The following is a 69,802-nucleotide window of genomic DNA, read 5'->3' as shown; positions in this document are numbered from 1 at the left end:
CTAATTGCATTCAAAGCAGTTCTTGGCCAATTTTGGCAGTTAATACAATTTGCTGCCTCGTTGCGCACTACCCCAAAAATAACGATTTTTTATTATGTCTCGTCCCAAGTCCACCAGTAATGACGGTGGTGTTTCTCTCATCTTATGATCCAGATCTGCTCAAGTTGTCCACTCGGCTTCTAGTGTTTTTTCCATCAGGTAGGACTCCTTAGATAGCTTGGTCTACCAGACAGAACACCAGTTAAAAGAAAAGATCTCCAGTTGGTACACGAGGTAGAACCATTTTACTGTTTCTTTTTGCTAATATGTAAATATAAATAGTATAAGGCTATGGTGTAAAAACATGCTCTATATTTACTTCTAAGATTGTTAGGGGTAAAAAAGACCATGTCCATAAGCCATAGCCTTATACTATTTATATTTACATATTAGCAAAAAGAAATAGTAAAATCTGAAGGACAAATAGTTAAGAAAGTTGTTCATTAGCTGCAAATATCCTTCCCTCTTGAAGTGCAAGCTTCTTGCGTAGTCGCTCTTGGTGCTCAGAAAATCCCAAAAACAAATCCCTCTTATTACTAGCTATTTTGAATTCTTTAGTTCCTGAATGTACAACCTTCAAATTGTTGCTCGTTCCCCTCTTTGTTTTCTGCAAAAAAGAAAATCAATATCAAAGAAAACATGGATGAAGTCCTAAGGATGCCATGTACATGTGTATTTCTGAAGATATAGTATTTATATTCCATCAAGCATACATTGACTGTTGATTACATGTAATAGACTTTTTATAACATGGTTGCCCCAAATCATAATTAAAAAGCACAACTACCAATCTTTCGGAGTCCTTTGGTTAATTTGTCTTGTCTCCTTCTGTGGTGGGGTTTTGTTTAATAATATTATACTTTTGCATTCCAAAAAAAACTTATGACTGATCCTCTTTTCATTAATCATATTTTGTATGTTATAGTATAAAAGATCATGGGTTCTCCACCAGCCTCCACTCCTCCTCCTCCTCCTCCTCCTCTTCCTTCGGATGCATCGGCTTCGCCGTCTGCCATGAAGCGGACATGCAAAGCCTCACGTCTACGATCGTTGTCCACTAGACCACCTGGTGCTGAGAGACCAGTGGTGCATGTTGATCCTGCTACCGGGAAGGCCGACAGTCCCCACAGGAAGAAATTAAGAACATATTTGGGGATTGTGGCGCGTGATAAGGTGGACGTCACCTACGAGAACTGGAAGGAGGTCCCTACTGCTCAGAAGGACCTGATTTGGGAGGATATTCAGGTATTTCTCTTTTCTTATTTGATTTTGTTTAATTAATAGCCAAAAAATACATTATTGTAACAAATAAACTTTATTTGATGTTGTCAGGCGGAATTTGATATCCCAGAGGCTTCTAACAGTAGGACGAAAAGGAAGTTACTACAGACCGTGGGGGAGAGATGGAGGCAGTTTAAATCAGACCTCATGAGGAAATGGGCCCTTGCAGTCGATCAGGACGGTGTCGAGGACACTGTCTGTGAGAAATACGACATCAGCAAGGAAAACTGGGCCCAGTTTTGCCAGACTCGCAGAGACCCTTCTTGGGAGGTATGTTCCTTGCCATTTAAGTTGTTTTTCATATTAAACATGATGTTGTTATACTTCATTCTACCCATTTCAAACATTATTGTTTCATTTTTTCAGGATGTGCACAAGAAGGCACAGGCCATCCAGAAGCAGAATATTGCCCCCCACGTTTTGTCTCGTGGGGGTTATGATTATTTGGAGCAGAAGCTCCTGGCTGAGAAGACGAAGAAGAAGTTGGAGGAAGCTGCACAATCAGGAAGCGTTGATGGCGTCATCGACCCTCCATCCCCGGTCAGACGCCACGTGAAGTGGAAGATGGTCCGCACGAAGAAGACAGAGGAGATTACAACTGAGGCCGCAAAGGAAATTGCTGAGAAGATTGTAAGTCATTTTCAACTAACCATTACAATTATGTTTCAATATTTTGAGAATGTCATGTACCACTGTGTGTTTTCTGTGTAGGATTCGTTTGAGGAGCAGGCCACACAGGGATCGTTCGTCCCCCATGCACGTCAAGATGTTCTCGTCGCTGCTATTGGACGTCCAGAGCACCCTGGATGTGTCTGTGCTGCTGGAGCTGGTGTCACCATCAAGCAATAATTTGGATCGGCTCCACGAACGTCTCGCAACGCTTCCTCCCTGCCTCCTGACGAATTACAGCAGCTGACCCAGCAGATCAGGGACCAGCTAGAGGAGTCCATCATAGAGAAAGTGACGAGGCAGGTCATGGCATCCTTCAGCCAACTTTAGTCGCAGATGCAATCTCACGGACTTGCAGTACCTCCTGAGCCTCTAGTTGGTCCCTTCGTTCCTCGAGTGAGCACAAAGGGGAGTTATGTTGATCCCTCAGGAAACGATCTTGAGACGGGTGACTCTAACAGGTGCGGCTTGTACATAGAAGCAGATCCTGCCCGCCTAGTTGCCATGGGGAGAGTTTATAAGGGATCCACTATTGTTCATAACACTCCTTTGTTGTCTGGCCAAGTAAAGGTGAGTGTGGAGGAGGCTACAGATGCAGATGCTCCAGTTCCTGTACCCACTGATGAGGTTTCCTTAGTGGGGCAGGCACTTCACACCTTCCTTGCTTGGCCGACACATCTGGTCAAGTCTTTATCACAGCAGGTACTTATTTTCCTTACTATATGTTTCTTCTTTTTAAATTAATTCATTAAGCGTGCCTCAAATTAGGCTATTTAACTTTGTTTCATGAACAGGTAGTTGTGTCTCCGGCAAAACCACCTCCGAAGCCCGATCCGAAGGTCGATGATCCGCTTTATCTGATGACATTGACCATCCTAGAGCTTTTCTTGAGGCCTTATCAGGTTAGATGGGATGCCACCGTGTTCGGGGTCTTTAATCCAGATTTCCCCCTCTACATAAAGCACGAAGACCTCTCCGAAATCGCACACGGTGGTCAATGTCTCAGCATATCAATGTTACAGTTGTGGATTCTGTAAGTCTTTATATAAAAGGCTTTTAATTACCTAAGTTATGGCTTTCAATTCATAAATATTTAACTTTGACTTAACATAAACAGGCATCTCACTGAAACATGTATACGAGTGGGGAATTCTGATATCTATGGATTCCTCGAGCCACAGTCCATTCAGAGGTCTAGGCAATCGCAGTTTGAGTCTGAAAGTTACATAAAGAGTTGGATGCAGAGTTCACAACGCGATGTCTATCTTGGGGCCTACCTAAATGGGTAAGTCACAAAATAACTAAATTTAATTAATGTTTACTAATGTACTAACCCATTTTAGGTTCCACTGCAGCGGACACTGGCAGATGGTGGTGATCCTGCCCAAGGAACACCTAGTTGTCTGGTTTTGTTCATTGCATAACAGGCCAGACAACTACCTTAAGGGGATTATTAATAGGTTAGTGTTCTTTTCAATACATTTGCATTGTAATACCTCAACGTACAACACCAGTTTTTAATTGTTACTCATATGGAACAGTGCTATCAAGGGTCTTGATGATGCTCCACAATCTAAATCAAAGGCTTCTGCTAGGTGGATTGTCGTCAAGGTACGTCATTTACATAAAACTTCCACTTATATATATTTCTTTATGTGTCTGTACACTAGTTGTTTAATTAATATCCAAATTTCATTATATATTTAGTGTAATAGACAAGAAGGAAGTACTGAGTGCGGCTACTATGTGATGCACTGGATGTCCACCATCATTTTAGGAACTTTTAGGAATAATTGGAAAGCGGTAAGTTTATTTCAAACAAAATCGATTTATTTATAATTTGTATTACATTATTAACTTATTATGATTTATTTCATCATGCAGTATTTTAACGATCCTAGACCATTGGAGCCAAAGAGATTAAAAGCATTGCGGATCCAGTGGGCACAATTTTATCTCCGAGTTAGAGTTCAGGCCTAGGATTTAGGGACATTATCTTTAGCTTTAGTTTACTTTGGTTTAACATTTTTTACATTTTCTATGTAACATGAACATTGAATTCATTTGATGATTGTTCTTTATGATAAATCAATTATTTGATGTTTATTATCATTAAAACTGCTTGAAAGCAGAATAAAATGTTTATTTGTTGTGAATTGGGCCTGAAATTGCATTTGACAGGTACAATTTTGGGTTTACTGTAAAAACAGAAAGTATATATAAAAAAAATACTTGGAAACAACATCGGTTATTTACAAAAATCGATGTCGATATGAACCTTAACATCGGTTGTAATAGAAAACCGATGTTAACGTCTGTATATTAACATCGGTTATTTGTGTATAACTGATGTCAGCGTTTGTATTTTAACATCGGTTATCTATAGATAACCGATGTCAACTCTTGTACATTAACATCGGTTAATTATAAATAACCGATGTGAACATTTGAATATTAACATCGGTTATGTACACATAATCGATGTTATACACAAAGAACTACACCAAATAAGTGTATGCATCATCAACGTTGACATCGGTTTTCTAGCAAAACCGATGTTAATGGAATATATTAACATCGGTTATCGTAGGAAACCGATGTTAATGTATTACATTAACCGATGTTAATGTACTACATTAATATCGATTTTTCTAAAAAAACCAATGTTAATATAACATATTAACATCAGTTTTATTGGAAAACCGATGTCAACGTTCATCATGTGTACACTTTTTTTGTTGTTGTTCATTGTGTTTAACATCGAGTATTTAGAGAACCGATGTTGTCATATACATGTTAACATCGGTTCTCCAAAATCGATGTTAACATTGATACATTCAACATCGGTTTTGGAACCGATGTAGAATGTTCTAAATAACCGATGTTGAAAGTGTATTTTCTAATAGTGTGAACACCTGGAAAGTTAATCTTTGAAGCACTGGTGTCTTGGTACAAGTTGATGCAGGAATGTAAGCAATCAATTGACCCACTGTTCTTCCCCTTCCCACTTGCACATACACATAACAATGATGATTTTAGTCAGACTAGTATGGTTTGGTCTTCAAGCGATACAAGAGCTTCTTCTTCTTAGAGCTTGTGTTGTCAATGGTGAGAACAACTTTCCCAAGTTCACCAACCTTAAAATTGTTGCAAAGCACTGGTTCTTTTTCTCTATAAGTAAGTTTTTTCCCATATTTATAAATCCTTGCTAAATGTTGGTGGCAGTTGATTGAGCATCAAATTTCTCTAATCAATCATTTTGAGGTAAAATTGGAATATCTGACAAATTTAATATTCAAGGTTACTTTATCTTTTGTACAACCTACCTAAACCTGTTTCAAAGTGGTCCACACGTTTTATTGGTTTGCTAAACACACAGAAGAAATTTGGCTCTTAGCAATAATGAGAAATGAGAATTACATGAAATAAAATTTAAATATTACAACCTCCCAGTGGCAACAGATAGCTAACCAAAGAAACTTGCTTTGTATTGGAGTATTTTCCCTTTTTTTCCAATTGGGGTATACCCTTTATGTATTTATTTAATTTATTCTTAATTTACTAATATGAGTGTGTTTGCTCCTGAATTTTTCTTCAGGCTAGCACAATTTGTGGCATGAAATATGAGAAATATGCAAACAATGAATTAATTAGATAATATTGAGAAGAAAGGAATCCTATCAAAGATTCCCCATTCCAATGCTGCATTCTTTGGATTCTCATAAACCAATTTACTCCGAGAAAAAAGCAATGGAAAACCCACCTCAGAAACTGAAAATTCCATCGTATGTTTTGTTGTTGGCTTCATTGTGATTTCTGTGACAGCATCGGTATTTCCGAACTCCTCATCTTTGCTTAGTCCATCGTACTTCACCGGAAGCTGCTCCAGAGCTATGTATCTGAAAGTGCAAAGGGACAATGTAACAATAGCTTATGGCAAACCGAGAAAATTATTGGTTGAGTTGCGGACAATGTCGCATTCTTTAAGACGTTTCATGACACTGCCAAAAATTGTGCAAGCAGACTATCAACCATGAAGTCCCCAGGATAAAATAGCCTAGATCACTATTTAAGATTCCCACTGCACTGAGGGAACCTTATCTAGAATTACACCCTCTTGTATGACTTGAAAAGTCACTCTAAAGCCACACGAAAATATGACTTGAAAAGTCACTCTAACAGCCAACCGAAAATATGACTTGAAAAGTCACTCTAATAGCCAATCGAAAATATGACTTAAAAAGTCAATATTATAGCCAACCAAAATTTTAGAGCGACAGAAAGAAAGAGGGAGAAGTTTGTTGGAAATGCATCGGCTGAAATATGGGAGGGAGAAAGAAAAGTTGAGTAAATGCTTCTTAACTGGGACAAGGAAAAAAGAAGAAAGGAGTTCTCTATATATAGGGAGTGAAACACTATTCAAGTGTTTATCTTGAGTGATGTGGGACTTGAAGCCTTTTTTTTCTTTCTCTTTTTTTTTCAAACTTTCATCCATATTCTCCTTTGTTCTAGCAGACAAAAATAAAATCACCAACAAACCAAACTGAAAAACAACAAAGAAAAAGGCTAAAATTAATCTGAGAAAGAGGTGTTGATGATTGAAGAAAGAGGTGGAAGAGAGGAAGAGCCATGGTAGAAATTAATCTGAGAAGGGCCTTAATGTGCGGAGCAACCTTAGCTTGTGAGAGGCCTTGGTTGTTGGTGAGGTAAATGATCAAGTACGACACAATTATGGTGTTCACTATTTCAAAGTACAAATTGAAATGAACACTAGCATTCTGAAAATGGTTTTCATGAAATTGGTGTTCACTAGTTTAAAACTATGTTAGAGTTGATCTCAATATACAAACATTTTCTGTAGAGGAGGAAAGTAGAATTCTGAAGTTGCATGCTTCGTTTCGCAGAAGCTTCATAAGAATTTGAAGGTAAATTCAGAAGCTGTACAATTAAATGAAAACAACAAGGGTATCAGCAAATAAGGTGAGTTATATATACTACCATAATTGTTGCTTATACTAAACCAGCTTAGTTTGAAACCTGTGTCAAGCTTTTCAATGACCATAGGATGAATGGGGGGCTTCATTAAAGGGCCATGGCAGGCATCATGGTTGTTGTGTTCTCTAAAGTTGGTGAAACTCTTACAAGACATGAAGGCAGAAGGAACAAGACTAGATTAGAGGCTGTACCAATATGCTTCTAATGCTTCCAAAATCAGATTCGACTGAACAAACATGTTTTTAATTGTGACTTCCATTTTCAAAGTAAAAGGCCATTAGTAGCAGCACAACATGGAACTCTACTGCTTTTTTATTTTTGGTCCACGTATAGAGGAGCTATGGATAAATAACATGATTAATGTAAAATACACATACAAAGAGTGCTATGATGGTGGAGTAGTTTTCATGGCTTTAGAGATCTGTCACTCTGCAATATGCCAAACCTAGTAAGGTTATCAAGGGAGGATGGGAAAAACATGTTCCTGCACCTTTCTACACTTCTAATTAATGAATGTCCTAAATTTTTTGCAGGGGAAGTATTGGTGCAAGGGTTGCACTCTCTCAAGGAATTAGTAATTGAGGGGGGTGGTAAGTTCAATGTGTTGGCAGGTTTTCAATGCCTAACTTATCTTCAGGAATTCCTATTCCTTCCTATATGTTGGCAGGTTTTAATCCTTTGCAAATCATATCAAGGTGTATCCAGACTAATTAGACAAAGAGGAAATTATATAGAATTTTAAAAATTAAAAGAATAAATTTTTTATTTACACCAAATTTTAGAATTTTAAGTTTTCAAACAAGAAAACACAATTTTTCGATTTCTCCTCTATTTCACCCCTACAGTATAAATTACCTCTAGTAATCAAAACTTAATAAATCACCTTCTATGTTTCAATTTAAGAATTTAAAATATTTTTCCTAAAATTGAAATTCTTCCATTTTTTGTTAAACATAATCGCTTCAATTAACGCCGTTAAGGAGAGGGATTTCATTCTATGCAAATTTTATAATTTTATCTTATTTTGTTGTACTGCACAATGGGTTCTATTTTGAAACTGAAAACTACATTGTTCTGGTGGTCATAAATCTTGCCACTTTGAGATCCAAAATTTCAAGCTTCCCGCAAGCATGTTTGAAGATTTAAATGCTTCTTCCTTTCACCCAAGTTCACAATGAAGTTTAGTATAATATAAGCTTTGACAACATGTACCTCTACAATGTTCAGATGTTTGTGTTGTTTGCTTCTTTGTTTATTCAACCTCCTACAGTTCTTTTATCAATGTATTAAAAAGTGGATTTGTATGATTTACTACTTTATTTATTTTATTTCTCATGTCTTCTTATCAGTGTGTATTTGAATTATTTTACATGATTAAATTGATTTGGATTTGTTTTAAGAAACTTTAGTTTGAACCGGATTTAGATTAATAAAGCAAAATAAACATCTACTCAAGAACTTGGCTGCTGAATAATATTAAGATATGAAAAACTTTGTGGCCAGATGGAGATGGTGGGGTCGCTCATTTGGCTGGTCTGCTATAGAGTTTGCATCAATATGTTGTCAGTGGAAAAATGTGACAGCCATTTTAGAGCTTTAACAGGTTAGTGAGATGAGTTAGCCTAAGATTTTCAGAACTTATATAGTTGTGTGTATGAAATAGTTATCAGCTAAGTCATCATTATTATAGACTCAAAGATCATGTTATCTACAAATGCCACTTATATTCCACAATCGGCATGGAGAGAAGAACAAAAAAGATTGGATCATGTTATGCAGTTTATACTCTATTCTAATCTTTTAGATTTTGCTCATTTCATGTTTTTCACTTTAGGAAACGTTACCTAAGGAAATTTTTCCTCAACCAACTCTTGCATCCAGAAATCTTGTTTTAACAATCCAACCATGACACAAGTTAATAGTTTCCTAGGAGAAACACCCATACTCTATACCAAAATATAAGCATAAATAGTATACTCTTAAAAGCTAACTCTCTTAAAACTGCTCAATATATATTTGCAACTCACGTACTCACTGCCATAAAAACAAATTCAAAATGGCAAAATATAATGCTTCTTATCAATATTATGACTTATGAAAACTCAATCAATGAATCTCTCATTGCAAATGTGCATTAAGAAACCCAATCTTCCTCATCCCCCATCAATAAAAGATATCTATAATCCGGAGAAACATATAATAAATAATATGAATGAAAATCAACATTAGTTGAATCAAGTGGAGGAAGAATTTGGGTATGACCAACCTTCCTTATAAAGTTCATTTAATCAAGTGAATGAAAATCAACATTAGTAGCTTTTTTAGATTGTTGTTGATGACTTGATCAAGGTGTCCTTGATTAACAATCTTCATAACACCGTTTTGATGTTTCATTATCAAAATCCTTCAAGGACTTGTCCCAATTTTTAGCTGTATACATCATTATGATGTAGTCAACTTTAGCCTTTTGATGAAACCTCATTTTTTTGTGAATCATATGGAAGACATGATATTGTTTCATGCATCATTTAGATGTTTAATTCTCATAGTCATTCAAGTTCTTGACTTAGCTTCAACTTTATGCATCATTCTAATGCTATCTTCATTGTAGCCTTTGATATTTCTAGAGTGAGGAATTTTTTATATCATTAGCAACTTGCTTAAATTAGGGTTTTTTGAGGAAGCTTTAAATCACAATTCTAATGAGGCTTCATTCAATATTTTTGAGACTTCTCTTACAATGCAATCTAGAGACATAATTTCCGAGCTTATTTTGAACTCATCATAATACTTGTAATAATATTACGTTTTTAATTTCATTTGAAATACTTAGCGAATTTGTTATCTTGCTTAGCTTTCCTTAACCATCCTTAAAATGTGTTCCACTAATTTAACAATCTCCCATTTTTTATGATGATAAACCCTTTATGAACAAATGTAAAGGGTGAGAGAACATTTATGAACCTTTCATATTTATGCCTCCTAAGAGTTGCAATAAATTCTAATTTTTAATAATGCAGAGAAAATAAAATCAAAGAGGTTTTATCCATCAAATCAAATCAATTTCAATATATTATAATCAAAGGATAAATACAAGATTATATCAAAAAGTGATTGCAATTTATTACTAATCCTAAAATCTGATTTATCCATCAACTAGCCTTCCTAACTTTTCCCCTTTTTTTCATCAAGGGAAAATAAGAAAGGGAGATCAAAATGTGTCAATCATTCCCCTTAAGAAGGAAAAGAGTTTTCTGATGATGAGGAAGAGGAAGGCAACATAGTAGTTCTTAAAGTAAGTGGAGGTTCATGCTCATAGATGCCACTTCTGGAATCAAGGTTGTTCTAGTCTTGTCAAAGATTCACTCCTCTAAGTTGAGGAATCTCTCAAAGAAATCATTTAGAGTAGTAAAGTAAATCCATATTTGAGAACAACAACTTCTGATCAGAATTTTTTTTTCCTAACTTGTTTCTCCAGGACAACAAGTTAGATATCAACAAACTTTTCTAATTTCTCAATAGGAGAAGGAGATGAAATCTTCTCTTGAGAAACATCCTCCTAACCTTAGAAGACTCAACAAAAGTTGACTCATATGGATGCATAAAGGGGGAAAAGTTGAAGGTTCCTCTCTTCCAGACTTGTCAAGCCACAAGCATTTTTTACAACAATGTCAAAGAAAGGAGATTAACATTCCATAAAGAACACTATTCTCACCCCTAAGTGTGGATTTTTTAAAACTTAGGCTCATGTTCTAGAGGGATTTTGATGTGCTAAAAATTCTAGTCATTAACATTCCATAAAGAACACAAGATGTGAACTTCACTAGCTTAGTTGTTTTAATCATGTGATTAATGATCATATATGACAAGCTAACATGAATCTCGTTCAAGTGGTAGTATATGACCAACAAATCTTGGTCAATTTGGAAAAGAAAAATCCCTTAAAATGTTTGTCATCCTTGCATTGTGTTCTAGGCAAAATGAGTATTAAGGGTAAGTTTGGAAAAAGAAAAACCCCTTAAAAAGTTAAAAGTAATTTATATTTTATGATTAAATAGTTGATAGATGTTATTTTTTAATTGAGTTGGCTATATTTTCGATTAAAATGTTTGAAAGAAGTAAGATTTAAATAGTGGGAAAAATGTAATTAATATTGATTCTTTTAATATTTTCTATAGGATAAATGACCATTTTGATTCATGAATGTGTAAATCGATAACAATTTGGTCTATAAAAGAACAATTTTTTTAATGTAGTTCTTAAATGTAAATGTGCAACAATTATGTCATGTCGCTAAGATTTGTGGAATCATTTTGTCAATGAGATCTAAACTTCAAGGATCAATTTGACATTAAGGGGAAAACTAATTATAAAAGATTTTCAAAAAACATCCTTTCCTAGGAATGTTATTTTTTTAAAGGTAAATAGCCAATAAAAAAATGTGATATGTAACACCTCGGATGAATCACATTGGAATGAGAGGAATCCAAAGATTGTACATGTATGCGATTGTACAATTGAGGATGGTTTAAAGGAATTAATTGGTACTATTTATATCCAAAAGATGCATTTATTTTTTGATAGTCAATCACTTAAGAACTTTATAGTTAAGTGTGCTTGGCTTTGGGGATTAAGGGATGTGTTACCTTTTGGGAAGTTTCTTGGAAAGCATGTGAATGAGAAGAAAGCACACTGAAAAATCTCATGTTGGTTTATGGGAATAGTCAATGATCTTAAGAGCAGTTGAGCGGTGTCAGAGTTGGGTGTTGATGTCTTGGAAAAGGCTACCTACAGAGGATTTTGACCAACGAGAACTTGAGTGAAGTGCTACTGTATGAAGTATCATAGAGTGTGAACCATTGAGATGTCAATAATCAGGGGCATTACATGATACGACGACAACTTAGTCTCTAAAAGATGAAAAATACAAATTTAGCCCATAAATGTGCAAAAAGTGCAACAAATTAATCCTACATTTAAAAGTAATATTTAAGGACCAATTTGATAATAAGTTGTATTTTTTATGATCAATTTGACATTAAGTTGCAATGTTTAAGGATCAATTTGTCATTAAATTATTTGCAGGACTAGTTTGTCACACTTTTCGCACATTCAAGGACTAAATTTCAATTTTTCATCTTTTAGAGACCAATTTGTCAGTGCTTCACACTTTCAAAGACAAATTTGGTTATTTATTTAAATGCATACCAAACATGGGAAACTAAATTTCTTAACCTATGATTCTTGGGAAATTAAAAAATTCTCTCCTACCAAACGCTTCCCAAGTTATATTTTTCAAAATTTTCAAGTTTTCAAGTTAAAAGTGAAGTACCTGGAACCCACTAAAGGGGGAGGGGGGAGGTTAAATAGTGTAATGTATAAAAACTTAGTCTTTTGAAAACTGTTAAAAACTTTTCTTAAATAGATATTAATGGATGAAGGGTTTTCTCCAAGGAATTTGAAATCACAATGTGCTTGAAAAACTAGTTTACAAAACTTGGATATGATAGTGTAGAAGTAACTTATGGAAAATAACTAGTTATATAGAAGTAGTAATGAAAACACAAAGGTTTTATATTGGTTCACCCTAATAATTGGGCTACATCCAGGTCTTCTTCAAACCTTGAAGGGTTCCACTAATCATATCTTTGATTGCAACCAAATATTCTCTATGCCACTTTTGCCTACAACAAGTACTCCCTAGGCCATTCCTGACACTATACTTAATCTCCCCTTTAGATTAAGACCCAAGTATTATTTGTCATTAAGCTATTCTTAGCTTTCACAAATAGTATATGTTTGATAGTGGATGTATTCTAATCACTCAAAGAGTGTTTACACAGTAAGTTTGAATACAATGAAACTCGCTAACTTAGCAAAACTAAGATTTACTCAATTTGCTCAAGTTTCCTTCGTCTAGTGGACTGACAGCATAACAACACTTATTTTTATCTCAAAATTTTCTCTTGTGATTTGATAGACAGTAACATGAACATCTTCAAGCTTTATATAGATTTCAGAACTTCGATTCGTTAGCTTTGCACTTGATACGAGGTTGCTACTGTGCAAAAAGAAATAAGGGGGACCACAAACGTTTTCTGCAACATATCTTGAGAGAAGTATAGTTTGTTAGTATCGTCTAGTGCTCAAAGCTGACTTTCATCATATGAATCAAAAGAAATGTTAACAATATAAGACAAAAGGAATTAAGAATAATAAGACAACACAATTTAAATCTTCCCTTTTGTGTGCTATGGCACATGTTTCTTAGTGAGCCTATGGATGTTACTTTCTTATGATTGTTTTCAGTTTTTGAGGATAAAGTAACTGTTCCATTGCTTTGTATTGTGAGCCAAGTGCTAAAACACTTGTCTTCTTAGTATCAAACCGAAAAGCTATATGTCCAATGACTAATACTTTGTTTATCATCCAGAGTCTTTCTGTTCATGCTTTTCTGCTCGTATCTCGTAAAAATAAATGAACCTATAGTCCAATGTGACTTAGACGTAGGTAAACTCAACAAAAAATAAGGCTAAATACGTTTTATGTCCCTGTAAATATACCAAAGTTCGATTTTAGTGCCTGCAAAAAAAATTATCCGTTTTTTGTCCTCACAAAATTATAATGTGTTATATTTAGGTTAAGAATTAGATTTGGTTATGTCCAAACCTACATGGTGTTTTTTATTTTATTTTGAAATTTATGGGGGTTAACCCCCCCCCCCCCATTGCATAAAAATAAAATATGAAAATGCAAGAATACAATTTGTGTATCTCTTCCCTAAAATCAATCTAGATTAAAAAACCCACAATAAACTCAAAGCCAAAAAAAAAAAATTAGAGATTGGGTCAAACAAATAATTTCAAAATTGGACAGAAATGTAGTCTAATTTTTCCTAAATTTGATGTTAGACCCCCTAAGGAAAAAATGTTTCAATCAAAGAGAAAAAATCTTCTAGCTTGTTGCTCCTCTAACTCCCTTATTCTTCATCAATTACAACACGTGGTTACAATGTTCAATAGACCTTCTATGCGTCAACTCCTACATAATAAAAAACAAAAACAACACAATGTAAAAGACACATAGGTCGTAGTGGATCTGGGTGGTGGTGATGGTGTTAGAGGTGTTGGAGAAAGAAAAAAAAAAATAGAGTTACACATGTCCAATATTTAGTGGACAAACATTTGATACTTCTTAATGTTTACTCATACAATAACTAAAGCTTAACCTTAATATATTATATGAATATATGAATGAAAAATAAAATTAATTCTTCTTAATGTTTACTCATACAATCGATCTATCTATCCTGTTGTGGGTGATTACATCTTGAAGCATCACCCAATAGTACTAGACTCCGGAGTTTGATTGTTCCGGGTTGAAGATCCCGATCTCAATCCCCAACCCGCCTTTCTCGTATCGTATGTCCTCCATTTCACAAGCACAACACAACAACACTTCCCTCCCTCAGATCCCAACGTACCTGAAAACAAAAAAAATCCACACTCACCACACCAAAATCCATCACATTTGTAATCACACACTCCAATTGAAATCGAAACTCATCACTAGAAAAGAAAAGTAATGTGATGGATTCCCCACCTTCCCAGCACTCGTGGGGAAGGTCACCAACCTCCCTCTCCTCTTCTTCTTCATCTCTCTCCAAATCTAATTCTGATACAATCCAAAGCCTCTCTTCGATTTTGAACAATCCTCACGCCTCCGACGCTGCCTCCTGGGCCGGCTGGTGGTCCTCCTCCGCCTCCGCCGTCTCCGTCCCTGAATTCGCCCCCATCTCCGCCTCCAAGGCCGCCTCCGATGTCTCCCGATCTGACTTCCTCCCCTACCTTTCCCCCATCGCCGACGCCTTCCACCGCTTCGCGGACATCCGGAACCACGCCTCCAACGAACAGATCAATGCCGCCGCCGCCACCGCTGACGCCACCAATTCCGGCAGCGTCGGTCAGGGAAAGGCGCTGGTGGCGTGCCTCCGCGAGGTCCCGGCGCTCTACTTCAAGGAGGACTTCCGCCTCGAGGACGGCGCCACGTTCCGCGCCGCCTGCCCCTTCGCCAACGTCGCCGAGAACCTCGCGCTGCAGGAGAAGCTCTCGCACTACCTGGATGTCGTGGAGCTGCACCTCGTGAAGGAGATCTCGCTCCGGTCCTCATCGTTCTTCGAGGCGCAGGGGCAGCTGCAGGACCTTGATGCTAAGATCCTCCAGGGTTGCGAGCAGATTCGGCGCCTCAAGGACACCATTCGCCTCCTCGATGCCGATTTGGTCCATGATGCGCGCCAGATTCAGGAGCTCAACGGCACCAGGACCAACCTCCTCGCACTCCTGCAGAAACTCAGGCTTATATTTTACGTCAACCAGGCCCTCTCCGCTCTCAAATTGGTACTCGTTTTCGCGTTTTTTGGATTTTGATGTTTCTGTTTCTCGCCGTGGTCTGTGATGTGAGTGTCTAATCTTTTTTGCCGAGTAGGATTGTGAAGATTTGTGTGCGAGCACAAAACTTGGATGTGATTCCTTAGGTACTTTTGGTGCTGTTCTCCAACTAGAATTGGAGTTATACTTCATTAATTTGTCTAATAAAAGTTTGCATTGTAGATCAACATAAATTACTGAGATAAGACACCAATTCTGTCTGGAGAACCACACTAAAAGCAATTATGAAACTGTGTTTGTGTTTTTGTGAAGAGTGGAGCAATGTTAGTGTCTAACCTTTGCTGAGTAGGATTGTGAAGATTTGCAGTGAAACTGTGCTTGCATTTAATTGTTGTTGTGGGCTGGTTTAGGTTGTGGATTAATTAGGTGAATTTTATGGTGATTGTTTAATTACTAGTTGTCATGCCTTATTGATTCACTGTTGGTCATTTATTTGCTTGTCTCTTGGTGTTTCCATTGTTATTTTGGTTGTGTTTGCATATTGGTATTGTTGATTACTATTAAGTTGATGTGTTTTGCTGCGATACAGCTTGTTGCGTCTGCAGATTGTGCTGGAGCACTAGATGTGACTGATGATTTGCAACATTTGCTGGTATCTCTTTAATCATTATTTTGTATCTCATGAATATGTATGCTTTTATATATGATGGTCTTGGGTTATATTCTGTTTTTAAGTTTTAATTGTTTTAAAGTTAAGTGGATGGGACTCGAGATTAATGCTTTAGCTGATATCAATTATTGTGTTGAACTTAGCTAGTTCCATTTGAAGACTGTTTATAACATAGCCTGATGGGATTCATGAAAGTTGAAGAGAAAATACTATACTAATTTGTCTTGTTCATTTCCTGTAACTTTGGCAGGATGGAGATGAGCTCTCTGGTCTGCATTGCTTTCGTCATCTTAGAGATCATGTAATAGGCTTTATAGAATCCATAAACAGGTACACCTTGGCATATGCTACTGTTTAATTTTTTAAGATAATTTTTCCATTAACTTGCATTTGAAAATTCATTTAACAATGTTTTCTACTTTCTTGATTTTAGAGAGCTGAGTAATAATTGAAAGAGAATAGGTTGTGCTATAATGTTTAAGTTTGGATAGCTCCTTTTGTTTTTTTTAATCTTAGTTGCTGAAAAGGCTATCTGCAATCTGCTAATGTGAATAATGATCTCAATTGTTAAGCTTGTGAACAAATTCAATTCTTATTTTGAAATATTTTAAACTTCTATGTATTCTAAACATGTTTTCTTTGTCCATTGATATTCTGAACTTTGAAATCTTGACTTTTGGTTATGGTTTATTTCTAAAATTGGATTTCATATTTGTAAAACAAAAAAGGCTAAAATTTTATTTGTTTTTTTTTATCAGCAAAGATAAATTATATTTATATATATTGTGAGTACCAGAGGTACAAAGCAGTACATGTAATTAGATTGACTTGCCAGCAACATGGTTCCAAGCTAAAATTTTATTTGTATTGGACGTTTAGTAATGTATTGTATTATTTTGGTAGCATTCTTTCAGCGGAGTTTATTCGAGCTTTCTTATTTTGAAATATTTTAAACTTCTATGTATTCTAAACATGTTTTCTTTGTCCATTGATATTCCGAACTTTGAAATCTTGACTTTTGGTTATGGTTTATTTCTAAAATTGGATTTCATATTTGTAAAAGAAAATGCTAAAATTTTATTTGTATTGGACGTTTAGTAATGTATTGTATTATTTTGGTAGCATTCTTTCAGCAGAGTTTATTCGAGCTTCCTTACACGATGCTGCTGAAAAAGATGTGATAATTTTATCCAAAGCTAAAGCAAGAGCTTCCCTTCCAATGAATGGAAAGGATGATGAAGTAAGATTGTATCTTCAGTTAGTTTTATCTTTAATTTTCTTTGACTCTTGTGCTGGAAATCTTTCAAATCTTCACCATTACATTTTCTAATGGTATAGTTTTCTATGGTGCTTTCTTTTGCTATAATGGGGGTCAAGATATAGAAAAATGAGTTGTTCTTTGTTGTCACTGGGCCAATAGGCTCTAGTTACATTTTCTGATGGAATTCATGTATGCATGTATGTATTAAACTTCACTAAAGAAAAAAGTGAACATTCATTTTTGTACTTGTGTAGAATTTGAAGTTGTAACCTTCATAAACATTTCCTTCTTAATGTATTGTTGTTGTCTTTTAAGTAGATACTGTTTTTATGTCCTTATTTTTTCTACAGAAGAGGTTTAATATTATCTGGAAGGAGAGATATACATTTGGGACGAGGTTAAGAAAGCCCAACTAAAAAGGGAAACAAGAAGAAGGGAGTAAAAGACAATTTCAAATGGTTCAAAAGTGCAACAAAACTGCACAATCTCTTTGCATATCAATCAATAATAGAAATTCCCTTGAAATGATCACGAGCAGGGGATCATAGCCATAAAAACATTTCTACCATTTGACAAATGAAAGGGAAAACAAACACCCTGGAAAATACTAACATTACTCTCCTGCCATGCACACGTCAGAACTGGAAAAAGAGCACACTCAATCTGCCATGATATCATAGCCTCCTCATTGTTACTCTCTCTAAAGCGTATAATAACCTCTTCTCTACTTAATAAAATTTATTTTTCTGTTAAAAAAAATCTACAAGGTGAAAGGACTCATCCTGTGTTGATCAAGATCCACAACCAGATTATCTCATAAAACAGCCATTTTGCAGTGCAGAAACAAATTGATCACTGTTTCTGATTAAACCCGCACATGATTGGTAATTTGGTATTAGCTTCCTATTGTGGCAGTCTGAGAGAAGAAATAGGAGAGTTGCGGTGGAACAAAACCCTTGAATTGAACATAACTGATTACAGTTTGTGTAATTAACATGTGAGGAAGTTTGTTATTTTTGTATGATTGTTAAATAGGAAGGTAGAGAGAGGGTAAGGAGATCTCATTTCTGTGAAATTAAGCAGGAGGAATATTGAGCCTCTCAAAACTCCCAAGGCCATTTCTGTACTCACTAATTAACATTCATTCCTATCCTAGATCTGTTACCACTTGGGGGCTGAACTGGGATTAGAGTTCTTGAATAAAATCCATTCTTTTCCTATTTTACCGTTCCAGTGTTAATATGCATGTAACACATGTCTGATGAAAAGCTGTGTATGGTATATGAATTTGCAACATTTTATTATATTGTTAATCTTATGAAGAACCTCTGTCCTAATGAAAGACCTGTGTTTAGGAGGTCAGTGCGAGAGTTTCAAATGGATTTGTTAGGGATGAATTTTTTTAATTTTTAGGAGAATGACTATTTAATTTAGACTCTCTGCATCTGAGAAAAAGATTTTTAGGGAAACACATGAAGAATCCAAAATCCAAATTAATCTATCTGTGTTGGAACATAGATGGCTGGTCTATAAGGGTAACTGGGTAAATGAAGCTCTTGTTGATTCTTGATGCCTTTATTTTTACACGCTGCACAATCATTTATTTGAGTACTCTGTTTTAGCATTAGTCCAACATATGAGTAGCTGAAAGTCTCATACGTAAAGTTATATGATATGATGTATGGTTAACCTTGTGTTTTGACCTTGATTGTGAAGTTTCAGGATGCCGTTTGTGATCTAACCTCTGTGTTTCTTAACCAGGTAAAGTTGGAAGAAGAGGAAACCAATAATTTCAAAGATAGTCTTCTTCCTACTGTAATTGGATTGCTCAGAACTGTAAGTAATTAGGTGTATTTATCTTAAGAAACTTACTGTTTAATCTAGTTATTCTGAAAGTTTGAGTATTATTTTTTTTTTGAGTGCTGTGAGATTTTCCCTTTTGTATTTTTGAGGATAAATTATCCCGTCATCAAGATTTGTATATACTAGGTATTTTGCAACTGATGAAAAGGAAAATAAAAGAAAAACAAAAAAATAATTTTGCATGAGATCCCATGCCATATAAAAGGTTTCTGTTTCTGAGCTACAATACACAAAGAAACAATGCTTGAGTGTTCCATATTAATGCATCCCATGTGATTCCAATTTCCGAACTCCTGAATCTTTGTGTATTTTTTTTTCTAAATGCCATCACAAATTCTACATGAACTACTGTCTTTTCCAAGATGTCCTGACCAGAACTTTGTATAAAATCTGAAACCCAGCATGATTGCAGTAGGTAAATGCCAGACATTTGCTTTTAACAATAATTATTATATATGTGGTGATCCTTAATTTTATTGGGCTCTACATTGTAGTTGTCCTTTGTTTATTGATTTGAGGATTATCTTGGAAGATGAAATTTTAATACTTGTTTCTTTGATGTGTCTCCTTCCCTACACAAAATTTGGCAATAAATTGTCTGGTTGTAACTTGTATACAGTATTCAAATCCCTCCTTCCCTACACAAAATTTGTAGGATCTCATGATTTCACAATATTTGTGAGGAGAGATCTACGAAATCTTTTTTAAGATTCCTAAATTTTTTATCATATATTTCATAAAATTGCACAAATTGTAGGGGGATTGAGCTCATGAACCATACTATGAAGCTATGGAAGTGGGTAATTGAACAGGGATTAATACAAGAGACTTATTACTAAAAAGCAAGGGTAATTATGCTTTGGAAGTTGGCCAAGGAAGCAATATACTTCCTACAACAATTGATGGAGCAGTATGGAAGGAATAAAAAGACATACATGTGGTGTTCATTGATTTGGAAAAGGGGTATTATAGGGTATCGGGATAGGTATTGCGGAAGTCCCTAAAGAAAAAAGGCGTTGTGTTGCCTATATTTGAGCAATCAAAGATGTGTACGAGAGGGTCACAACTAGGGTAAGAACACAGGGTGGCGTCACAACAGATTTTCCTATAATTATAGGACTGCACTACTAGGGGTCAACTAAGGGCTATCATTTTACCTTTCTCTTGGATGTTCTTACTTGGCATTTTCAAGAGCTGGTGCCATGATGCATACTTTTGCAGATGATATAATCTTGGATGGAGAGTCAAGAGAGTAAATAAATGGGAAGTTAGAGATGTGGAAATAAGCTTTGGCACAACTTTCATTTATGTAGAAGTGAGATGGACCAAATGGATTGTAAGTCTAGCGGGAAGCACACCAATCCTAGCTTAGAGGTAAAAATAGGAGACCATACCACAAGTCACGTGGCTATAGCATCTTGGGTCCATCATGCAAAACGATGGAGAGTTTGAGAGAGATGTAAACCATAGGATATGATTAGGGTGGATGAAATGAAGCCATGCTTTTTTTTTTTTTTGCTCAGCAAAAGTAGGTAATATATATTAATTGAGTACCAGAGGTACTAAGTTACAGATATAGGAGTGCCCAAAACAATGATGCCCGAAACATTGGTTCCAAAACTGACTAAAATGGAGTCAGGAATGGAACCACAGTTGGGCTACCCCAGCTAGAGCAAAACTAAATAGTCTAAAATTACTGTTACATGAACCCTGCAGAAATGTTACTAGACCATTGGTTAAAATGCATGGAAAAATCCTTCTCTAAATTCCGCAACCATGTCCAAAGTAAGAAGACTGCATCATCCATGACTTTGTTGCTGTCAAAAACATCATTGGAGAATATCAGCTTATTTCTTTGCTTCCAAATAGTCCACGTGACAGCTATCCACCACCATTTCCATCTTTTGGCCCTCAGTCCATCAACCATTGATAGATCATGTTGTAGGAAATGCATCTTTGGGTCTTTCGGGAAAGCAGCAGATTGGCTCACCCATGATGATGATTCCCACCATATGGGGGTGACTTTTCTGCAATGGAAGAACAAATGGCCTGCATCTTCCACCGCATTCCTGCATAAAGGACAGCTGGTATCCGAGACCTCTACTTGTCTTCTGTGTAAATTAATTTTGGTAGGTAACCTATCTCTAAGTAGCCTCCAAGCGAATATTGTACACTTAAGTGGCACCTTCAATTTCCATAATTCGTGATAAACACTGTCCTGGATCCCGTCGGCTGTTGCTTCCCTCAACAAATTGTAAGCTGATTGCACCGTATAATGACCGCTTGGATCTCCCCTCCACACCCACCCATCTCTTCTATGCATCTGAATAGGCTGCCTTTCGATGTCATTTAGAAATTTGACAGCCATGGTTACCTCATTGTCAAACAACGGCCTTCTCCAAGATAGCTTCCACTTCCACTCCACTTCCTTATAATCTCCCATGTGTTGGATTAAATGGTTTTGTTGGCATGAAATTAGTGACAATCTGGGGTATTTTGATCCCAGTGATGCTTGGAAAACCATTTTTAGATCCCTCCACCACAAAGACTGTTTTTTATCATTAGATGCTGCGTCCAAACCCCTCCATCCGCCATATTTAGACTCCAATACTCTTACCCACAGCTGACCTTAGTTCTGAAACAAGTCCCATCTCCATTTGCCAAGAGGTGCAAGGTTGAATGTGTTTATATCTTTAATACCCAAACCACCTTTTTCTTTTGGGAGGCAAACGGTCTCCCATTTGATCCAGGCAATTTTGTTATTATTTGGACCTCCTCCCCAAAGGAATCTTCTTTGCACACGTACTAACTTATCCACCACCTTCTTTGGAATCCTGAAAAAAGACAAAAAGTAAATGGGAATAGAAGTTAAAACTGATTGAATTAGAGTCGCTCTCCCCCCAAATGAAAGATGTCTTTGCTTCCACTTAGCTAATGCTCTCTCACACTTATTGATAATAGGTTCCCACATGTGATCCCTCCTTGGGTTGGCACCTATAGGTATTCCTAGGTAGACAAAAGGGAAGGACAGCTGACTACAATTCAAACATCTGGCTGCCTCGGAAATCCACCTCTCCGACATGCCAATTGCACCAAAACAACAATTAGCAAATTTAATTTTTAAGCTTGATGCCAGCTCAAAAATCCTCAATATGGCTTTAATTGCTCTGATGTTCTCCATAGACGCCTCTCCAAAAAATATAGTATCATCCGCATATTGGAGGATACTAATGTCCACCTTATTTGAGCCAACAGTGAAACCCCTGAATAAGGTTTTCTTGACAGCCTCTCTCACCAAGCCATTCAGTGCCTCCGCCACAATATTGAAAAGAAAAGGTGCTAATGGGTCTCCTTGCCTAAGTCCTCGCTGTGGTGAAAATTCAGGCGAAGGGCTACCATTGATCAACACGGAGATGGATGCAGATTTCAAACATCCCTCTATCCACTGAATCCATTTGGAGGAAAAGCCCAATCTGCTGAGCATATAGATCAGGAAGTCCCAAGAGACCGAATCGTATGCCTTCTCATAATCAACTTTAAAGACAATGCACAGCTTCTGACCTCTTCTAGCATCTTCCACCACCTCATTTGCTATTAGTGCACTTTGTAGCAAATGTCTACCCTCTATGAAAGCAGATTGTCTCTCGTCTATTATAACTGGCATAATCTTCTTCATCCTATTTGTCAATATTTTGGCCACGATCTTGTACATGCAGCCAATGAGTGAAATAGGTCTATACTCCTCCAGATGTTGTGGATTAGCCACCTTTGGAATTAAGACTATGAACGATGCATTGCTTCCCCTTGGAAATATTCCGTTGACATAGAACTCATCCAAAAATCTCAGAATGTCCGGTTTTAAAATGATCCAGAATCTCTTGATGAATTTAAAATTAATTCCGTCCGGTCCCGGGCTTATCTCACTCCCACAGCCCCACACTACCTCCTTTATTTCATCCTCCTGGAACCTGCCCGATAACATGACATTGTGATGATGGTTGATAGTCTGAAAGCATATGCCATCTAGACGGGGTCTTTGCTGGTTTTCTTCTTGGAATCTGTTGTAAAAAAACAATCTGGCAGCCTCCTTCACCTTCTTTGGTTCCTCGGTCCATGCTCCATCAATCCAAACTCCACTCACAGAGTTATTTCTGCGACTTGCATTGACCATTAGGTGGAAATATCGAGAATTACAGTCGCCTTCTTTTATCCATCTCACTCTAGCTTTCTGTCTTAGTAAGGATTCGTGAGATTGTGCAGCTAACCACACCTCTTCCTGGAGCTGATTTCTTTTGAGAACCTCTTGAGGAGAGAGCTGTCTGTTTATGGTGTTCTATGTGACAGAAATATACTGCTGAAGCTTAAGGGAAACTTTTCTCAGTTATAAGACTTGCATTGTTAAGTTATAAAAAGCCAACAAGAGAATAATGAACTTAATGTAGTAGAGATGAGAATGTTTCATTGAATGAGTGGACATACTAGACAAGATGGTATTGACTATTGAGAATGAATGCATTAGAAAGTTGGAGTAACATCTATTATTGAAAAGATGGTTGGTTGTTAGGTGGTTTGGGCATGTTTGGAGAGGACTTGTAGAAGCCCCAGTAAGCAGAGTAGAACTTATGGAGGGTAGCCAAAATGCTAGGGGTAAAGGGAAACAAAGAAAATCTATAGGTGAAACCATTAACAAGGATTTAGAGGTTAATAGTTTATCTATAGATATGATTTATGATTGAACATTATGTCTGTTTGATCCATTCCAATTCATGGGAAAAGACTGTTGTATACGTTTTGTAAGAGATTAATGCTCTGTTTGAATTAGAAATGAAATTGAGGAAAGTAATAGAAAGGATAGAAATAAATGAAAATAAAGTAGAAAAGATGTGTTGTTTCGATGGATAGAAATAAGAAGGAAAAAAACAGTAGAAATTTGGTATTTCCATCCTATTTCTCTCCTCTCTCTTTACACCCAAACAAACACAGGGTAAGAGACATCATTCCACCCCCCCCCCCCCCCCTTTATTTACCATGTTTCTTCTGTTTCCTACAGCTACTTGTCTATTCTTACATGTGTTTTATCTCCCTTGGTTTTCTATGTGCTGGGAATTATTCATGGTGAGTGATTTCACATTTTTTAATGACTTGAGATTGTTGTTTTTCTGAGAAACATCACTATAAAACATCAAGACTACCTTTTCAAAGTACTGCTTCAGAATGTGACTATCCTTGACCATTGTTATCTGGGAACAGAAAATTTGGTGATTTATTTAAGCTTAATTTGGTTAAGTAATTCCCTTATTTTCAGGCTAAACTTCCCTCTGTCCTGAGGACTTATCGAGATACACTGACTGCTGATATGAAGAGTGCTATTAAGACTGCTGTTGCTGAGTTGCTTCCGGTTCTTGCTTCTCGAGGTTCAGAGTCAGAATTCTTTTCTGGAGACAGAGCTGTGGATGCAGATGGTGAGAATTTCGTTAGCATAATTGATTATGTTTGTCTGTACGAGAAAATATACTTTTAATATTTTTCTTCCATTGTGGTTTTATGTGATCTGTTCTACTTTCAACTTTCTAATGCTAAATAGTAACTCAGGTGGAGGTGCATCACTTGCTAGCAAGTTGCGGAGCCTATCATCTGACTGTTTTGTGCATCTTCTGAGTGCTATTTTCTTGATAGTACAGGTAATTTATACTTGGCAATTGTTAATTTGTTACATCTTCTAGACTAAAATTCTTGTGTCCTTTGAACAGTATACAGTTTTAATAATGTAAAGGATGTGTGTTTATGATATGTTGCTTGTATTGCTAAGCTTCACAGACACTGTTATACAAAAGGGATATGGCATGCACTTGAACATTTCTGCATATAAAAATTTGAAAGTGTCCCCATGTTTTTTGAAGTATCCTGTCTCTTAGAAATGGAGCAACTTCTTTTTAGTGGGAGGGGGGGATGTTCCTTGGTGAGGTTTTGGTGTGTCCTCCTACTTTGAAACAGTTTGTACTGCAGAGGTTTGAAGTATTTGTCAAAATGGGAGGAAACATTGTGTGGCAATGTTCAGTTCCTGTAGTCCTTTGGTTGCAGCTGAAAAGCTGTCTTTGAAGCTTAACTATTTGCTCCTAAAAGTACTTTGGTATAAGGTTGCACACCTCTTTGTGTGGTGTTTCATGAATTGGCTGTTTCAGGGTTGCCATGTATAGATTGGGTTGCTTTATTGTGTATTTTGTTTTGTCTCCAGATATTTTGTTTTGGTTCACTCTGTTTTGAAAGATTTCTTATCCTCCATTTAGTTGAACTTTCTCTTAAATCTATTTTCTTACAAGACAAATAAATGTGAAAGGTGTAGAAGATTATGTAGCTTGGTTGTGAAATTATTCACACTTAGTGCAAGCATAGTTATCAATCCCAAATAATTGTGTGGACTGGCCAACCAAAGTGTGAAGAAAGAAGCCAATAACAAATAGAAATTTGTATGAAATATGAATAAACTGAGCAGAGATCAAAGAGGTTGAAATCAAGCTAGCTGTGCAATGCATGGACATAGTTATCAATATTGTGCTTTAGAAGCATAATAGTGGCATATATTGGTTACTGAAATTCAGTTATACGTTGTTTTGCAACTTAGTTGTTTTAAGAGTGATGTAATAAGATTTTTTTCCTTTTAGTGATTGCAGGCACATTTAGTGCGGGCTGCTGAAGTGAAAAAGGCCATCGAATGGATCTTAAGCAACCGTGATGGTCATTATGCTGCTGATTCAGTTGTGGCGGCAATTGCTCATGGTGCAGCAGCTGCAGAAACATCCCAAGAAAGCGAGTCTCATGGTACTACATTTTTGCCATATTCAGCACAAAGAAGTGTTGCCAAGGGTTCTTCATTTCAGGGAAAAGCAATTGATTCTATGAGCTCCTCAAACATGTCAAAAAATTTCAGGTTAAATCTAGGCTCTTGTTTCTGATTTACTTGTAGTGGAAACTGGAATGCCTTTTCCAGATTCTGTTTTGGTGTTTTAATTGAGAAAGCAAGTAATTTGTGATTAGAGCTAATTTTTCCTTTCAAATTTCCTTTTCCGGTCCTCATAAAACGATAACTGCTATTATGAAGTTCAGAAGCACCCAAACTTTATAATTCAGTTTGAAAATATAATTATTAAGAGACACTGTTGTCTTGTGCCTCCTGGATTGTATTTGTAATTTTTTAACTATATTTGAATGAGTGGACTTATATAGTGAAGATTTCTATAACTGATACACTACGGTGTTGTTATCTCAATTTTTTTTCTTTTTTCTTGCAAGGAATTTCTTTTTTTCCTGTTTAAAGTTTTTTTTTTGGTAGTGTTTTCCCTCTTTAAGTTTGATTATTCATTGAATGGTGGCATGTAATATGATATGATGAAGCTTTGAGAGGATGTGAGCAATTCCTCTCTAGAGTCCATTATGTAGCGATGCTTTTAAATAAAGTGAACACATATACAGTGCTTTATATCTCTTAAAAGTTTCTATCCTGTTATTTAAAAATATGATACATTGCTACCAAATATGAAATGGGGGGGAAATGAGACGAAAAATTGAAAGAAAAAAAATTTTGTGCTGCAATATTAATATTAGCCTCTACTTTATTTTTCCTTTAGACTTGAGTGGTTATTACTTGTGGCTATAGCACGAGTGCATCATGATATGAAGAATCTCTTTCCCAGCTTGACTAAAACTTTAGTTTGTTAATTTTTTATTGTACATTTTCAGTTTCCTATGAAAGACTGAAGATGTCACTTCTTAGAATGTTCACTCCTGTTATTCACTTGCGAAAGTTGTGATTGATGACATACAAGCTTCTGATTGCTGGATATTAATTTTTTGGGTTTATTATCTTTTTAGTCCTTCAAAGTTTTAGAATTTTTATTTTTAGTCCCTGAACTTTTTTTTATTTGTTTTTAGTCCTTTAACTTTTTTTTGTCCTTATTTTTGGTCCCTTAACTTTTTTTCTGTCCTTAGTTTGAGTCCCTTTAGAGGACTAAAAAGTAAGAACGAAAAAAGGGTTTAGGGACTAAAAACAGAAATAAAAAGTTCAGAAACTAAAATCAGAAATCCTAAAAAGTTTAGGGACTAAAAAGATAATAAACCATAATTTTTTTAAATAAGTAGGAGTGACATGATGTTAAATCAGTATGCATGTTTATTATATATGGAGTAACTTGTTTTGTCATGCAAGATTAATAGCTCTTATCACATCAATGATGTTAAATCAGTATGCATGTTTATTAGACCCTTCAGTGGTCATTTTGTTGTCGTAGAGGCTGTCAGGAGTCTAGTACTGAATTTCTTTTTGCTGATAACAAATGGCACTTTTGGTTTCCTCCCTTTAAGAATGAGGGTGACGGGGACATCATTTTAATTCACCGGCTACTTGTAAAACTTCCAGATAAAAAAGGAGAATACATTTCAGATCTTGTTTGTTTTCTTCCATAACTTTTGTGTTTTAGTTGTTGTCCCATTTGTTTGATGTTCTCAAACAATCTGATTCTAAACAGAGCTGATATATTGCGAGAAAACGCAGAAGCTGTCTTTGCGGCATGTGATGCTGCTCATGGAAGATGGGCAAAGCTTCTTGGGGTCCGTGCAATTCTTCATCCTAGGTTGAAATTGCTGGAGTTTCTAACCATATACAACATTACCCAGGAGTTCATTACTGCTACAGAAAAAGTATATATTTTCATATTGATTTAAAACTTAAGAATAAAAATTATATGATTTTTGTTCCATGATTTAATTCCCATGCTTATGTTAACAGATTGGTGGGAGGTTGGGATACAGCATCCGTGGGACACTGCAATCACAGGCCAAGGCTTTTGTTGATTTTCAGCATGAATCTCGGGTTAGTTTTAATTTTTGTCCTTTTGTATGACATTCATCATCATGAAATCTTTGTACATAATTGTTAATGGATGCTGCTTTGGATGTAGATGTCAAAGATTAAGGCAGTGCTTGACCAGGAAACCTGGGTGGAGATTGATGTTCCTGATGAATTTCAATCCATTATCAGTTTGCTTTTTACATCTGATAATTTGACTTCTGAGAACCTTAATGAAACCGAGGATGATATTTCTACCAGTTACAATTGTGTGGTGACTAACAATGATGTTCTGCCGATGGCAGACAGTTCAGAGTCAACTGCTGAACAGCAAATTATGCAGTCTAATTCCATTGAATCATCGATGAATAATGAAACACCAGATAGATCTAAATCCCCGGTTGATTCAACGGAACCAAATAAAGCTCATGGTAGGATTTCATCAGCACATAGTAACAATACTGAGAAAGACCATAAAAAATCTACATCTCAGGCTCTTTATTACAAAGGTGTTGGTTATCACATGGTAAACTGGTTAGTTATCTGGATTCAACTTCTCTTCTTTCCCAAGTAGTTGCACCTTCTGTTCCTTTTGTTTTCTTTTTTCAGTGTTCTCTGTCTCTCTGAGTATGTTTGTGTGGGTATGCTGGAATATTTTATTACAATATTACAATATACTGTTTTCTGTTAGTCTTAATTTGAAGTTGCCTATTTGTGAGGTTCAATTGTCTTTTTATGATTTTGTTTGGGCTGCCATCTTGTGAATACATTTAAAGTAGCTTTGTCATGTTTGCTTTTAGTGGCTTAATATTGTTGAAGATGTTGTCGGAGTACATTGATATGAACAACCTTTTGCCAACACTATCCTCAGAAGTTGTTCACCGTATAGTAGAAATCTTGAAGTTTTTCAACACAAGAACATGCCAACTTGTGCTTGGGGCTGGTGCTATGCAGGTACTGCTAGAATTGTTCTCAAAACCGTTAGTGCATTTTAGATATATGTGCATATATACATGTGTGTCAAGTCTTACGTTTACCAATTGATCCTCTTCCATTATATATAGAGCAAAGTCTTTAATGGTTTAAGCTTTTAGTTCTTCCTATACATCAGTTAATTGGACATTCTTCCATTTGATTAACGTTTTTTTTTTTTTTTTGCTGAAGCCTCTATCATATCCTTGTTCATCCACCTTAACATTTCCATTTGTTATGCACTAAATTTTTGCTCTTGTTGGCACCTCATTGCTCAACATTCAGTACCATAGAGCATCACTGGTCTTTTAGCCAGGTCTTATAATTATTTTAAATATCTTGTTATAGATTATACATAGTATAGGCACATAAATACAACAGTCAACAAAACTAGCCAATCCTTATTTTCACCAAATACTGTCAGCTACATGGATTCTAGCACCATTGTACTTGTTGTCAGATCAAAATTTTGAAACTTAATGTAATTCAAATTTCCTAATCTTTCTAGTCTTATACCATATCTTTTATGGTCTCCCTATTGGCCTACACCCCTCCATTGGTTGGCTGTTATCATGCCATGTGTCAGAGTATAGTTTGTCATTTTACATGCCTAAACCATCTTAAATGACCTTCCTAGTGTTTCACTTTTATTGCATCTATTGTCCATTTTGATATACTGAATTAATTATCTGTTGCAACATACTCATTTCTATTAATTGAAATCAAAGAAACATAGAAAGGAGAGAGAAACTTAAATGTGAAAATTATCATTAGAAGAGTCAGTAGTGTGAAGCCTTATATAGGAAGGTTGTATGACTCATTGCTGAGTCAGCAACTGACAGAATAACAGATACACTAATTAACACTAAAATGCAAAAGAAATTACAATGAGATATCAAATACAAATGTACATTATCTCTAATATTCCCCTCAAACTCAGGGTGGTTGTGGAAGAGAGAGTCATGAAACCTTATATAGGAAGGTTGTATGACTTATTGCTGAGTTAGCAACTAACAGAATAACAGATACACTAACTAACTTTGAAATCCAGATGAAATTAAAATGAGATAATGACCTTCATCTTTTGTTCATTATGTACAAGCATATACTTGTATCAAGGTCCCTCCAGAAACTGGTTGGAGCTAGCTAAAACTCGAGGAACTTATCTTTAGGAATTTACTTCTGTGTTAATCAAGCCTAGCATGGGGGAGTATATACTTGAATCATTTCAGCCTGTGTAACTATCCTGCTCAGAGAAAAACTGCAAGATAATGCTGGGTTTTAGAGTTTTTGGGTTTCTCATTTTGGATTTTATTTCATCTAACTGATTGCTGTATATGTGCCAAAACAAACTTGAAGGACAAGACATAGCCAAGAATTTTGTTTGCTTCCAAACTTCTTCTGTATTGGGTTTTTCCCCCCTAGTTTATTGATCTATCTTGATCCCATTTCAATTTTTTTTTTTTGGAAGGCAAAAGTGTAGTATTATTAATATAGAAACATAACAGTACCATAAGTACTGAGTATAACAAATACAAGGCACTCAAGGTGCCACCTTCCAAAAGCAAAACCCAACAAAAAACCCCACCACGTAAGGAGATATTACAAATTAACCAAAGGACTCCGGAAGATTGGTAGACCAATGGTTAAATGGAATATTGAAACCTTTCTCTCTAACTTTAAGCCAAGACCAAGCATGAAATAAAGCATCATCCATCACTTTGGGAGGTTCAAATGGGGTGCCCTTAAAAACAGGGAATTCCTATGCTGCCAAATAGTAATAGTTAGAGCAATCCACCATACACACCTCCTACTGTGATTCCTCTGTGCCCCGAAACCATCACAAAATTGAATAAAATGTCTAGCAGGGTCATCTGAAAAAGCTCCCGTAATCCGGATCCAACTCATGGATTCCCACCACAGCCCTATAGTCATTCTGCAATGAAAGAAAAGATGGTCAGCCTCCTCCTGGTGATTTCATCAAAGAGGACACATAATATCCTGTAGAGCCACATTTCTCCTGAACAAATTAGCCCTGGTAGGGAGCCTATCCCTAAACAACCTCCATGAGAACATCTCAGCCCTTGGGGGGATTTTAAGCTTCCATAGAATCTGGAAATTCCTGCTGTGCTGACCAGGGCTATTGATAGGTAGCAAGAGCCTATATGCTAACTTGGTAGAATAGATCCCAGTAGGGTCAGCTTTCCACAACATAGTGTCCTGCAGCTGCTGATGAATAGAAAAAGCAGATATATCATCCATGAAAGCTATTGCTTGCTCATTTTCATGGTCAAAAAGGTTCCTTCTCCATTTAAGATCCCAGCTCCATGTATTCTGATAAAACTTCCCCATCTTAGAGATGGGAAGGTTTTGCTGTCTGCTAATCAAGAATAGTTGATTGTACTTCTGCTGAAGGCTGCATCCCTGTCCTAGCCATGAGTCTTGCCAGAATCTTACCTTATCCCCACATCCAATCCTCCAGGTCATATTCTGATGGATAATGTGAAAATCAGGCTGATGATAAAGCTTTCTAAGGTCCTTCCACCATTGGGAATGACATCCTTTATCTCTACCATTCTGCAAATCTGACAGTCCTCCATATTTGGAGGTTAGAATTCTGGCCCAAAGCTGCTTGTGATTGGAAGCTAAGTCCCAGATCCATCTTCCCCTCAAGGCTGCATTGAATTTGGACAGGTCTTTGATCCCCAGTCCCCTTTCAATCTTTGGAGTGCATATGTCAGCCCACTTTACCCAAGAAATTCTGTTATGGTGTTGATTTCCCCCCCCACATGAATTTCCTTTGAAGAGACACCAGTTTATCTACTATTCTTTGAGGAATCTTGAAGAAAGATAGAAGATATATAGGAAGTGCATTCAGGACAGATTTTATCAAGGTGACCTTGCCACCCATAGATAGAATTTTCTGATTCCACTTTGAGAGCTTAGCTTCAAATTTGTTGATCAAAGGCTCCCAAACCACCCTGCTGGAGGCTTTAACAGCAATAGGCATGCCCAAGTAATGGAAAGGGATGTCCAACTTCCTACAGTTCAGAAATTGGGCTGCTTCATGAACCCAATTGGTCTGAAACCCGACAACCCCAAACTGGCTTTTTGCATAATTAATCCTCAAACCCGAAACCATTTCAAAGCCCCTAAGCATGGACTTCAGCACAAGAATATTATCCCAATAAGCCTCTCCAACAAAGACTGTGTCATCAGCACATTGCAATATATTTATAGGCACGTTTTGCTTCCCAACCAAGAAACTTCTATAGAGGTTTTTATTCAAAGCCTCTCTCATCATGCCAGTAAGACCCTCAACCACTATATTAAAGAGCAGAGGAGCCAAAGGGTCTCCTTGTCTCAGTCCTCTAGAGGGGACTAGTTCCTTTGTAGGGCTCCCATTTACTAAAATTGAGATAGTAGCTAATTGGAGACAAGCAGAAATCCACTGTCTCCATTTAGGGCAGAAACCTAGCCTTTCTATCATGTAGTCCAAGAAAGACCAAGATACTGAATCATAAGCTTTTTCAAAATCCACTTTAAAAATCATAGCAGACTTCTTTCTCTGAATAGCTTCATTCCACCATTTCAATTTACTTGGAGCTTTCTATGACACCCTCTATCCACACATATATATTAATAATAAAAGGATAAGAATGCGGAATTAATTGAAAATTTTAAAACACATTTAAATAAAAACATTTCAAAAGGATAAAAGGTTCACATTCGCTTAGTGAAATTATAATAAAACTTGTTCAAATAATGGTAAAATTATCTCGGCTCAAAACAAGGTCGCTCATTCTAAATGGAAAGAAGTCACACTAAAGTGGAAAGCATAAAACAACTATATTATTCTTGGAATTATAAAATATGAAATAAAATCCTATGCCCTGACGTCACATTTATCAAAGCATTTCTCTGGTACAGACAAAACCTCTCCATCTCTAGCATGAAACTCATCATATGTTGGTTCACCTGAAACAAAATGGCATTCAGCCCAAACACAAACACATACTGGGAATGAGATATCATATTCGTATATAATAAAACACTAGAGCATGTGAAACATATAATACTTAGAGCTGAATTTACATAAACAACGTCACTTCACAAAATCACACACATTATTCACACTCATTCAAGTTCACACACTCCAGAAAATAACATCAAACCACAATTGTTAACTCAATGAAAGTCAAACACAAGTGTTATGCAACAGATACCCTAGATTCAAGCCTACATGCAATGTGATACCATTTTTCAGTGAAAAACCTTGTCGGGCACCTAGAAGTACACGATGAGACATGCCTCACAATGGCTAAGGCAGGTCACTCTCACTAAGTGAAATCTTAGGGAGATCAGTTAGGGTCACTCTGTTTTGCGAGAATGCTCCAACCATGTAGGATCAACACAAGCTTAAAAGAGCACTCAAACTCAGTGTATTTCCAAAATTATTTTAACTCATCGCACCTCAAGTGATTAAACTCGTCAAGTTCCCACCGTGAAACCCATTAACTCGTCGCCCTTAAAGAGTCTTATATTTGTGTGATTGCAGAGTTCATAGCTCACAACTCAATACATACAACATCTCAGCACACAATCTCATTAAATAATAATATTCTCTAATTACAACATAATAATAACTTTCGAGGTCATGTCATATAACATTACAAAATCATAAACATCAATTACAATAGAAAACCATACCCATATAAGTATTTAATTATATGTATGATAATACTAATAAACTTCGTACCCCATTGCCCGGAGGCTCTTCGCTATGCGAAGGTATGGGGGAGGGATGTTGTACGCAGCCTTACCCTTGCATATGCAAAGAGACTGTTTCCGGATTCGAACCCATGACCAACAAGTCACCAAGGCACAACTTTACCGCTGCACCAGGGCTCGTCCTCATGTATGATAATACTAATAATAAAATATAATAACTTCAAAGCTTCTACCTATATGGAAAATATATAGTCATTGTTGGACACATATATACTATAATAATATGAGTATATATTTTTAAATGTAAAAGAATGGGTTCGTGAATTGAAAACTGATTCCTAAAGTATACTTAAGTAAATATATATCACATACAAAATTACAATCTAAAATGAGTTGTTGCAGCCGCATCACTAAATAAATTTATAAATTTATACTACGAGTCAGGATCTTATCTATATATTAAAAACATGTATGAATGTACACTAATTATATTGAAAATGCAAACTACAAGGAATTCAAAGCACAATTTAATTCAATATTTATACCACAATACACCAAAATTCAACCAAAAATTACTACATAATAATTTCAATAATTTAGACCAAAATTAGAGTGAAGCACTTAAAGTTTTGAACCCATTTTCTATGGCATGCATATTCATTTAACTCAACGAGCCAAATACAAAAAAAGAAACAAATACAAAAAAAGAAAAAAAAACTAAGCTTGTGGAAATTCGGATTTCCTATCATATAATTAAGGCAAGAGTTATATTCCTATTTATCTATATGATTGACGTGAAGGGCCAAGGTACAGCATTCCATAACCATTCACTATATAAAGTTAGAACATCGAAATTTTCATAATTCAAAGTCATTGCAATTTGGAAAATTCTCGGAAGCCTGGATTGTCACAAAAATTCATATATGTGTAGTTGAAACAGTTTATTAAAAATTCATTTCACAACAATTTTGCATCGGGGCATCAACTGATCCGTCAATCATAGTCAATTCGCGATTAAAAGCATAAGAACAAAATTAAATTTCAAAAAACAGCCCAAAATAACTCAAAATTGGTCCTCTACGGATTCCTACACATGTTCATACTAATCCCCAAGTGTGGGTAAGTCATCCCTTACTTCGATGTAGTCATTCAAACGTTCTCCGTTAGCAATGGTGGCGTTTCTTGTGCTCTCTAGAGCTCCTCCTCCAGTTGCTTTGTTAGGGTTCTTGTGTGTCAGAGAAAAAAAAAGAACAGAGAGTGTTTTGTATAAACTGTTCTGGTTTAAAAGTTCCTTTATATAGTGAGAGAACTGATGACTTAATTTTTTATTTTTTTATTTATTTTTATTTAAATGAAAAACTAAAAGGCACGGCTGTTACACCTTCTCATTCTAGTGGCTTCTAATTCTACCTATGTTTTGTGCAGGTGTCTGGTTTGAAGTCCATCACGTCTAAACACCTGGCATTGGCAAGTCAAGTCATTAGTTTTGTACATGCTATTATTCCTGGTACAAATGCACTCACCTAAATGAAGTTTTTAATGTTGTACTGAAAGGAAATTTTTAATGTGTTTCATGAATTTATTATATTTTTTTTCATTGTATGAATTAAATTATAACTTTGTTCTTCATTTCTGGTATAAGAAATTCGGCAGATTCTTTTTCTTAAAGTACCCGAGACTAGAAAAACACTATTGCTTTCTGAGATCGATCGGGTTGCTCAGGTATGAGCTTCATTGTTATTTAACCTTTACTCCTTTTGCCCTTTTGTTAGAGGGAGACTTATTCAGATGTTTTCCTACATATTGATGATGAAAATTCATTATTGCATTTTTTAATGATTGTGGGAAGTATGGCGATTTCTTTCTTTTCCTACATATTGATGATGAAAATTCATTGGTAAGCAATTCATCGTGTATAGTGAAAATTTACTTGTAGTTGAATAAATGGAAAGAGATTTTCCATTTAATTACTCTTACTCTGATTCCTTTCTTTTTCATTTGAATGGAAAAAGAAATATTGTTAGAGAGGAAGGGAAGCAGTAATAGAGAGGATAAGACTTACACAAATATTTGCAAGTTGCAATTGCAACAATGGTTGAGTGTTGAATCTGGAGGACAATAGTTTAGATTTTGCAGCCTTTGTCAGAATATTGATTTTTGGAAAAGGAATAAGGAGAAGGAACCCTGAATGTGTTACTCTTATATCATCCATTAGATCCTTTTTTTCTTTTCCTAACTTAACTTTTTTACTTAAATAAAAGCATGTTTAAAAAATTTACAATAATCAGATGGAAAGAAAAAAAAAAATTTAGTGTTTTCGGAGCTAAAAATTGTAGTGTTTGCTTTTTTATTGGAATAGAGTCTGATGGACATTTGGCTCAACACAATTTTTATGTCTTCTCTCCTAATGCATGGAATGACTTTCCATAGTGTTTGGTTTTTTTATTGGAATAGAGTCTGACAGACATTTGGCTCAAGATTATATTTAAGTCTTCTCTCTTGTAATGCATTCTATGACTTTACTCTAAACAAGGCTGTACTGTGAATTTTCATTTTTTGAAAGTTGAAAACAAAGGTTCCCTAATGTTCCCACTGGTTTCTTCATGTTCAAATTCTTTTATTTTGTCATGATGTCATCTATGAAATTCAACAGTGTCTGCTGTTAATTGTGATGACTTTTCAGTTTCTGCACATTTGTACCAAAAGTTGTTGCTCACTTTCTTATTTTAAATTTTCCTTAATTAATTCCTTTTCTGTCCCGTACTCCTTTCCGCACATTTGTATCAAATGTATAAAGTGTCTCTGTTAAGGAGTATGGCATTCATCTTTCTAATCTATAACTGCATGGGATGGAGGCATTTTAAGTGGAATTTCAAGTATGAAAATGGTTTATCCTTCCTTAAGTGTTCAAACATCTTTACAAAACCGTGGCTTTCTAGGGCCTGTCATAGTTGGCTGACCTTGTGCTCCCTATTCTTTTTGGTTTCTCTATTTAGGAGGATACCATTTGTTTGTCCCTTTTTTTTTGTAATTTTTCTCCAATGAAGTATATTTATATATGTATAAATTAAAAAAAAAAATGATTCATTTTGTTTGCCTAAAAATTTTAAGAACTTCTAAGAATGTATTCTTTTATAACATTTGCTTTATTGTTCTATTTTTTCCATTCCAGGATTATAAAGTCCACAGAGATGAAATACATAGCAAATTAGTTCAAATAATGCGAGAAAGATTACTGGTACATTTACGTGGGTTGCCTCAAATTGTTGAGAGTTGGAATAGACCCGAGGATGCTGACCCTCAGCCTAGTCAATTTGCTCGGTCCCTTACAAAGGTAAATAATTACATGTAAATGCTTAGATGGTGTTCTGTCTTTCAACTTCTTTTTCTTTTATCTTGAATTTCAAAATTTAAGATTTTTATATGCATCTTCCTATCTTGTAGTTTAAAGCTTAAATATGAATATGCCAAAGAGCACAAGAAACCTTTTGTAGACAATATGGTGGCTCACTAGTCACTCCGCTAGGTTTATCATAAATAAGGAAGTGATTGTTGCACAATCAAATTTGAGATGAACTCCTTACAGATGTTCAATAAACTATTTGTCAAACTGATTTAATAACTTAACTACTTATAGGTGACCACAAATTTATGACCAGTCATTATATATATGTTGATAATGGTTTAGGGTTGTTTGAAATTATCATTTTTGAGTTCCACTCTCATGCCCCACCTCTAAGCAATCTCATAATTGGAACTTATTTATTTTTGGAATTTGTTATTAGGAAGTTGGATACCTCCAACGTGTTCTATCTCGAACTTTGAATGAAGATGATGTTCAAGCAATTTTCAGGTAAGAATTGCAGAAATTTTCTCTTTCTTTATTCTTATTTGATGAAATATCATAATCAAGAGTACACTACTGAACATTGTACCTGTTGTTTCATATGCTGGGATGTTTATTAAAACGATGGGTACATTAGGTTAAGATTAAGATCCTACATTAGCTATCACAATGACTTGGACAATCCACCCCCATTGTGCTAGCTTTTGGAATTTAGTTGGCCCAAATTATTTCTTGAAGAAACCCATGGAGGTGAGATAGAAAGAGAGAAAACTGTAATATTATGAAACTGTTATTGTATTATGAATGAGTTAGTTACAACAGAATTGCACAGTAGGGTATATATAGAGTTCTAACTACAGAAGCAGTTAGCTTAACTAACTAACTCTTATGCTGAGTCAGCGATGACTCAGCTGTATCTACTATACACTATTATTCCCCTCTCAAACGCAGAGTGCTCTGAAACTCAGTGAAAGAAAGCACTCTGAGTTTGGATCGCAAACCCAGAAAAGACTGCTTGGCAAGAGGTTTTGTCAGCACATCAGCAAGTTGAGCATAGGCAGGAACATGACACACCAGCAGGGATTTATCCAAAACTTTTTCTCTCAAAAAAGATGTTTAATTCCCTGTGTTTGGTCCTTGAATGAAGAACAGGGTTGCGACTCAAAGCAACAGTGCTGAGATTATCACAATAGACAGCTGGAGTAATAATTTTAATACAAAGTCCTCTTAGTAAGGATTGAATCCACAAAAGTTTTGATACAGTAACAGCCAAGCTTCGATATTCGGCTTCTGTAGTCGATTGAGCAACAGAGGACTGTTTCTTTCATCACCAAGAAATAGGATTAGGACCAAAGAAAATACATCCCCCTGAAATTGAACTTCTGTCAACCGTATCCATTCCCTAATCAGCATCACAGAAAGCTTCTGAAGTATAGGGTTCTCCCTGAGGAGCAGATTTTAAAGACAACCCATAGTCTATAGTACCCTTTAGATACCTTAAAATACACTTGAATGCCTTCCAATGTTCCTACATAGGTTCTGACATAAACTGACAGACCTTGTTTACACTGTAGCTCAGTTCTGGCCTAGTTACAGTAATGTACTGAAGTGCCCCAACAACCGACCGATAGAGAGTAGCATCAGCAACAGGTACTGAAACAAGCTTAATTGTACCATGTTTAGTCAACTTTAGATCAGAGGGCATAGGAGTGAGTATGGCATCAACCATCTTAGCCTTTTCAAGCTGATCACAAATATATTTAGCTTGAGATAACAGTAGAGAACCATTACTCAAATGTTTTACTTCAATACCCAGAAAATAATCCAAATTTCCTAGTTGTTTAAGAGCAAAACAGCATGTAGTTTGGTAATTAAGTTTTGAATAAGAACAGGAGATGACCCTGTGATGATAATATCATCAACATATATCAACAGATAAAGGCACTCAGAATCAGTCTTGAACACTAGAAGGGATGGATCACACTTGCTTTGAACAAAGCCAAAAGTCAGTAGTGTTTTGGTTAATCTTTCATACCAGGCCCTAGGTGCCTGTTTTAACCCATAGATAGCTTTCTTGAGTTTGCAGACCATACTTTTATCAGAATCAGCGAATCTAGGTGGCTGTGTCATGTAGACTTCTTCCAAATAGCCGTTAAGGAAAGCATTGTTCACATCGATTTGCTGAATAGACCAGTGATGAGTAAGAGCAATAGTCAACATTATTCTGAATAATCCTGACCAGGGATTTGATTACTTGGCCACCAACTTAGTTTTATACTTCAAGATAGAGCCATCAGGATTCTGTTTTACCCTGAAAACCCACTTGCAGCCAATGGCTTTTATTAGCCATCAGAGCATTGTACTCTTGCTGCATAGCTTCCTTCCGCTCAGGAGATGAGAGAGCATGTTTAACAGAAGTAGGTTCAGCAGTAGTTAGAATTAAAGTAGGATATAACCGAGGTTGTACAATACCTGACTTTGATCTAGTTTGCATGGGATGTGTATTTTGAGGTTGAGGAGGAGTAGAGGATAAAGAAGTAGAGGGGCTAGACTCAACATTTGCTGGAACAGAGGATGCAGCTTGTTCAGTGGGAACAAGCCGAGGAGAATTCAACTCAACAGGTTGAGACAATGAACTAATGGACTCTATAGACTATAGAATGAGAAGGAGGATCAGGATGAGCAGTAGGTATAGGAAGGACACCAAGAGGAATTAATTGAGAGGGAACACTATAAGGAGGGGATAAAACTTGAGGCTTAGCAACAGAAAAAGGGAAGCTGGACTCATTGAAAACAACATCATGAGACTGAAAAATTTTACCCTTTGAATCAAGACATTTATATCTTTTATGATGAGGTGAATATCCCAAAAAAGTACATGGACTTGACCTGAAATCAAGTTTATGTTTGTTAAAGGGCCTTAGATGAGGAAAACACATACACCCAAATACCTTTAGAAAAGAATAATCAGGATATTTGTTAAAGATCATCTCATAAGGGATGGTATTTTTGTGATAGGCAGAAGGGAGTCCTAGTAAGAAAGATCAACTACACCATTTTGATAGTGAGTATGAGGACAGATAAGCCTATGATGAATGCCTAATTTATTAAGATATTGAGTAAAAGGTCTAAACTCAACCCCCCCCCCCCCCCCCCTTCCTGTTATGTTATTGAAAGTTAAAAGAAAGCATAGGTGCAGGTCCCCATAGATCACAGAATATTAACTTGAGAGGAGCACAATAGACAGAATGAGAGGGAAGTCTGTGAGATTTGCCAATACAACAGGCAGTACACAATTCTTCTGTCATTTTATTGAAACAAGGTATATTACGAGTCCTTAAGAACATGAGTTACAACAGCAGAACTAGGATGACCTAGCCTGTTATGCCAAAGGGAAACTAAACTAGAGTTACTATTATTGATTTCAGTAGTACTGACATTATTACAATGAGAAGACAAAGCTGAAAATGAAGACATATGAACAGAGGCAGAAGCCCCTCCAACAGTAGACTTGACAGAAGAATTCAGAAGATTTGAGAAGACATAGAGGCCATCTTGGCTAAGAGCACCTCTGGGGAGTATTGAACCATCAACCTGAGATTTGACAACACAATGAGATGAGTGAAACTCAAAAAAGACATTATTATCTTTGACAAACTGACTCACACTAACTAAGTTCTTAGTTATGTGGGGAACATGCAATAGATTATTTAGAGTTAATTTAACATTAGAGGCAAATGGAGACTGAAAAATTGCTGAACCAGTGGAAATAATAGGCAAACCTTGACCATTACCAAGGAAAACATGCTCATTGCCCGAGGTTGGAACTTCATTCATCAAGTTCTGAGGAGATGCAGTGACATGATGAGTTGCTTCAGAATCTATGTACCAATTCTGTGCCTGCTGAGCAGGATTAGCATTGGCTAAGTAGGCTTGAGGAGCTTGTGCATTCTGCTGTGGCTGAGAATTAGGCCTCTGATAGGATTAGTTTCTGTTCTGATTCCCAGAATGATTCTGATTATACTGCTGAGTTACATAATTTGGATTAAACCTGTGATAGCAATCAGCTGCACTGTGTCCAAACTTGTAGCAGACTTGACACTGTATTTTATACCTATCAGTATTTCCATAATTTGCAGCATTTCCATAATTCATGTGGTTACCATTTCCGAAATTCCTGCTATCATTATTTCCATAGTTTCTGTTATCATTGGTACCATAATTTCTGTCTCCTCTATATCCATAACCAGATCTGCCACCTCTTCCTCTGGAATTAGGAGATCTGCCCCCATCATTATGTTGAGGAAACTGCACTTGAGGTGCTGATTCTGAATCAGTATCCTCTGCCTTTGCTGTTTGAGCTCGAGTTAAATTCAGTGCAGGAGCAACAACACTTTCTCTTAACTTTTCAAGCCTTTGTTCTCGAATTGATCAATCTTACTGCTGATTGCAGTAACCAGTGACTCATATTCACTTGGTAAACCTTCAAGAATAACATCTATCTGTTCCTGAACAGAAACAGTTCGTCCATGTTCAATTTACTGCTTCCAAAGCAGAAAGTTATTATCCGTAAGTTTAGCCGTAACATGATATGCGAAATTATTGGCAGTGCTGGAGGAGTTTACCGGACCTCCGGTCACCAGAACTGCATTAATCGACGACGATGACATAGCAAACACAAAAACTAGAAGCACGAAACCTGATTCTGAAATCGCAAGCAAAGAGAACACGAATCTGAGACCGCGATCAGAGAAATCGCGATTAAGGAAGAACAGAGAGAGATGCCGCAAACACTAGCAAATCTTACGCAACCAGAAACGAGTCCAGAGAAGTGCGACAAACGGAGATATCGCAAAAACTGAAATCGCGAGCATAGAGAAAACAGAATCGTGATCCAAAAAATGAAATCCAAACAGAACCAAAAACACAATTGAAGAGATACAACAATCAAAGAAATGCAGTTTCCAGATCGGAAAACCAAACAGAACAAAAGAAATCGTGGATTCACATGAATCACATGAACAGCTAAAACCGAAACATGAATAGAATGTGCTTGCAGAAGCAAAAAATTAAGATCCAACTGCCATTGAAGGCTTTAGGAAGCTCTGAATACCATGAAGAAACCCATGGAGGTGAGACAGAAAGAGAGAAAACTGTAATATTATGAAACTGTTATTGTATTATGAATGAGTTAGTTACAACAGAATTACACAATAGAGAGTTCTAACTACAGAAGTAGTTAGCTTAACTAACTCACTCTTATGCTGACTCAGCAATGACTCAGCTGTATCTACTATACACTATTATTTCTTAATTCTAATATATTGATTTGTACGTAACAAAAGGTGATTGATTATTTTGTTTCTGCTAGGCCTTATCTATTATTAATTGATAAGAAACCTAGTTCTGCAAAAAGTAGTGTAGTAGCTTTGAGTTTTTAATTGGTTTTCCTCCCTGTAAATGATTCTTTTAATGGTAGAGATTTGTTGGTGTCTCTGTTGTTATTCACTGTTTGATTTATGGTGTCTGATGAAGTAATATTTTCTTTTCTATGGTTGACGTATTATATCTGAAGATCATGAAGTGGGTGATCCTGATTTACTATTAATTAAATAACCATTTATGGTATGTTTTGGATAGAGTTTGGAGGGAAAAGGAGGCAGGGATAATTTTTCATTTCTAAATTGAGAGAATTAGAAAATATTTATTACTATTGGTTATTCTGTTAAATTTCCTAGATCTACATTATTTTCTATGATGAATTATGAAATAAAATTCTTTTATTTTCCCATTTAAAAGGAAAGAAAGAAACACTACTCTCTTCATAGAAAGAAAATTGATTGGATAATGCTAACATTGTATGAATACCTACAACTCACTTCTCAAGTTTGTTATTTTTCAGCCAAGTGGTTGTTATATTTCACTCACAAATTTCCGAAGCATTTTCAAGATTTGATATAAGCACTCCTCAAGCACAGAATAGGTATTTACTTCTCTCAAGTTATATTATGAAGAAATAAATTTTTAAGGAAGTTTAAAAATGCAGTAACTTTTGTTTTCATTTCTTAAATTTTCCTCACTTGCCAGGCTATATCGGGATGTCAAACATATTCTTCAATGCATACGATCATTGCCATTGGGTGATTTGAGTAAATCTGATACCCCAAACTGGGGTCAGCTGGATGAATTCTTGGTGAAAAGATTTGGAAATGATGCTGCTCAGTAAACTGTATTGTAAAGTAGCAATTCAATTGCTTCCGTGGGAAGGCTAACATACTTTGGAAGATATGGGGGTGATTTAAACCTTCTTCACTCTGCATTTTCGTGTAACATTAAATTGAGGTAATATTTTTGCTACTTTTTGTTCTTATCTTTTACACAAAGGAATTCTTGTTATCTTGATCATTTTAATTTCAAATAGGGACCCAGGAAAGCCACTAGGATCAGGCTAGTAAGGTGATTTAGATGAGGTCATCAGTTCAAACCTCGTTACCATTGTTATACCAAAAAAATAGGGGGTCTGTGGCATGCCTGAATTTATGTTATTTCACTTTGAGGTGAATGATAATATAATTTTTCTTAAAAGAATAGTATGCCAAATTTTAATTTAATGTTCCTTGTAGCAAATTGTAAGGTGAACATGCTTGAATGCTAACTAATCAAAATTGATGAAAATTATAGGATATGCACACAAGAACCTCTAAATATTTTATCAGGTCCTGGGTAGGTAATCAGTTGACTATAATAATGTCGTTTGTATGAAGTCTAACTGGCTGGTATGGTAGGCAGGGTAGTGGACTTTTGATTAGTTTTTGTTTTGGCAGATAAGAATGGAAACAGAAACAAATAACAACAACCGTATCCCATTAGGTGAGATTAGCTACATTAATCATGATACTATTAGGCTTACTTAAAAACCAAATTCATCGAAATATTATTCACTTAAATCTCTTTTAATAACTTCTTTCAATGTTCTTGATCTATTTTTTACGGCTTTTCACAGGCTTAAAAACCATGTGATCTTTCTTTCAGTGTTTTATGAATGCGGGGGGGATTAAATATTTTGTTGTGATGAGAGCATTTTACACAACTGCATTCCTTAGCTTTCATAAACAAAACCTGAATTCCATTTTCTCCTCTTTTTTTCAGGCCTTTGGTTGGTCTGTAGTAGATATACAAGGTAATATATCATTTCTGAGCATTGTGCAGCCGTGGTTGGTCATTTAACAAGTTTTGTAGCAGTCGATGTCAATATTCAAATTATTGGTTTGTCTCCATAATTGTAATGTTAAGTCGAAAATAGATATGATTTAGTGAATGAATTAAGTTTTGACCCCCCCCACCCCCCCGCCCATCAATCCCTTAGCGTCTTCAGCCATGGATATCGATGCATCAATATGTACACAATTCGAGAAATCTATAGTGATATTACCGATTTGTGTGTTATGTTCAAGTGTATATTTGGGGTTCTCTTTCGAGAAGTACCTACCTTCAATGAGGATTTCTTGAGTTTTTCATGAGCAACAAAACCTTTGCAATAGAATAAAAGCCAAATATACACCTTTGCAATCAATGTTGCAGGAGGTTCATTTGATTGTGCTGACACTGTAAGCATTGGACAATGATACTGTCTATCTGTATTTTAAATAAAAAGTTGTATTATTAAATATATGCTATTGTGACATTAATGAAGTTTAACTATGTTAAAAGATATTTTAAAATTGAAGTATCTTTTCGTATAGTTAAAAACTAAATCGTATAGTTTTGTTTCCTACATTTCCCATACCTTCGCATAGTGAAAAGCCTCTGGACAATGGGGTACGAAGTTTTTATTGCTTTCCTCGAGTACAGGACCGATTATAGTATGGTTTTGATTCCTCTTTAAACCATGTCATGATGAGTTGAATTATATGGATGAATAAGGGATAAAATGGCAAACAAGTGGGATAAGATTAAAGAAAAATTAAAGGCCAAAATTAAAATTAGTGGAACTGGGGGATTTAAGCCTACTTCAAGGTTTTTTATTAAAAGAGTAATGGAGTGAATAGGCAATTTAGACCCTGAGATTGTAACCAGTTTACATATTAGTCCTTAACTTAAATTTTAATTCAAAATAGTCCATATCTTTACATTCGTTATGCAAATAAGTCCTTGTCGTTACATTCGAAGGTAACGTCGTTAATGAGATGCATTGTTGGCAATTATAGTGCCACGTAAGCTAACCAACGTGCCACTATTGTTGGTAGTATTGCAAAATAGTCCTTCTTCTTCACTATGCTTCTTCTTCGTCATCCTTCACTCAACCATTGTGCTTCTTCTTCGTCATCCTTCATCTTCTTCTCCCTCTCCCTCTCCCTCTCTCCCCTTCCCAATGTCATCTCTTCATCTTCTTCCCGGTGCCACCACCACCCTCAACTCCGCATTCCTCCTCCACCCCCATTCTCCCCTCTTCCCCTCCAAAACCCTAACCCCCAAAAAACCCAAACCCCCCAAAATTAAGCAAAAAGAAAAATAGACAAAGAAAGTAAATCTGTACAACTCAATTGAAGCGAGTTCATCCAAATTATCCTTAGTCCTTACCTTCGCAGAATGAAATAAGTTCTTGAAAATGGTTCCAGTCCCTTAAAGTTTCCTCTGTGAGTCTCTCAACAACTGTCCCTTTTTGTTTAAATTGCAAACTGTTAAGTAAAATTTAGAAGCACCAGCTTTTTGAAAAACATTGATAAAGATATTTACCTTTGGATCATCAAGAAGTCTGAGAGGTGTACCGTCAACACTAAGGAGGTCCCTGACAGATTCATTATAGATCTCCAATGTTGAAAACTTCAAAACAAATTCCCTTTCTGTGCGCTGTGAAAAGTGAAAATATAATCGATATAAGGATTTTGAGGATGACAAAGCAATGCAGTGATTCATTGATGAGTTCAGATTTCATTTACCTTTTCTATGTAGTTGAAAATATCTGCTATGGCAAAATCTGTTATGCCACTCATGGTGTATGTTTTTCCGCTGCTTGTTTGTCCATACGCAAAAATGCTTGCTGATCAAATATGCCCGACCGAAGTTGTTAATGTAGAAATTCCATGGACGTTCATTCATATGAAGGAAGAAAAACAGATAAAGGGAACAAAGAAAAACTCACAGTTGATGCCACTGAGAACTGAAAGAGCAACTTCCTTAGCTGCTTCTTCATACACCTGCTTTGTAGGGCTGTCATTCCTAAATACTCGATCTATAGAGAAAAAAAAAAAACTCACGGTGGATCAACAGAGGGAAGAAAATTTAGCTTTTAACCCATGTTGGACTAATGGAATAATAAAACCCAAAGGATGGTCTCCTCCTATTTTCAATTTTTCATGTATAGAAACAACCAGATTTATGACATATATAATAATTTTCTCCTAAGCAGACTGGTCATAGCTGACAAATCATCTTAAAGTTGAGCAAGTCAGAAGAAGGGTCGAGCGCGAACGAAGATCGAGAAGCATAGAGAGAGAACTATGGCTTCAAAAGAAAGAAAATTTGTGTTTCTTTAGATTTTTCAATTTAGTCCTTGCCACATGGGATTGCTGACATGGACTCAAACTTGTCACATTGGGTTGCTTACGTGGACTGAGGTTTTCCAAATAGACATTTGACTAACGGAACAAATTAGATTTTAACGGCAAGGACTTATTTGCATAACAAATGTAAAGATAGAGACTATTTTGAATTAAAATTTAAGTTAAGGACTAATATGCAAATTGGTTACAATCTCAGGGACTAAATTGCCTATTCACTCAAGAGTAATGTGAAAAACTCCCCGTAAAACTCTTACATGTATACTAATCTTCATTTGAGCACTTAATTGATTATCTTTGGTGAATTCTTTCTTTTTAATTATGATTTTTTTTCATCCACAAGATTTGAATTGAAGACATTACCTAAGAAGATTAATTCAGTATCATTTGAATCAATGATTTGTCGGTTAATCAAGATTAATTTAGTATTAGGTTTCAATTCCTTTTCTAAGAATCATTTTTTATTAAAAAGTTTAGCTTCTTAAATAGTATTAACATAGTTAAACTATATTTATTTTCTTTTTAAATTCAATTAAACTATATTCATAATTTAGTAATCTTTGGCAATCGATATGTATTGTTTCATTAACAAGCTAATTTTCATAAAATTTTAAGTATACAAATAATCTTCTCTAATAGAGTCAAATCAGTTGGTACCTAAAAAATTCGATGAATAACAAAACATTAAGACTAATGAAATTTTATGAAAACTAAGTATGCAAAATCCTTGCATGCTTATCAATAAAGTGTCTGCTAGTCTTTGAGGCAAAGAGCTTATGCATTTTTCCATGCTAAAATTTTATGAATAGTTTGTTGTCTCAAGGTCAGGAAGGAATTTAAGACTATTTAAGGATTCCTTTGATAGCCTACAAGTAGATGAATAAAGTAAAAAAAAAAAAAATTGAGCATTATGCCCTTAACCTAAAAGGAAGGAATTATTAGGTTGTTTGAGATCATCATAGTTCTCTACTAATTTTCACATAACACATAATTAGTGTTATTAATTTTCTTTCATAAATTGTAAAATTTAAATGTGTTATATGAACATTTATTGAGACCACAAGTAGGTGGTGATGGGATTTTCTTCGTACATCATTCACAATTCTTCTACACCCAATATTTTTTTTAAAATTTCAAACTTACCCCTATTTACTTCTTCTTCATTTGTTAGTTCTTTTTTTATTTCTTCATACACCATTTATTTTCATTTTCTTTTGGCTCAGCTCCTCCTTCCGTGTTGTGGCTGGTTTGGTCAAAGTGCATTGTCCTAGTGGTTCGTTCGTAGTTCGTGGTTGTCGTCATGATCGGTGTTGCGATACAACGACGGAGGAGGTTATTTTTTTTCATCTGCAACTTCGATCTGTGCCACACGGATTGGTAATCCGTAAGAAACATACTGATTTGCAATTCATATGAATCATATAGATTTGCAATTCGTACGAATCATATTGATTGACAATTAGTATGTTTCTTACAGATTGTCAATCTATAAGAAACATATAGATACAGATTGTCAATCCGTGTAACTTAAAAAAATTAAAAATTTAAATAAAATTATCTTTAGTTTTTTTAAATTTAGTTATATTTTTAGTATATTTGTATAAATATTATTACATTAAATAGTTTATTAAAGTGTATAAAATATGAAAAAATAGATAAAATTATTATATATATGCTTATCATTTTCAATGTAATATATTAGTATATGTAGTAAAAAAAATTGAGTCATAGTATATGTTAAAAAATATATTTATTGATATATATATATATATATATATATATATATATATATATATATATATATATATATATATATGTTTTTGTCAAGTGTAGAAGATTTTAAAATAAATTTCAACATTGAAGTTTTTTTAAATAAATAGATTTATTTATAAATAATTATAATTAATTATAAGTGATAACTATTCATACATTTTATTAAGAGATAAACTATTGTTTTATGTATACAGAGGTATAAATTATTATGTCAATCCGTATAGGCTATACATATAAAATTTCATTAGTTGTCGTTAATTTGTTGCTACCCATGAGGACGTATTGCAATGAGCTCGTATTATTGTGTATGAATATTGGTTTTGTGGTTGTGATAATGAGGTCAGATATAGATACTGGAAAGAGAGGAATGACCTCATTTGTTTTAATTGGTTGTGAGATGAGTTGAAAATATATAGCATACAAGAAAGATTTAGTATGAATGGTGACTGACAGTAGAAAATGTGGATGTCCCTTGAAGCTGCAAGCGAAACGAGTGTTGGGAGGTGAAGGGTGGATGGTGATGTTAATATGTGAGACTCATAATCATGCATTGGATAAGTTATTCATTGGACATCCATATGTTGGTCGACTAACTGAGGATGAGAATATTATTATTTGTTATATGATAAAGTTAATGGTCAAACCAAAAAATATTCTTCTCACTTTGAAGGAGTACAATTCCAAATATTGTACAACAATGAAGCAAGTATACAATCCAAGATATGTATACCGTTCTTTTATAAGAGGCAATAATAGTGAAATGCAACAACTAATGAAGCTTCTTGAATGTGATCAGTATACTCATTGACATATACTTGGTATTTGTTATAGGCAATACCTACAAAACCAACAGATATAGATTGTCTTTACTTGACATTGTTGGTGTAACACCTACTAGGATGACATTTTCAATTGTATTTTTTATTTCGAGGGAGAACATATAAACAATGTTGTATGACCCTTGAACGGTTTCGAGGTATTTTTTCTGAGATGTGATGCAATCCCTCAAGTTATTGATAGAGATTCAGCATTGATGAATGTAGTGAAAACTGTCTTCCCTGAGACAACTAACTTGTTCTGTCAATTTCACATTGATAAAAATGTGAAGGTAAGTTTCCATCTATATACCAGATTAAGGATTCATGGATAGAGAACATTAAACAAGTTTTAATTTTTAATTCAATATTTTAATTACTTATCTTAGGGTTTTGGGTTAGGGTTTAGTGTTGATGGGTCTTGTGTTAGGGTTTAGGGGTGATGTGTTTAGGGTTTAGGGTTATACATTCTTGCGTTATTAATAATATAGGTTAACATAATCTATTTAGCAGAAGAACATAATAGTAAAATACTAAATAAACACAAATGTAAACTAGGCTAGGCGAACATAATAGTAAAATACTAAATATAGGTTAACATAAATAAGCTCAAGTTGCTAGGGTCCATTGTCTTGCATCACATTTGCTACGATAAATGTCTCACTACTAGGCTAGGCGAACATATGCCCCTCTGCATTACTCAGTCTCATCTTTTGCATCTTGTCTACTAACTTCAAGCAACTCAACTAACAAGTCAACAACTTCCTCTACATCAATAGCATCAAAGGTAGAGAACGCACCTATAATGGGAAAATGTAATAAGGATGTCACTTCATCGAGGGTTATAGTCAGCTCTCCTATCGATAGATGGAAACTACTAGTTTCCTTGTGCCACCTCTCTACAAAAGCAAATAGAAGTCCCCTGTCACCTGTCTCCAACGAACATGTAATCAGAGAACTGAATCCTGTAGCAGCCATTATGCCTTCAATCTCAGGTGCAGGCCTTCCAAATTAATGCACCTTCCTCCCATGAGAGGACAACTTCAACTTACTACATTCCTACAAATAATTAAAATTAATTAGGTAAATTAAAATGACAAATAGTTATTTAAATATGCTATAATTAAACAAATATCTACCTCTCTTGTCCAAACTTTGGCTATCACATGATCAACATATGACGTCAACACTGATGTATCTTAGGGCCCACCAGAAAAACCCTCAGTCATATCGACACCTACATGATCCATAATTGGCTCGTGTGGCTCCTCATGAACCTCATCAGCAACATGATCCACATGGTCAATATCCTTGGCAACAACTATAATTGCTTGTTGTCTACGTGCGGATGTTGTCAGCCTTCGACGCTGAGGGGCTTCTTCCTCATCACCAATAATTTGTCTACCTAAGGATCTTCCTAAAACTCTACCTAAAGCCCGATGCAAGTTCTAACCATAATATATAAATTTGCACATTAATATCAATTAGTGTCATTGTTCAAATAATAGTTGGGTTTCATATTTCATAACACAACTTTAAATTAACATTAAATGATTAATCTAGCAAACTAAAATACATCATCAAAATCAAACTATAATTTTATTTTAAATATTTTATAAATTAATATTTAATAATTCTTGAATAAGTATTTAATTATTTTATAAATAACTATTTTTATACTTTTATATACTCATAAATCAATGTAGAATTTCATATTTTTAAATTTGTATACTTCAAATCACTATTTCTAGAAAACTAAAATATATCATAAAAATCAAAGTACAATTTTATTTTTAATTTTTAATAAATGATTACTTGATTATTTTATAAATAAATATTTAATACTTTTATATAATTATAAATGAATGAAGAAATTCATTTTTATATTTTTTATACTTCAAATCACTATATATATATATATATATATATATATATATATAATAGTATTAATGTAATAATATTTATACAAATATATTAATAAAAAGAATTTTAATTTTTTCTTATACAATATTACCTATTTTTGTTTAAATAAATTTAAAAATATACATTATAAAAATTTAGAATTTTTTTTATTTAACTATTTTATAAATAATTATTTTAAATATATAAAAGTATTAAATTATTTATTTATAAAATAATTAAATAACAACAAAATTTATACGTTGATTTTTAAATAAACAAAATTATTAAATAAATTATTTATTAAATTAAAAAAAAATCTGAAATTAACAAAATTACATATTGGTAATCCTTATGGTCATATAGAGTCCATTTTCGCATGTAGCATACAGATTGGTTTATTGTAGTAAAAAAACAAACATGGACACAGGGTAATCACAGCGGGGGAGGCGAGATGCGATGGAAGAAGAGTGCATAAAGAATAACGGAGGGGAGGGGAAGGGTGTCTATCGTGGCACAGCAAGGAGGGGAAGGAGCCGTCAATGGTGTCGTGGCACAACAGGAAGGAAGGGGGTGAGTGTCACAATGTAGAAGGAGGGAAGGAGCATGACTAAATGGTGTGTGGAAGGATGCGTATATGTAATTTTTAGGCAAATTTCCCCAGATGGGGCACTTTTAAAAACTAATTCCCCAAATGGGGTAGTTTTGAAACAATTTACCCAAGGGGGCTGTTTTTCACGTACCATGCATGGATTGCAAAGCAAACCGCCATTGTCAATGACGAGTTCACTGTGAAACGGCCACGTGGCAGGGAAACCGCTAGTCATAATGGCGACTTGGCCTCAAGTGGAACTCGCCACCTCTACTGGCGAGTCAGCCAGTGGTTTCGGAAACCGCTGGTTTGACTGGCGACTCGCAGGTGCAGGAGAGGCAGGCCTACGGTGCAGGTGCAGGAGTGCAGGCTTTGACTGGCGAGTAACTCGCCACCATTACTGGCGATTTGCTCAGGAGAGGCAGGCTTCGTAACTCGCCACCATTACTGGTGATTTGCTTGTTCAAATAATTTTTGGACTATAAAGCAATCTAGGAGGTGCTCCCTTATGCATTCATTCGTTTTTGGATCCCTTCCCTTCACTGCATTCCTTTCTTCTCCTCTTATTCCTGCTTGCTTCCAGTGCACTCGTTTTCTTCTCTTCCTACTACGAGTTTGTGTTATTGGTAAGCATTTTGTTAACTGAAACTTTTTTTTGTGTGTGATATATATGTTAAGTATAATTGATATATTAATATTAATTGATAAATTTTTTATATGTTGTAGGTGAAGTTTTTGATCTTCTTTGCCCTACACTGTTTGATTGCTTTTCTTAGTACGTGTTTGAGGTAAGTTAATTTTTTTTTTATCTTGTTTGCTATATACTTTTGTGTTATATACATATATGTTAAATTAATTTTGTGTGTGTGAGTGTGTGTGTGTGTGTGCGTGTGCGTGTGTGTGCTTTCGGTTAGTTTTTAATAATATTATTTTGTTTACATTTTATAAATTACTATGGTATTATTTGTTTTATATATGTGTAGATTTTGGTTGGTATATATATGTTACGTTTGTTTAGTTTAGGTGATAATTTTAAATTTTAAGTAGTATCTTAAAATAATAAAATTATTTGTGTTATATGTATATGTTATAATTTTAGTTGGTATCTAATTATTTGTGTTATACGTACATTAGTTGTAGTTAATTTGTTAATATGAATTTGTTTAAGTTTTTTAAATTGATATGTTATTATTATTTGGTTTAGATTTTTTAGATTTGTATGATATTATTAATGTTATATATATAATATGTTAGGTTTAGTTAGAATGTTAATATTATTTAGTTTATTTATTTTTAATTTTTATTGGAATATATGATATGTTGTTAATTATATATATATATATATATATATATATATATATATATATATATATATATATATATTGTTTAAATTTTCGTTTCCATAGTATTTTTTGGATTTATTTAAATTTATTTGTGTAATATATGTAATTTAATTTAAATTTTATTAATCGGAAAATAAACTAGTAATTTATTTAAATTTATGTATGTATTTCAATTTTTAATTTTATTAATCAGAAAATAAATTGGTAATTTATTAAAATTTATGTATGTATTTAAATTTTTAATTTTGTTATTTGTATAGTATTTTTGTTAGTATTTTATGTTTTTTATGTAATTTAATTTATAATTTTTTTAGAATGTTAATAATATTTTGTTTACTTTTTTTTAATTTTTATTGGAATATATGATACGTTTTTAATTATATATATATATATATATATATATATATATATAATTTAAATTGTTGTTTCCATAGTATTTTTTGGATTTATTTTAGTTTATTTGTGTAATATATGTAATTTAATTTAAATTTTATTAATCGAAAAATAAATTGGTAATTTATTTAAATTTATGTATGTATTTAAATTTTTGATTTTGTTTTTTGTATAGTATTTTATGTTTTTTATGTAATTTAATTTATAATTTTGTTAGAATTTTAATATTATTTAGTTTAAAGATTTTTAATTTTGTATAGTATTTTGTTGTTCAAATTTATGTATTTTGTTATTTATTGAGATTTTAATTAATTTGTTGTAAGTCAAATTAATTTTTTTTATGTTAAATTTTAGTTGTCAATTTTTTGTATTATATGTTATTTTACAGTATCGATGACATCTTCGTCGTCATCTTCATCAAGTATACAAATTAAGTCTGGTCCAATAGATGGAGACGTTTTATGGATGCAACCTAAACATGTTTCAGAACATGTTTGGAATGGGGAGCCAGACAAAAAATTGCACATCCGACGAGCTGTCCCGATTTATCAAGGTCAAGAAGAGATACCAGAGGAAATTATTTCTCTGCTTCGACAATCGGGATTTTATTGGATAATGAAGATGAGCTACCTCAAAATAAATTCGTCATTAATTACTGCCTTGATTGAAAGATGGAGGCCCAAAATCCATACATTTCACATGAGATGCGGACAGTGTACGATTACTCTTCAAGACGTCTCTGTATTATTAGGTCTGCGTGTTGATGGGGCACCATTAATTGGTCAGACTAATCTTGATTGGGCCGAATTGTGTGAAGAATTGTTGGGCGTCAAACCACAGGAAGGTGAACTTCAAGCAGTGTGGTCAAATTAAGTTGGCTGGCTCATCATTTTTCACAAATAAATATCCATGACGGTAACGTAGAACATCTACAAAGGTTTACCCGTGCATGGATCCTCAGATTCATAGGAGGTGTTCTATTTGTTGACAAAAGCAGCAGTAAAGTTTCCCTAAGGTACCTTCAATTTTTACGGGACTTTGAACAATGCAGCACGTATGCATGGGGACCTGCCGTGCTTGCTTATTTATATAGAGAGATGTGCAGCACCACCGATTACAAAATTAAATCAATCGGAGGTATGTGCATCTTAATCCAAATGTGGGCATGGGAACGCTGCACGACTTTGGCTCCAAAGAGGACTGCTCCTGTACTAGAAAATAAACCACTCGGACACAGGTTAGTTGTTTTAAAAAAAAATTCATTTGAAAATAATCAATAATGTAACGCGTCGCCACTAATTATTTCATATTTTTTTTGTAGGTGGCTGCGACGTGGAAACCAACATATTGACAATGATGATCTAATAGTTTTCCGTCGCAAATTGGATATCATGAAACGACATGAGGTAAGAAGATCATTATGTATTCGTTAAATAATAAATAAAATGTCATGTTTAAGTTAAAATTAACAATTGTGTTATTGTATGCAGTTTCTGTGGGAGCCTTACACAGCAACTGTTATGTCGATGTTGCCTTCCATTTGTTTGGTTGGTATTGTGGCGTGGTGCGCAGTGGTGCCACTCATTTGTTTCCATGTTGTAGAGTGGCACCAACCCGATAGAGTGTTGCGACAATTTGGAATGCAACAACCTATTCTGGAGTCTCCTTCGCAACCACAGAATATCCATGGGCTAACGCTAAAAGGCAAACAAGATGAAAATTGGTTCCAGCTGTTGGCCCCAATGATCAGTCAGTGGAATAATCGAGCTGAGTTTAGGGTCGACATTTATCCTCGACAGGAGGGCCTATTGAGTTTTAATTCCGATTACATGGTTTGGTATAGGCGAAAAACAAAGATGTTTGTCGGCCCAAACATAGCTACATTGGTATTTATTTCTTTTTAAATATTTAACTTCAATTTATTTTTTAAAGCATCGGCATTAATTTCCTGATCCTAATAATTGCAGGGTGAAGTTGCGGAGACATTGCAGTATATGGTGTCACCACAAGGGCGGAACACATGGACAGTTGATGATCTCGTGCCTTATGTGGAGAAAATAACAATTTTATCCGAAGAGCAAGAGAGGATCACTGAGCCTGTGGCATATGGTCCAGCATCAGAGCATCGATTTTCCCCACAAAAGTTTCACATGCTTCAGTCAAGTGTTGAAACTCGAGGTTTTGACAGACGAAGGGAGATTGTTCAAGCGAAAGATTTTTCCCAACAAATGGAGCAACGTGGCCATGGAATGTATTACACGCCACCAACATTTTCTCAGTATCCTTCGCAGATGTATCAATATCCTTTCGAAGGTCATGACACTGATATGTCTGCAAGCGAACATTCGTTTGGTGGTGTTGCGGAAACACATCCTCATTTTTCATGGTCGACCATGACACCTTCGCAGTAACATGATGCCCCAATGGCAACACCTAATGCCCCATTAGCTCCGCAATGGAATGTACCTGGAGCAATACCTGATATGGGTGACTTATTAGGTATTGATTTGCATCACGAGTTTTCTGCTGAGGCTGAGCAACAAGGGCGGCAACAGCGCGCAAGAAGAAATCCTGATCGTCAAGCCCGAAGGTGGGATCGACCATGTGACACATCCTCATGCCATCACGGACACCATAATGACTGATTTTGATGTCTTTATTTAATATTTTTGTTTTATCTTTGTAATTTGAATTTCACACTTAATTTATGGTATTTGATACTTGTTGTTATGGAATTTGTTATGGAATTTCGTTTTCAATGACTATTTGTTATGGAATCACCATCATGGACACCATAATGACTATTTTTATGTCGCGCATCAAACTAGAATAATAAATAAAGTTATAAAGAAAAATTAAAGTAGGCAAATGAAAATAAGTTATGGTACTAACTAACGACAAACACCAATTTGAACTTCTAAATGCAATTTTATTTCATTACATGCATCAGTTTGGAGTTTTTCCACCAACCTATTTGCTCAAATTATAAGGTTCATCATTAGACATTGCATCGATTTAAACGGTTTAAGGCTTAGGGTTTAATGTTTTGTTTTTTAGGATTTAGGGGTAGACTTAGGGTTTAGGGTTTAAGACTAAGGGTTAGGGTGTAGGGTTTAAGGGTTAGTGTTAGGGTTAGGGTTTAGGGTTTATAATTTGGGGTTTAGGGTTTAAGACTAAGGGTTAGGTTTTAGGGGTTAGATTTAGCGATTAGGGGTTTGGTTTAGGTCTTAGGGTTTAGGTTTATGGGTTAAGACCGAGGGTTTAGGATTTAGTGTTTAAGGGTTTAGGGTTAGGTTTTAGGGTTATGGTTTAGGGGTTTATGGATTAGGGGTGAGTTTTATGTCTTAGGGTTTAGGGTTAGGTTTTAGGGTTTTAGGGTTATGATGTAGGGGTTTATGGATTAGGGGTGAGGGTTAGGTCTTAGGGTTTAGGGTTTAAGACTAATAGTTTATAATTTAGGGTTTATGGTTGAGGTTTAGGGTTTAAGGGTTAGGGTTTAGGGCTTAGGATTTGGAGTTTAGGGTTTAAGACTAAGGGTTAGGTTTAGGTCTTGGGGTTTGGGGTTAGATTTAGGGATTAGGGGTGAGGTTTAGGTCTGGGGGTTTAGGGTTTAAGACTAAGGGTTAAGGTTTAGGGTTTATGGGTTTATGGGTTAGGGTTTAGGATTTAGCATTTAGAGTTTAGGGTTTATGATTGAGGTTTAGGGTTTAAGTGTTATGGTTTAGGGTTTAGGGTTTAGTATTTAGAGGTTAGGGTTTATGGGTAAGGGTCTAGTGTTTAGGGTTTAGCTTTAGGGTTGAGGGGTTAGGAGTTTGGTTTAGGGCTTTGGGTTTAGGGTTAAGTGTTTATGTTTTAGGGTTAGGGTTTATGGTTAGGGTTTATGTTTATGTTTTTAACTAAGTCCATAGTTCATCATTGTAGATAGTTCTCCTTTAGTATAAATTTGAATACCCTTAACTACAGCATTGGACTCCCCAGTTTCACTCAACCTAGGTTTAGGGTTGAGGGGTTACGGTTTAGGGTGTAGGGTTTATGGTTTAGGCTTATGGTTAGGTTTATGGTTTGGGGTTTAGGGGTTTATGGATTATGGTTTGGGGTTTAGGGTTAGGGTTAGGGTTAGGGTTTATGTTTATGTTTTTAACTAACGAATTAATCTCACCCCACAAATAAGTAATGTACACAAAGCAAAATGTTATTAACTAACGAATTCATTGAACCCCACAAATTCAATACATTGAAGAGAACTTAAACAAATACAAGTCACTCGACTGACATACATAAATCCATGATTTGAACAACTTCTATGCTTAGATTGCATTGGACAACGACGCCTGTTATGCCCTTCGGCTCCACATCTACTTCATTTTTGTCGGTGCTCAGATGGTTCGACCCAATCCATCTCATTCCTTATCCTTGTTGATTTTGGCCGACCTTTCGCACGAATTGTAGTTGGGTCAGGGATAAGTGTCCATGCGTCATCAGAAGGAGGAATAGCCGCTTCATTCCCTAGAGGCCACCATTGTGCGGAGTAAGCTTTTAAGATGTGCTCATTTGTGTAAACAACATCTATATATTGGTAGTAGTTCATGCTCACGTAACCACAAGCTGCAATAATGTGTGAACATGGATAGTGAAGCGCAGAATACCTTCTGCATTGACAATGATGACCATTCAAGTTAACTGCCCACTTTTGTCTGCCACGTTGCGTTATAGGATTGAAGGTCTCCTCTACTTCAAACCTTGTGGAGTGGATATACTTTTCCTTCATTTAACTGTCTTTGGGCTTGGCGGCCACGCTCAACAAAATACTTTCGACACCTACTGTACGTTGATTGACCAATGCTGTTATGGGAATGTTGCGACAATCCTTTAAAACCTTATTGATACATTCTGAGAGGTTGGTTGTCATGTGGCCATATCGACGTCCTTCTCTATCATAAGTCATCGTCCATTTTTCCTTTGAAATGCGATCAATCCATGTTGCTATGGCTGGACTCAGTTGACGAAATTTTTCTAAATTTTGATAAAAAAATGTGCTTGCAAGGAGTGTAGGCTACATAAAATTAGTTATGAATAAAAATTTTAACTATATATGAAAGTTAAATAAATGTGACCATCAAATATGAAATCTTACCCAATTTCTTCAACATTTCTTTTTGTTTGGCATTATTGAATTTCCGATTGAAGTTGTTTGCTATGTGTCGCACGCAGTACACATGATAACCGTGGGGAGGTTGCCAACCAAGTGCTTCGTTAGCAACAACAGACTTTATACTCGCGTGTCAATCAGATATCAGACAAGTACCATTTTTATCTGTGACGTGTTCACGCAAGTGTTCCAAAAACCATGACCACGCTGTGAACGTCTCACCTTCGACCACCGCGAATGCTAGAGGAAGGACACCACCATTTCCATCTTGTGATGTGGCCATTAAGAGGGTCCCACAGTATTTGCCGTACAAATGTGTGCCGTCAACTTGTATGATTGGCTTACAGTACTTGAAAGCCTCTTTACATTGGTCAAAAGTCCAAAAAACTCAATGAAACTGACGGTGTTCGCGACTAACTGTATTCCCAACGATAAAATCGTCATGTAGTATTTGAAAATATGATCCAGGAGAATGATTTTGCATGTGTGTTAGCCACGACGAAAGTTTCGCATATGACTCATCCCAATCGCCGTATTCAATTGCAATGGCTTTCTGTTTCGCCAACCAAGCTTTTTTGTACGACACCTTGTACGCAAATTCACTGTTAATCCTCTCTTGAATCAATGAAATTTTTATTGATGGATCTTCTCTGATCATGCCTGTCAATAGAATAACAAAATTTAAATGACAATTAAGGCTAAACAATAACATAATATGAACATAAAATACGTACCTACTACACAAGTGGCAATTAAATCTGAATCAAGCTTCTCGTGATCTTGGGTCATGGTCATATTGAGACATGTGTGTGGTCCACCCCATTGAGTGACTTTCCATGAATCAATTTTTTTAGATAGAATTGTCTTCATATAGAAAGGGCAAGGAAAATTTGCATTTTTATTCAAGCAACAAACGACATACTTGTCCCATTTTCTTTCAACCACTTTGAAACTTTGATGCACCTTCATAACATATTGTTTGACTACATTCTTGACCGCATCTTTACTATCAAAATCCATGCCAACATATAATTCTTGGCCAACATTAAAACTGGATGGCATCTCCAAACCACAAATGTCCTCTTCATCAAGATGACTCCAGTTGATATTATTATAATGCAAAGCATCATTCCAAAATGGATTTTGAATTCCTTGTACACCTTATAGTCCAAAAAAAAATTCAAATCATACTTATTTAGCATTTAATACAATTGTCGTAAAATAATAAATGTATTGACGTATTTTTTAAGAGGAAATTATACCTTCTGTTGGACGAACAATTCTTACTGGTGGAATCATGTCGGTGACTTCATTGTTTGTATCAGATATACCGCCAACACTGTCATCTTCGTTTAAAGACTCTTCAACGTATGAGTTAGACACAAGATAATCATCATCATCATCATCATCTTCGTCAAGATGTAAATTGCTCATATTTGTTGGCGGTTGTGTCTCATCATTAGATAAATAATTTCCACATGATGTAAGCGAATTTGCATAATGAAACATTGAACCACCAACCACATCCTTTTCTATGTACAATTCTAGAGCTGACATTTGTTGTTGTTGTTTAAAACTTTCCAGCATCGTTTCAACGTCTTCGTCATCACAAATTTACAAGGCAATATATTTTCCTGACACTAAAAATCTACAACTGATAACAGAAATAATTTCATTATTTTGTAACTTTACCTTGTCTCCAATTTTTTTTTAAAGCATTGAAACTAATTCCACGTTTAATCTAAATCGCTTTTTTACTGCCTTCAAATATTACCCCATCATTATCTTCATATACTCTTCCATTAAAATACAACACTGTTATAACCGAATTCATCGTGTACCTACAAAAACAATATTTTAATTAATTATTCATAATAAATTCAAAATAGTAAAATGTAATCACAAAAAGTCTCTTTAACACAATTTGACATTAAAATTTTATTCTATAAAAAAATTATTAACTTTAAATATTTTTTATCGTAAACACTTAAAAAAATAAACGATTTCAAGGTAGTAATTTTAAAGCCAAATAAACCATAAACAAAGTTAGTATTATTTATAAATAATTCATTTTCACAATAATAACTTCAACATATGTACTTCAAATAAATATAATGGGAAAAAAATTTAATTTTAAATACCATTCAAGTTGAATGCTCATAAATTTTTAACATACACCAACGAATCATGAAGATCAACCTTATCTAATTAAAAAATTACTATAACTTTATATTAAAATAAATTTCCACACTCAAAATACTTACTTCAAATAATTATGATGTTACAAATTTTAACACACTAACAAAGTATCAACACCAACCTAATCTAATTAAAAATATACTAAAAATTTCATATTTACCAAATTTTTTCGGGACTCAAATATTTTCTTTAAATAAATATCATGACAAATTTCTTCTATTTTATACACACAAACAAGCATATAAAATATAAAAATAATTTAATTAAAAAATTATTAAAAACTATAAATTTAAACTGCTCTAAAAAATGACTTAAAATATATTTTATAATACAAATTAATTGACTGAAAATTACGAACCTCATTCACAAATTTAAGCCTCAAGAAGCAAATTGCAAACCTTATGCGGACAAATTTAAATCTCAAGAATGCTCACAATTTTTGAAAGCTGAAATCTAGTTTTGAACACACACCAACACTGAACTAATTTAATTAAAAATTTGATGACAAATTTCTTCTATTTTATACACACAAACAACCATAGAAAATATAAAACTATTTTAATTAAAAATTTCATAAAAGCTATACATTCAAATTGCTACAAAAAATTACTTAAAAAAATTATAATACAAATTATTTTACTGGAAACTACGAAATAAAATATAAAACTAATTTAATTAAAAAATTAATAAAAACTATACATTCAAACTGCTATAAAAAATTACTTACAAAAAATTATTTACAAAAAAATATAACACAAATTATTAATTTCGAAACTAGATTCAAATATTTAAGCCTCAAGAAGCAAATATGAAACCTTATGCGGATAAATCCCTAAACACTCACAGTTTTGAAAACTCAAATCTGAGCACACAACAACATACTTAAAAAAAATATAACACAAATTATTAATTTCGAAACTACAAACCTGATTCAAATATTTAAGCCTCAAGAAGCAAATATGAAACCTTATGCGGATAAATCCCTAAACACTCACAATTTTGAAAACTGAAATCTGAGCACATAGCAACATTGAAATGATTTTCGCATATATAAAGTGCTTAAATCGCCATCTGAAATGGCTGATCCTTCTGCCCTAACTCGCCAATGGGAGTTGCAACTTCCCTTTCTCTGAAAAAGCAAACCTACCACTGAAAAACCGAGCCTACAGCCTGAAAAAAGCAAGCCTGTACCTGCACCTCCTGCACAAGCAAAATCGCCAGTCAAACCAGCGGTTTCCGAAACCACTGGCTTACTCGCCAGTAGAGGTGGCGAGTTCCACCTGAGGCCAAGTAGCCATTACGACTGGCGGTTTCCCTGCCACGTGGCCGTTTCGCAGTGAACTCGCCATTGGCAATGGCGGTTTGCTTTGTAATTCATGCATGGTACGTGAAAAACAGCCCCCCCTTGGGTAAATTGTTTCAAAACTACCCCATTTGGAGAATTAGTTTTTAAAAATGCCTCATTTGGGGAAATTTGCCTAATTTTTAAGTAAAGGGCAATTTTGTTTGTGTGTGTGGGTGTCATTCTATACTTTTTTGGGTTGTTTGTAAAAAGTTATCGATGAATATTTTACAGAAAGATACATAGACAGACATATATAAGTCATCGGTTTACACTTTTCGCTCACTTTATAATAGCCAACATTCATGTTGTGTGCGATCTCATACAACATGTTGACATACACAGGGTTGATAACATATAAAAAAAGTTAAACTCTTGATAGGAAAAAATAATTTTTATATTGTAAAAAAAATTTACATTATCAATCAATTTTAAATATGATTTTTAGAATTATTATATAAAAGTCAAAAATCTTAATAAGATTGTAAAAATTATATATAACTAAATGATAGCATAAAAACATTTACGCTATAAATCAGTGAAATGAATATTTTTTATATTGAATAGTAGATTGTGATTATTTTGGGACGCTGAGTTGCGTGTGTATTTTTGAAAATGCTAAATTGTTTATTTTAATTATAACGTTAGCAATATATTAATTTTGTTACATTCTAATTAAATTCATAGTATAAAATAAAAATATAAATACATGTATTTACAACAGTAATTATGTATGCAGTTGTTGATAAATTATATTAGATTATTTCAGCTTAACTCATAATTTCCAAACTCCGGTAAATTATACTAAAAAACTAGTAGTTATATTTGATAAAAAAAAATATAAAAATAGTATGATTCTAATTTTCATTAATTAAAAATTATCTTAGTTATAATTTCTAAAGGAAAAATAAGCTATGTATTAATAGTGTAAACTAAGTTTACATAATTATTTGATCATAATTTTAAAATAATATTGTTGGTGTATAATTATTAAATTCATGTTAAAATAATATATTATAAAACTTAACAAGATTACCATACAAATTAATAATATAAAAAAGTTTATACTTAAATTAAGAAAGTATCATGAAGGCATCCTTTAAAGCATTCGTTACTGTGTAAAATATGTAATAAAAAACTCGAAACGCGATTAGCATTTTTGACTCAATGGAAGCTGTAACGGCTACTTGAAAGACGACCGTTGGTTACGTGGACACTCAGCACGCTCCCCGAGGCACATTTTCTCCTCACTCGCTCTCTCATTTCTCGTCTTTGCTACAAACGCCACACTTCACACACTGTACAGTGCCTCCTTTCAACTCTGCTTCAATTAGGGTTTTCCCTTCTCCGAGATCAACGCCAACAACAACATGAACATCTTCAAGAAGAAAACCTCACCCAAAGGTGCACCCCCTTTCCCCCTCTTTTTCTTTCCAAAATTTCCCACATTGTTTTTTAATTTTCGTTTTTTACCTTCCCTTTTGCCTTAAAGCTTAGGATTTGCGTTTAGAATTCGGACTTTTCTTTTTCTCTCAAAAGGGAAACTCGTTTCTCTTGGAAAACTTGGGTAGGAAAGAAAAATTGGAATTGGGTGGATGTGTGCTTACTTTGATCTAGCTTTTGTTGAGAAGAAACATATGGCTCTTTAGAGATCTTAGAAATTATGGGTTTTGTGCTGCTTAATTTTTTGGAATTGGCTTCTGTTTTTTTGTCAATATTTTGTGGCATTGTTTTTGTTTGATGAAAATGGGAAAGGAAGTTGCAGTGTTGACTTTCTTATCGTGGGGCAGTTTTTTCACTCATTTGCGTCTTTTTTTTTTTTATGACAGAGGCTCTGCGGACAAGTAAGAGGGAAATGGCTGTTGCAACCAGAGGTAATTACTTGAATTAGTCAGAAGTTATGACATTGAGTATTTGCTTGTATAACCATGACTCTGATGGGATTTTTTCACTGTGATGTGTATTTTCTCCAAATAGGAAAGAATTAACTAGCTTGAGTAGATAGTACTTCACAGTATTTGTCTCTTATTTCTGTGTTGAATCTCTCTTTTGCGTTTGCTTTCCTCAAATAGAATAGACATGGATCTTCGTAGGATTAACAGAATTCCAAGAATAAAATCAATTTATGCAATTCAGCTGCGAGACCCATGGCATGAACGGGGGCAATTTATTTCACTTAGAATTACAAAAAAATTAATGCTGGTGGGTTCATATTTCAGAAGAACAAATAGTGGATGCAGTGTGTTAATTCAAGTGAATTTCCTTTTTGAATATAATTTATATCATGTGAGTCAGCATAGTTCGTGTGTTAAAATAGTTGTGACGGCAGGGAGCTAATAGTTAAATCAAATAGTTACAAGTTGTTAGGAAATCTCACATCGCCTACCTTAGTTCTTGAGGTACAGCTTATATATTTATTGAGCAACTTTTTTATGCCAATTGGTTTTAAGCTGAAATCTAAAACAAGTGAGCATGCTCAAAATTTTTATGGGAGGATTTACAGCTAAAATTTCCAGTGCAAACTATTTTGTATTGTTCTCTTAAATATATTTTTAAATATTTGTGAAATAGTTGCTAATTACTGTCTCCCTCTTGCTTCTCAACAGCCATAATTGTTTATATGAATCAAACAGCAACACTACTGATTTGTTGTGAAGGTCATAAATCATAATCTTAAATCCTAGGATTGGATTGTGTTCAGTTGGTTCCCTTGCCTACCACCAATACACTCTGAGAGACCCATTGGTATTGTCATTTGATAATCCCATGTTAATTTTTAGTAGAAAATATTCAGGCAGATATACATAAGTCAACCTACCCAACCTTCAACAGTTGTTTCTGTTTCTCAAATCTCAACTTTATTTTTGTCCTTGCTCCTAAATTTTATTTTTGTCCTAAATGGCTCATTATTTACCTCAATGGTTTCTTGTAATCTATATTTCCTCGATGTTTTCCTTCAAAGCCCTTACCTCAAATTTTGATCAATCATTTTTGTTTCCTTACATTGTTTTGCCTTTGCTCCAATTTTTGATAATGTCTTGCATGTATAGTTAAATATTTAAAAGGAGATTGTGTCGTGATGGGTATGAAACTTGCTACTATTAATTGTTTATTTCATAATAAATATCTAAAGTTCCATTAAAATTAAAAAAAAAAAGAAGCTAATGAAATGCTTGATGGGGGTATGATCAAGAAGAAAGATGGACGCCAAAATAGTGCTCGTTATTAAATTCAAATCAACTACATTAAATATATATTTCTTCTTATTAAAGGATTTCTTTCAAAACACTGGCATCAACATAGGTTGGGTGTCGGTGTGACTGTGTCACTAAAAGTCTATGTCATATGTGGCTGTGCATAAAAAGAGATTTGTAGGAATTAGTAAAAGGCTTCACGTTTGATATAATTCTTCAATGTTTTCTTTTCTTCACTTTCTCATTCTTTCTATCTCTGGGCTGTACATTTAAAGGTATTGGTAGGAAATAGCCAGCCAACAGGGGTTCACATTTGGTATATCATTGTTTAGTTTTAAATTTCAATAAAGTGGCATTTCTGTAACATGTTTGTTTCATTTTTCTTTCATTACTCTTGTAGGAATTGAAAGAGAGATAACATCGCTTCAGATGGAGGTACATAATGCTAACAACAAAGACCTTCTTAGTGACTTCCTTTCTGTTTCATATTTCTTTTTAGTGCTTCATTACCTTGTCAACTGCAGGAAAAAAAACTGGTGGCAGAGATTAAAAGAGAAGCAAAAACAGGAAATGAGGTATGTTTTGTGATTTAAATGTATCTCCTCCATTTTCTTATTGTTAATGAGCCATAAAAACGTGCTTGTTTTTGTGTTTATGCAATCCAAAGGTTGACACTGATATTGGTAACTGTTGGAAAGTTGCCTTAGTTGAGGTCACGCTTGGCCTGCCTTAGTTGCAGCCTCTTTGAGGTCTGCCTTAATTGCAGCCTCAAGGGTGGTGGTTTAGTTCCACATCAACTAGAGATATGTGACTTAAATAAAAGATTATAAAATAGTTTGGCAGTCCTCGCCTTACAAGTTGGTTTTGCAGGATTGAATTAATCAATTAGGCTCTAAGTCCAAATTCTAAGATGGGTCGTAGAGCTTAGATCCATTGTTGGCTACCTACATTTACCACGCTCTAGGCTAGTAATGCGTAAAATAATGTTGCTCAAGGGCAAGTGTACCCTACACAATAGTATCATGGACTTGAAAGTCCGGATATCATGCCCTAGAGATCAGTAGTGTTCCTAAATAATTCAAATTACATGAACTAAATAATTTTGCGGTTTTTATCTTGTGTTGAAAATGTTTCACCAATCATGTCAAAGAAATATAAATTAAGCTTGCAATAGTTTCTAAGAAAGAAATGTATGAATGAAGACAAGCTCGGATTATGAATTTGCATGTACCCGTTTTTCCCTAATTCAAGTTTTAATTAAGAATCCTAAGTTAATGATTAATCACTGATTGCCTCTTATGTTTTAATCATCAGCCTATGCTCAAGGTATGAAAATACTCTTACCCATAAATTAATCCTCAATTGGTCATTTGAGATTTAATTTAGGATTAAGGATGAATTATAGAGAGGTTTGTAAAAAGAAGATTCATGTCACTAGTTTGATCATGCAAGTTTTATGAACCTTATCATTCTACAAATCAGCTAATTATGAGTAGATGATTACTAACACATAATTAACTATGAATTATAGTGATCAATTCCAATGTAAAAGATTCAGTAGAACAACACGATTAAATGAATAACACTGAAGAACTCAATTAAAATAAGGAATTAGAGTATATGGGTACAACTACATCATAATCCGAACTCTAGGTTTAGCCAACCATGGTCACAATATAGCCAAACATCATATAAAATAGCACTAAGAATGAAAGAGATCGAAAACCCTTACAAATTAGGACCCCAATTGTTTGCGGTGCAGCTCTAGAACTTAGAAACCCTTGATGTTCAAAAATAAGTTAAAGCTCACATAAAAATGCCTCTCTTTTTCTATTTATACTAATGACTATTAAACAACAACCCAAAAGTCAACATGGACCATGCTGAGGACAGCAGCATGGCCTTCTTTGAGAAGTGATGACATTGTTTGCGGTGAAGCTCTAGAACTTAGAAACCCCCTTGTTGTTCAAAAATAAGTTAAAGCTCACATAAAAATGCCTCTTTTTCTATTTATACTAATGACTATTAAACAACAACGCAGAAGTCAACATGGACCGTGCTGAGGACAGCATGACCTTCTTTGAGAAGTGATGAAACTGATTCTGATTTTTGGCTATGGAATAGCATGGGTCATGCTATATCAGTAGCACGATCGTGCTCAGATGTGTGATGTTGATTCTGATTTTTGGCTCTGGAACAACATGAGTTATGCTATCATTAGCACGGCCGTGCTCGGATGTATGACGCTGACGAGGAGTTTTCTTGAAAAATCAGCATGGTTGTGCTAGAGTTTCCAGCATGGCCTAGAGGTATAGCACAGGCCGTGCTCTTTGAAAATTCTCATAACTTTCTCTTTTCTCCTCTCTTTTGGCTCTTTTCTCAATTTAATCGCTTCCTTGCTGTTCACAACTAACACATACCCATAAGTTCTGATAACAAAATGAAGTCAAAACAATATAAAATGGGACAAAAATTGGGGTTCAAAACAAGTCTAATAACAATTTATCAATCACCCCACACTTAAGCATTGTTTGCCCTCAAGCAATTATTCTAAATTAAAGACTGACACAATTTTCTAGGAAATTGAGAAACTGTTTACAAAGAACCCCACAAGTTATTATGAACACAAGATAACGAACCAGCATGAACAAGTAACCACAATCACAAGGCATGTTCCACAGAATTCCAATTAGGCTTCCATTGTTCATCAACATGTTCAGTTTCACAATGAGCAACATATCACTCATCTCACCACTCTCAGTGTTTCATGGGACCAAGACAAGTCATATATCACAACTCAAGAAGCACACATTCAGTTATCAATCAACTCAACCTAAGCAAAATTGTAGCATGCATGATAGTGAGGCATCACAGGGCGTAATGGGGCTAAGGTGCAATGAAAGGTGAGTACTGAAGAAACAGGATAAAGAAGGGCTCCAAAAATCAACCTATACTCAGTGACACAATGCTCAAGGGAGACAACTTTTATTTTCTGTGTTTAACACATCTCAAAACTCATTCTCTAGAAACTGTGCTTCTCCTTCTGCTTACTCTACAAAACTTTTATTTTTCTGAAAGGCCTTTTGATTGCCGTGTTTTTTTTTTTTTTTTTATTTCTATTGCCGAAGGAGATAAATCATTGTTGTACCTAAGAACTATCATTTAGTTGTGCCCCCTATATTGTTTTCAAGTCACCAAGTACCAAACATCAAACTTTCAACACAGGAAGGTAACAAAGAATATACCATTTTAGCTCAGAGGTTAACTAGGGGGTTCACTTCAACAAATATTCTGGATTTAAGAACAAAGCCTAAGAATTGCCCCAATCAGTTCAGTGCACACATGAAAATCATTTAAGGATATGTATTTCAAGATAAACCAAGTGCATAAATCAAGTGGACCATACATCACACACACAACAAGATCATGCCCAAAATTTTAATTAAATGGTTCAAGCTCAAGGGACTTCTGATGCATGAATTTCTCTGGTAATGTTCTGACACCGTGGAAAGGTCTTATATTGAAGTGGTGAGTTCAGAATTTTTATTTTTTTATTTTATTTTTATTTTAAGAGGGGTTCTACACAATACATATTCCTAAAAATTAACAGAAAACCAATGTAGAGTTAAGAATAGAAAATCACATAGAGGTCCAAATGCAATGTCCAAATGACATGTCATGAGCACCCACTATACTACAAAGGCCCAAATGCAATGTCCGAGTGCATACAGACCACAAACAAAATGAAAAATAAAACAGGGAAAAGTACATGAAACAAAAAAGAAAAAGGAAAACATAAAGATAAAAAGGTCATAGAATTTCTAATCTAAGAGAATGGAGAGAGAGAGAAATGAAGAAGTAAAATATCATTCATTAACCCAAGTAATTCAGATTTACAAGGAGTATATAGACAATTTTGTTAGAGAGTCTAACAGAATTGACTAACTAACTTTTAATACTCTAGGACATTGAGTTTGGATCTCAAGAAAAGAAATCTGGTTGGAGATGGAGTTTTTGTCAAGGCATCTGCCCATTGATCAATGGCAAGAATGTGGTAGACTTGCAATGTCTTAGCTAGAACTTTCTCCCAACAAAGAAAATATCAATCTCCATATGATTTGTCCTGGAGTGAAGAGAACAGGATTATGAGTGATGGCAACAACACTTTGATAATCACAGAAGAATGTTGGAGTTGTGAAAAGAACAAAGAGTTCAGCCAGTAGGGTTTGAATCCACACTACTTCAGTTGTATCTTGAGAGCAGCTTCGATACTCAGCTTCAGTACTTGATCTTGCAACAAACAATCTGTTGTTTCTTAGACCACCAAGATATAAGGTTAGGACCAAAATAAATAGCAGCTCCTGAAGTAGGGTCAAAAGCCCAATCTGCATCACATAGGGCCTTAATAGGAATAGGAATTCCTGGAGTAGCAGCCTTGAGAATTCTGTTCACTGCTGTCCAGTGAGTTTCAAGACTTTGTTTACAGT

The 69,802-nt window shown here is 34.9% G+C and overlaps 2 protein-coding genes across 2 annotated transcripts in view; both read left to right on the top strand.

The window, feature by feature from the left end:
* The first annotated feature begins 14,131 nt into the window (after positions 1-14,131).
* LOC100804432 (vacuolar protein sorting-associated protein 54, chloroplastic) lies at positions 14,132-44,723 on the top strand. Its single transcript, XM_003547516.5, has 19 exons — positions 14,132-15,380; positions 15,961-16,023; positions 16,292-16,371; positions 17,164-17,281; positions 19,064-19,138; positions 24,471-24,627; positions 24,758-24,846; positions 25,837-26,093; positions 27,688-27,859; positions 27,948-28,031; positions 28,120-28,541; positions 28,808-28,961; positions 35,136-35,217; positions 35,353-35,432; positions 36,883-37,044; positions 37,496-37,563; positions 42,959-43,039; positions 43,144-43,398; positions 44,206-44,723. The coding sequence occupies exons 1-18, from the start codon at positions 14,574-14,576 to the stop codon at positions 43,280-43,282; spliced, it is 3,090 nt and encodes a 1,029-aa protein (XP_003547564.1). The 5' UTR covers positions 14,132-14,573; the 3' UTR covers positions 43,283-43,398; positions 44,206-44,723.
* Positions 44,724-63,311: 18,588 nt separating this feature from the next.
* Positions 63,312-69,802, top strand: part of LOC100793101 (vacuolar protein sorting-associated protein 2 homolog 2) — an 11,551-nt gene continuing 5,060 nt past the window's right edge. The window contains exons 1-4 of the mRNA XM_003546512.5: positions 63,312-63,525; positions 63,951-63,995; positions 65,716-65,750; positions 65,840-65,890. Of these exons, the coding sequence (XP_003546560.1) occupies positions 63,492-63,525; positions 63,951-63,995; positions 65,716-65,750; positions 65,840-65,890 (165 nt within the window). The 5' untranslated portion in view covers positions 63,312-63,491. The remainder of the gene's footprint in view (positions 63,526-63,950; positions 63,996-65,715; positions 65,751-65,839; positions 65,891-69,802) is intronic.

This window comes from Glycine max, chromosome 15 (assembly GCF_000004515.6).
Source record: "Glycine max cultivar Williams 82 chromosome 15, Glycine_max_v4.0, whole genome shotgun sequence".
NCBI classification, from domain to species: Eukaryota; Viridiplantae; Streptophyta; class Magnoliopsida; order Fabales; family Fabaceae; genus Glycine; species Glycine max.
This window is presented reverse-complemented; position numbering and strand designations above follow the sequence as displayed.

Coding starts and splice junctions, on each gene's coding strand:
- LOC100804432 (XM_003547516.5), top strand. CDS start 14,574: ATGGATTCCCCACCTTCCCAGCACTCGTGGGGAAGGTCACCAACCTCC. Junction 16,372..17,163: donor TTTATAGAATCCATAAACAG/GTACACCTTGGC, acceptor TTATTTTGGTAG/CATTCTTTCAGCAGAGTTTA. Junction 37,045..37,495: donor TTGCTCGGTCCCTTACAAAG/GTAAATAATTAC, acceptor ATTTGTTATTAG/GAAGTTGGATACCTCCAACG.